Source organism: Brugia malayi, assembly GCF_000002995.4.
Source record: "Brugia malayi strain FR3 genome assembly, contig: Bm_v4_Chr3_scaffold_001, whole genome shotgun sequence".
Lineage (NCBI taxonomy): Eukaryota > Metazoa > Nematoda > Chromadorea > Rhabditida > Onchocercidae > Brugia > Brugia malayi.
In genome coordinates, this window is record NW_025062477.1 from 1 (window position 1) to 72,089 (window position 72,089).

General features: G+C 32.3%; 7 protein-coding genes and 6 non-coding genes across 14 annotated transcripts in view; 9 read left to right on the forward strand and 4 right to left on the reverse strand.

The window, feature by feature from the left end:
- Positions 1-6,954: 6,954 nt before the first annotated feature.
- On the forward strand, positions 6,955-7,059 carry Bm15931. The gene has a single exon (XR_006228038.1). It is a non-coding gene; the product is annotated as a small nuclear RNA Bm15931 (small nuclear RNA).
- A 349-nt stretch (positions 7,060-7,408) lies between these two features.
- Bm15928 lies at positions 7,409-7,513 on the forward strand. Its single transcript, XR_006228036.1, has one exon. It is a non-coding gene; the product is annotated as a small nuclear RNA Bm15928 (small nuclear RNA).
- A 270-nt stretch (positions 7,514-7,783) lies between these two features.
- Bm15549 lies at positions 7,784-7,900 on the forward strand. Its single transcript, XR_006227938.1, has one exon. It is a non-coding gene; the product is annotated as a 5S ribosomal RNA (ribosomal RNA).
- Positions 7,901-8,034: 134 nt separating this feature from the next.
- Bm15929 lies at positions 8,035-8,138 on the forward strand. Its single transcript, XR_006228037.1, has one exon. It is a non-coding gene; the product is annotated as a small nuclear RNA Bm15929 (small nuclear RNA).
- A 349-nt stretch (positions 8,139-8,487) lies between these two features.
- Positions 8,488-8,585, forward strand: Bm15927. The gene has a single exon (XR_006228035.1). It is a non-coding gene; the product is annotated as a small nuclear RNA Bm15927 (small nuclear RNA).
- Positions 8,586-9,861: 1,276 nt separating this feature from the next.
- Positions 9,862-14,667, reverse strand: Bm17590 (Uncharacterized protein; the record flags this gene model as incomplete). Its single annotated transcript, XM_043079540.1, has 3 exons — positions 9,862-9,935; positions 12,748-12,912; positions 14,574-14,667. 3 exons carry the CDS (start codon positions 14,665-14,667, stop codon positions 9,862-9,864), a joined length of 333 nt encoding a protein of 110 aa, XP_042935474.1.
- Positions 14,668-18,064: 3,397 nt separating this feature from the next.
- Positions 18,065-18,081, forward strand: Bm15636. The gene has a single exon (XR_006228016.1). It is a non-coding gene; the product is annotated as an Unclassified non-coding RNA Bm15636 (non-coding RNA).
- Positions 18,082-22,813: 4,732 nt separating this feature from the next.
- Bma-dmsr-2 (conserved hypothetical protein,hypothetical protein) lies at positions 22,814-26,120 on the reverse strand (the record flags this gene model as incomplete). The annotated part of the gene is made up of 6 exons (XM_001897465.2): positions 22,814-22,991; positions 23,118-23,229; positions 23,390-23,605; positions 24,322-24,481; positions 24,740-25,003; positions 26,034-26,120. 6 exons carry the CDS (start codon positions 26,118-26,120, stop codon positions 22,814-22,816), a joined length of 1,017 nt encoding a protein of 338 aa, XP_001897500.2.
- A 7,902-nt stretch (positions 26,121-34,022) lies between these two features.
- Positions 34,023-34,788, reverse strand: Bm17591 (Uncharacterized protein; the record flags this gene model as incomplete). The annotated part of the gene is made up of 2 exons (XM_043079541.1): positions 34,023-34,139; positions 34,726-34,788. 2 exons carry the CDS (start codon positions 34,786-34,788, stop codon positions 34,023-34,025), a joined length of 180 nt encoding a protein of 59 aa, XP_042935475.1.
- A 7,778-nt stretch (positions 34,789-42,566) lies between these two features.
- Positions 42,567-43,212, reverse strand: Bm12776 (Uncharacterized protein; the record flags this gene model as incomplete). The annotated part of the gene is made up of 2 exons (XM_001897466.1): positions 42,567-42,842; positions 43,015-43,212. 2 exons carry the CDS (start codon positions 43,210-43,212, stop codon positions 42,567-42,569), a joined length of 474 nt encoding a protein of 157 aa, XP_001897501.1.
- Positions 43,213-44,625: 1,413 nt separating this feature from the next.
- Bma-let-630 (Uncharacterized protein) lies at positions 44,626-50,080 on the forward strand (the record flags this gene model as incomplete). Its single annotated transcript, XM_001897467.2, has 13 exons — positions 44,626-44,778; positions 45,555-45,689; positions 45,962-46,198; positions 46,535-46,657; positions 47,168-47,293; positions 47,376-47,543; positions 47,894-48,022; positions 48,126-48,337; positions 48,617-48,752; positions 48,933-49,058; positions 49,314-49,445; positions 49,630-49,750; positions 49,872-50,080. The coding sequence occupies 13 exons, from the start codon at positions 44,626-44,628 to the stop codon at positions 50,078-50,080; spliced, it is 2,007 nt and encodes a 668-aa protein (XP_001897502.2).
- A 3,307-nt stretch (positions 50,081-53,387) lies between these two features.
- Positions 53,388-57,035, forward strand: Bm4082 (Uncharacterized protein; the record flags this gene model as incomplete). Its single annotated transcript, XM_043079542.1, has 5 exons — positions 53,388-53,448; positions 54,774-54,922; positions 55,976-56,135; positions 56,509-56,626; positions 56,912-57,035. The coding sequence occupies 5 exons, from the start codon at positions 53,388-53,390 to the stop codon at positions 57,033-57,035; spliced, it is 612 nt and encodes a 203-aa protein (XP_042935476.1).
- An 8,094-nt stretch (positions 57,036-65,129) lies between these two features.
- The window catches only part of Bma-snf-1 (Sodium:neurotransmitter symporter family protein 1, putative), a gene marked incomplete at both ends in the record, with an annotated part of 9,644 nt that continues 2,684 nt past the window's right edge, over positions 65,130-72,089 (forward strand). Inside the window, 9 exons of one of the 2 annotated variants that reach the window (XM_043079543.1) lie at positions 65,130-65,156; positions 68,513-68,702; positions 69,023-69,157; positions 69,659-69,778; positions 69,874-70,018; positions 70,086-70,215; positions 70,651-70,788; positions 71,201-71,304; positions 71,834-71,958. In XM_043079543.1, the coding sequence (XP_042935477.1) occupies positions 65,130-65,156; positions 68,513-68,702; positions 69,023-69,157; positions 69,659-69,778; positions 69,874-70,018; positions 70,086-70,215; positions 70,651-70,788; positions 71,201-71,304; positions 71,834-71,958 (1,114 nt within the window). Of the gene's footprint in view, positions 65,157-68,512; positions 68,703-69,022; positions 69,158-69,658; positions 69,779-69,873; positions 70,019-70,085; positions 70,216-70,650; positions 70,789-71,200; positions 71,305-71,833; positions 71,959-72,089 lie in introns of those variants that run through there. The other variant, XM_043079544.1, reaches the window with a different exon arrangement.

The window sequence follows — 72,089 nt, forward strand, 5'->3', positions numbered from 1 at the left end:
TGAATGTTGAATACACAACAACTATATGATAATGATGCAGGTATGATCGACGGTTTAATTACCCAAGTTTGAGATAATTGAATGTTTCGGCCCAGAGTTTAGGCTACTGTGGCTTGAAGTAAAATTTTGGAACGTCCTGCATATTTGTGGGACAATAATAAATGCTTTTAGCAAGAATGAGATTTTGCTCAGGTTTTATCATTTGTATAAAATATATCATCAATCTATATTACTTACTTTGAATGCATGAAGATCGAAATTTTTCTCTACTTGCAATCTGTTTTGTTCCAGTGATAATGTAAATTTAGCAATTGAAATATTGTTGAATAATAAATTTGGGCGCAAATGTTGCTTGAAGTGAAGTAAAAATCATCGCTACAATTAAATGTGTGCTATTATCGAAAGTGATAAAAAATGGATCACAGTTTGATCTGTTCGCCGAAAAATAATCAGCTGAATGTTGAATACACAACAACTATATGATAATGATGCAGGTATGATCGACGGTTTAATTACCCAAGTTTGAGGTAATTGAATGTTTCGGCCCAGAGTTTAGGCTACTGTGGCTTGAAGTAAAATTTTGGAACGTCCTGCATATTTGTGGGACAATAATAAATGCTTTTAGCAAGAATGAGATTTTGCTCAGGTTTTATCATTTGTATAAAATATATCATCAATCTATATTACTTACTTTGAATGCATGAAGATCGAAATTTTTCTCTACTTGCAATCTGTTTTGTTTTGTTCCAGTGATAATGTAAATTTAGCAATTGAAATATTGTTGAATAATAAATTTGGGCGCAAATGTTGCTTGAAGTGAAGTAAAAATCATCGCTACAATAAATGTGTGCTATTATCGATTGGATGTGATTTATGCTTCAACACATATTTGTGACAATGCCACGTTGAAAGCACGACATCTCGTCGGGTCTGTCAAGTTAAGCAACGTTGGGCCTGGTTAGTACTTGGATCGGAGACGGCCTGGGAATCCCAGATGTTGTAGACATATTTTTGGTGTTTTTTAGACATGCATTAAATGTGATAAAAAAAATGGTTCATAGTTTGATCTGTTTGCCGAAAAATAATCAGCTGAATGTTGAATACACAACAACTATATGATAATGATGCAGGTATGATCGACGGTTTAATTACCCAAGTTTGAGGTAATTGAATGTTTCGGCCCAGAGTTTAGGCTACTGTGGCTTGAAGTAAAATTTTGGAACGTCCTGCATATTTGTGGGACAATAATAAATGCTTTTAGCAAGAATGAGATTTTGCTCAGGTTTTATCATTTGTATAAAATATATCATCAATCTATATTACTTACTTTGAATGCATGAAGATCGAAATTTTTCTCTACTTGCAATCTGTTTTGTTCCAGTGATAATGTAAATTTAGCAATGAAATATTGTTGAATAATAAATTTGGGCGCAAATGTTGCTTGAAGTGAAGTAAAAATCATCGCTACAATAAATGTTGCTATTATCGATTGGATGTGATTTATGCTTCAACATATTTGTGACAATGCCACGTTGAAAGCACGACATCTCGTCGGGTCTGTCAAGTTAAGCAACGTTGGGCCTGGTTAGTACTTGGATCGGAGACGGCCTGGGAATCCCAGGTGTTGTAGACATATTTTTGGTGTTTTTTAGACATGCATTAAATGTGATAAAAAAAATGGTTCATAGTTTGATCTGTTTGCCGAAAAATAATCAGCTGAATGTTGAATACACAACAACTATATGATAATGATGCAGGTATGATCGACGGTTTAATTACCCAAGTTTGAGGTAATTGAATGTTTCGGCCCAGAGTTTAGGCTACTGTGGCTTGAAGTAAAATTTTGGAACGTCCTGCATATTTGTGGGACAATAATAAATGCTTTTAGCAAGAATGAGATTTTGCTCAGGTTTTATCATTTGTATAAAATATATCATCAATCTATATTACTTACTTTGAATGCATGAAGATCGAAATTTTCTCTACTTGCAATCTGTTTTGTTCCAGTGATAATGTAAATTTAGCAATTGAAATATTGTTGAATAATAAATTTGGGCGCAAATGTTGCTTGAAGTGAAGTAAAAATCATCGCTACAATTAAATGTGTGCTATTATCGAAAGTGATAAAAAATGGATCACAGTTTGATCTGTTCGCCGAAAAATAATCAGCTGAATGTTGAATACACAACAACTATATGATAATGATGCAGGTATGATCGACGGTTTAATTACCCAAGTTTGAGGTAATTGAATGTTTCGGCCAGAGTTTAGGCTACTGTGGCTTGAAGTAAAATTTTGGAACGTCCTGCATATTTGTGGGACAATAATAAATGCTTTTAGCAAGAATGAGATTTTGCTCAGGTTTTATCATTTGTATAAAATATATCATCAATCTATATTACTTACTTTGAATGCATGAAGATCGAAATTTTTCTCTACTTGCAATCTGTTTTGTTCCAGTGATAATGTAAATTTAGCAATTGAAATATTGTTGAATAATAAATTTGGGCGCAAATGTTGCTTGAAGTGAAGTAAAAATCATCGCTACAATAAATGTGTGCTATTATCGATTGGATGTGATTTATGCTTCAACATATTTGTAACAATAGTCTACGACCATACCACGTTGAAAGCACGACATCTCGTCCGATCTGTCAAGTTAAGCAACGTTGGGCCTGGTTAGTACTTGGATCGGAGACGGCCTGGGAATCCCAGGTGTTGTAGACATATTTTTGGTGTTTTTTAGACATGCATTAAATGTGATAAAAAAAATGGTTCATAGTTTGATCTGTTTGCCGAAAAATAATCAGCTGAATGTTGAATACACAACAACTATATGATAATGATGCAGGTATGATCGACGGTTTAATTACCCAAGTTTGAGGTAATTGAATGTTTCGGCCCAGAGTTTAGGCTACTGTGGCTTGAAGTAAAATTTTGGAACGTCCTGCATATTTGTGGGACAATAATAAATGCTTTTAGCAAGAATGAGATTTTGCTCAGGTTTTATCATTTGTATAAAATATATCATCAATCTATATTACTTACTTTGAATGCATGAAGATCGAAATTTTTCTCTACTTGCAATCTGTTTTGTTCCAGTGATAATGTAAATTTAGCAATTGAAATATTGTTGAATAATAAATTTGGGCGCAAATGTTGCTTGAAGTGAAGTAAAAATCATCGCTACAATAAATGTGTGCTATTATCGATTGGATGTGATTTATGCTTCAACATATTTGTGACAATGCCACGTTGAAAGCACGACATCTCGTCGGTCTGTCAAGTTAAGCAACGTTGGGCCTGGTTAGTACTTGGATCGGAGACGGCCTGGGAATCCCAGTGTTGTAGACATATTTTGGTGTTTTTTAGACATGCATTAAATGTGATAAAAAAAATGGTTCATAGTTTGATCTGTTTGCCGAAAAATAATCAGCTGAATGTTGAATACACAACAACTATATGATAATGATGCAGGTATGATCGACGGTTTAATTACCCAAGTTTGAGGTAATTGAATGTTTCGGCCCAGAGTTTAGGCTACTGTGGCTTGAAGTAAAATTTTGGAACGTCCTGCATATTTGTGGGACAATAATAAATGCTTTTAGCAAGAATGAGATTTTGCTCAGGTTTTATCATTTGTATAAAATATATCATCAATCTATATTACTTACTTTGAATGCATGAAGATCGAAATTTTTCTCTACTTGCAATCTGTTTTGTTCCAGTGATAATGTAAATTTAGCAATTGAAATATTGTTGAATAATAAATTTGGGCGCAAATGTTGCTTGAAGTGAAGTAAAAATCATCGCTACAATTAAATGTGTGCTATTATCGAAAGTGATAAAAAATGGATCACAGTTTGATCTGTTCGCCGAAAAATAATCAGCTGAATGTTGAATACACAACAACTATATGATAATGATGCAGGTATGATCGACGGTTTAATTACCCAAGTTTGAGGTAATTGAATGTTTCGGCCCAGAGTTTAGGCTACTGTGGCTTGAAGTAAAATTTTGGAACGTCCTGCATATTTGTGGGACAATAATAAATGCTTTTAGCAAGAATGAGATTTTGCTCAGGTTTTATCATTTGTATAAAATATATCATCAATCTATATTACTTACTTTGAATGCATGAAGATCGAAATTTTTCTCTACTTGCAATCTGTTTTGTTCCAGTGATAATGTAAATTTAGCAATTGAAATATTGTTGAATAATAAATTTGGGCGCAAATGTTGCTTGAAGTGAAGTAAAAATCATCGCTACAATAAATGTGTGCTATTATCGATTGGATGTGATTTATGCTTCAACATATTTGTAACAATAGTCTACGGTTGATGGTTAGTACTTGGATCGGAGACGGCCTGGGGTTTTTTAGACATGCATTAAATGTGATAAAAAATGGTTCATAGTTTGATCTGTTTGCCGAAAAATAATCAGCTGAATGTTGAATACACAACAACTATATGATAATGATGCAGGTATGATCGACGGTTTAATTACCCAAGTTTGAGGTAATTGAATGTTTCGGCCCAGAGTTTAGGCTACTGTGGCTTGAAGTAAAATTTTGGAACGTCCTGCATATTTGTGGGACAATAATAAATGCTTTTAGCAAGAATGAGATTTTGCTCAGGTTTTATCATTTGTATAAAATATATCATCAATCTATATTACTTACTTTGAATGCATGAAGATCGAAATTTTTCTCTACTTGCAATCTGTTTTGTTCCAGTGATAATGTAAATTTAGCAATTGAAATATTGTTGAATAATAAATTTGGGCGCAAATGTTGCTTGAAGTGAAGTAAAAATCATCGCTACAATAAATGTGTGCTATTATCGATTGGATGTGATTTATGCTTCAACATATTTGTAACAATAGTCTACGACCATACCACGTTGAAAGCACGACATCTCGTCCGATCTGTCAAGTTAAGCAACGTTGGGCCTGGTTAGTACTTGGATCGGAGACGGCCTGGGAATCCCAGGTGTTGTAGACATAATTTTGGTGTTTTTTAGACATGCATTAAATGTGATAAAAAAAATGGTTCATAGTTTGATCTGTTTGCCGAAAAATAATCAGCTGAATGTTGAATACACAACAACTATATGATAATGATGCAGGTATGATCGACGGTTTAATTACCCAAGTTTGAGGTAATTGAATGTTTCGGCCCAGAGTTTAGGCTACTGTGGCTTGAAGTAAAATTTTGGAACGTCCTGCATATTTGTGGGACAATAATAAATGCTTTTAGCAAGAATGAGATTTTGCTCAGGTTTTATCATTTGTATAAAATATATCATCAATCTATATTACTTACTTTGAATGCATGAAGATCGAAATTTTTCTCTACTTGCAATCTGTTTTGTTCCAGTGATAATGTAAATTTAGCAATTGAAATATTGTTGAATAATAAATTTGGGCGCAAATGTTGCTTGAAGTGAAGTAAAAATCATCGCTACAATTAAATGTGTGCTATTATCGAAAGTGATAAAAAATGGATCACAGTTTGATCTGTTCGCCGAAAAATAATCAGCTGAATGTTGAATACACAACAACTATATGATAATGATGCAGGTATGATCGACGGTTTAATTACCCAAGTTTGAGGTAATTGAATGTTTCGGCCCAGAGTTTAGGCTACTGTGGCTTGAAGTAAAATTTTGGAACGTCCTGCATATTTGTGGGACAATAATAAATGCTTTTAGCAAGAATGAGATTTTGCTCAGGTTTTATCATTTGTATAAAATATATCATCAATCTATATTACTTACTTTGAATGCATGAAGATCGAAATTTTTCTCTACTTGCAATCTGTTTTGTTCCAGTGATAATGTAAATTTAGCAATTGAAATATTGTTGAATAATAAATTTGGGCGCAAATGTTGCTTGAAGTGAAGTAAAAATCATCGCTACAATTAAATGTGTGCTATTATCGAAAGTGATAAAAAATGGATCCAGTTTGATCTGTTCTGCCGAAAAATAATCAGCTGAATGTTGAATACACAACAACTATATGATAATGATGCAGGTATGATCGACGGTTTAATTACCCAAGTTTGAGGTAATTGAATGTTTCGGCCCAGAGTTTAGGCTACTGTGGCTTGAAGTAAAATTTTGGAACGTCCTGCATATTTGTGGGACAATAATAAATGCTTTTAGCAAGAATGAGATTTTGCTCAGGTTTTATCATTTGTATAAAATATATCATCAATCTATATTACTTACTTTGAATGCATGAAGATCGAAATTTTTCTCTACTTGCAATCTGTTTTGTTCCAGTGATAATGTAAATTTAGCGATTGAAATATTGTTGAATAATAAATTTGGGCGCAAATGTTGCTTGAAGTGAAGTAAAAATCATCGCTACAATTAAATGTGTGCTATTATCGAAAGTGATAAAAAATGGATCACAGTTTGATCTGTTCGCCGAAAAATAATCAGCTGAATGTTGAATACACAACAACTATATGATAATGATGCAGGTATGATCGACGGTTTAATTACCCAAGTTTGAGGTAATTGAATGTTTCGGCCCAGAGTTTAGGCTACTGTGGCTTGAAGTAAAATTTTGGAACGTCCTGCATATTTGTGGGACAATAATAAATGCTTTTAGCAAGAATGAGATTTTGCTCAGGTTTTATCATTTGTATAAAATATATCATCAATCTATATTACTTACTTTGAATGCATGAAGATCGAAATTTTTCTCTACTTGCAATCTGTTTTGTTCCAGTGATAATGTAAATTTAGCGATTGAAATATTGTTGAATAATAAATTTGGGCGCAAATGTTGCTTGAAGTGAAGTAAAAATCATCGCTACAATTAAATGTGTGCTATTATCGAAAGTGATAAAAAATGGATCACAGTTTGATCTGTTCGCCGAAAAATAATCAGCTGAATGTTGAATACACAACAACTATATGATAATGATGCAGGTATGATCGACGGTTTAATTACCCAAGTTTGAGGTAATTGAATGTTTCGGCCCAGAGTTTAGGCTACTGTGGCTTGAAGTAAAATTTTGGAACGTCCTGCATATTTGTGGGACAATAATAAATGCTTTTAGCAAGAATGAGATTTTGCTCAGGTTTTATCATTTGTATAAAATATATCATCAATCTATATTACTTACTTTGAATGCATGAAGATCGAAATTTTTCTCTACTTGCAATCTGTTTTGTTCCAGTGATAATGTAAATTTAGCAATTGAAATATTGTTGAATAATAAATTTGGGCGCAAATGTTGCTTGAAGTGAAGTAAAAATCATCGCTACAATTAAATGTGTGCTATTATCGAAAGTGATAAAAAATGGATCACAGTTTGATCTGTTCGCCGAAAAATAATCAGCTGAATGTTGAATACACAACAACTATATGATAATGATGCAGGTATGATCGACGGTTTAATTACCCAAGTTTGAGGTAATTGAATGTTTCGGCCCAGAGTTTAGGCTACTGTGGCTTGAAGTAAAATTTTGGAACGTCCTGCATATTTGTGGGACAATAATAAATGCTTTTAGCAAGAATGAGATTTTGCTCAGGTTTTATCATTTGTATAAAATATATCATCTATCTATATTACTTACTTTGAATGCATGAAGATCGAAATTTTTCTCTACTTGCAATCTGTTTTGTTCCAGTGATAATGTAAATTTAGCAATTGAAATATTGTTGAATAATAAATTTGGGCGCAAATGTTGCTTGAAGTGAAGTAAAAATCATCGCTACAATAAATGTGCGCTATTATCGATTGGATGTGATTTATGCTTCAACATATTTGTGACAATGCCACGTTGAAAGCACGACATCTCGTCGAGTCTGTCAAGTTAAGCAACGTTGGCCTGGTTAGTACTTGGATCGGAGACGGCCTGGGAATCCAGGTGTTGTAGACATAATTTTGGTGTTTTTAGACATGCATTAAATGTGATAAAAAAAATGGTTCATAGTTTGATCTGTTTGCCGAAAAATAATCAGCTGAATGTTGAATACACAACAACTATATGATAATGATGCAGGTATGATCGACGGTTTAATTACCCAAGTTTGAGGTAATTGAATGTTTCGGCCCAGAGTTTAGGCTACTGTGGCTTGAAGTAAAATTTTGGAACGTCCTGCATATTTGTGGACAATAATAAATGCTTTTAGCAAGAATGAGATTTTGCTCAGGTTTTATCATTTGTATAAAATATATCATCAATCTATATTACTTACTTTGAATGCATGAAGATCGAAATTTTTCTCTACTTGCAATCTGTTTTGTTCCAGTGATAATGTAAATTTAGCAATTGAAATATTGTTGAATAATAAATTTGGGCGCAAATGTTGCTTGAAGTGAAGTAAAAATCATCGCTACAATTAAATGTGTGCTATTATCGAAAGTGATAAAAAATGGATCACAGTTTGATCTGTTCGCCGAAAAATAATCAGCTGAATGTTGAATACACAACAACTATATGATAATGATGCAGGTATGATCGACGGTTTAATTACCCAAGTTTGAGGTAATTGAATGTTTCGGCCCAGAGTTTAGGCTACTGTGGCTTGAAGTAAAATTTTGGAACGTCCTGCATATTTGTGGACAATAATAAATGCTTTTAGCAAGAATGAGATTTTGCTCAGGTTTTATCATTTGTATAAAATATATCATCAATCTATATTACTTACTTTGAATGCATGAAGATCGAAATTTTTCTCTACTTGCAATCTGTTTTGTTCCAGTGATAATGTAAATTTAGCAATTGAAATATTGTTGAATAATAAATTTGGGCGCAAATGTTGCTTGAAGTGAAGTAAAAATCATCGCTACAATTAAATGTGTGCTATTATCGAAAGTGATAAAAAATGGATCACAGTTTGATCTGTTCGCCGAAAAATAATCAGCTGAATGTTGAATACACAACAACTATATGATAATGATGCAGGTATGGTCGACGGTTTAATTACCCAAGTTTGAGGTAATTGAATGTTTCGGCCCAGAGTTTAGGCTACTGTGGCTTGAAGTAAAATTTTGGAACGTCCTGCATATTTGTGGGACAATAATAAATGCTTTTAGCAAGAATGAGATTTTGCTCAGGTTTTATCATTTGTATAAAATATATCATCAATCTATATTACTTACTTTGAATGCATGAAGATCGAAATTTTTCTCTACTTGCAATCTGTTTTGTTCCAGTGATAATGTAAATTTAGCAATTGAAATATTGTTGAATAATAAATTTGGGCGCAAATGTTGCTTGAAGTGAAGTAAAAATCATCGCTACAATAAATGTGTGCTATTATCGATTGGATGTGATTTATGCTTCAACATATTTGTAACAATAGTCTACGACCATACCACGTTGAAAGCACGACATCTCGTCCGATCTGTCAAGTTAAGCAACGTTGGGCCTGGTTAGTACTTGGATCGGAGACGGCCTGGGAATCCCAGGTGTTGTAGACATATTTTTGGTGTTTTTTAGCCATGCATTCACTTTCTTTTATTTATTCGTTATTTCTTTCATAATGTAGCGTTGATTTCATTGTATTGTTTTTTAATGCAAAATATGCTGTCGCTAAGATATCCCTTATGATCTTTGGCATGTATCAAATTTATGAACTGATGAACTTGCCTGCAACTGGAGAAGTCATATGGTGTAGACAGTTCTGTTTTGTCTACAGGTAAATAATTTTGTGCTCATCACTATGCGATTATGGAATGGTTCGACGAACAGATAAATGCCGGAATGTAACAGTACAGCGATGGTAATCGATCGGAACAGATAGTGCTGTAGTGGGTTCATCGTAGCTAGACAGTACTGCCAGGGTGAGTATGCCAGCCAGCCAGCCAGCCATTGAGTCAGCAACGCACATTGTACTACGTGTCGCGGAGGCTTTTATCTACCAGCAAACTAATGAAAATGAAGTCGCCCATGCCAAGACGAACTGATGCTGAAATTTGCATATTTACTAATTTTAGCTTAAATTGAACATCATATAGTACGCATTATTAAGCATTATGAATTGTGGGATGATTCGCTTGATGATTGTGGGATGACTGGTCAGTTACCGAGTTGGCAGGTCAAGAAGATGATTTGGCAAGAAAATAATTCCCAAAGAAATAAATATTTCACAGCTTAGATTTCCCATATCTTTCTGTCGCGTTAGGAAACTTAATTGAAGGAATTAATTAGATAAAGTTCTGAGCAGGTAATACTTATTTGATTGCTCTTATTTGAAAAAAATACTTATTGAAAGAAAGAAACATGTTAATCACATTGATAGCGGTGAAAAGAATGAAGCGTTCTGAAGGATTTGTAATCAGAATGAGATTTTCAATTTATTTTTTTATTTCTATTCAAAAATTAATCTTGTAAGTGCCAATCTCCCGATACCTGTTCAACGAAAAAATTTCCACAAATACATCCATCATTCAGAGCATCGTAGATTTTAAATTTCGTTTCTTTCTTTTATTCTCGGTTGTTCCAAGCTTTGTGCAAATTTTCCGGATCGTTTCATCACATATATTACTTTTTGCGACCTAACGCTTTACGCTGTTGGATATGTTTGCTCTTTGCTTCCTGTAATTTAGACAAGTTCACTTCAAAATTTTTAGGACTCAAGACATGGATCTGTCGAAAGATAGGATATGATGTGCTAAATCGATGAATCCAGCTTTGTTGGAGCTTATTTTAGGCTTCTCCTCACTTTTTGTTGTTTTGGCTCGACAAGACATCTCTTGCTTGTCTGAATGATTAACTTTGAAAAAGCTGCTTTTGTTTCTTTTTCCATTCTGATGTTTTCAGTTATGTTGTAAATCTCATGTGAACGATTTGTAGAGATAAAGAATTTTATCAAAACTGGTCCACAAAGGCCTTTTTTCTTCTAAAAAATTTTTTCTTTTTTTTGTCTCTTTCGGGAAACGGATGGTAGCCAACTGACAAGAGAAATAGAATTTACTACCACAGCAGAAAGCTCACTGCCTAAGAGAACTTACGATTTCTTCCCTCCGCTCATCATTTCTATTCTCAGCGTGAACATTAAAAATCGCAATACCTATAAGGAGTAAGCAGTTGTCGCAAATTATAATTGTAAGAATGAATTAAAACAGTGAATTTATTTAATTTTGCTACTGAAATATCATTCAGAACTCAATTATTAAAGTTTATTTGATTATTTGTGCTGACCAAATGACCACAATGTATATGACCAGTACCCATGCAATGGATAAAAATTAATCAATTAAGTTCAAAATATCTTTTTTTTTTTTTAACGATCTAATATTTTTTAACATTTTAACATCTAATTAAAATAAATTTTGACCAACCCGGGATTTATTTCACAGTTTAATATACAAACACTTTTAAAAATTATACGATTTTCTTAAAATTTGATATTTATATTTGAAATAAAAATTATTTTTAATTGTTAGAATGAATTGAAAACGTGACAAATTAAAAATTTAATCAGTTTTACTAATCAAATATTGGTTAAAACTTAATTATTAAAGTTTATTTTAATATTTATGCTGGTCAAATGACCACCACAATGTATGTGACCAGTACTCATGCAATGCATAAAAATTACTCAGTTAAGTTCAAAATATCTACTTTTTTTAATGACTTGACATTTATATATATATATATATATATATATATTAATTAAAATAAATTTTTGATATTGCTAGAATTTATTATGTAATTTAATATGCAAAACTCTAATAAATTAATGAATTTTCACAAAATTTGAATTTTAAATTTGAACTAAAAATTAATTATAATTGTGAGAATGAATTAAAACCGTCAAAAATTAAAAATTTAAATAGTTTTGCTAGTCAAATATTGATTAAAACTTAATTATTAAAGTTTATTTTAATATTTCTGCTGGTCAAATGATCACAATGCATGCGATCAGTACCTATGCAATGCACACAAATTAATCAATTAAGTTCAAAATAACCATTATTTTAATGAATTGATATTTTTCAATATTTTAACATTTATTTAAAACTAGTTTTTGATATTTACTACCATTTTTTTTGTAGATTATTATACAAAATTCCAGTAAATTAATGAATTTTCAGAAAATTTGATATTTAAATTTGAAATAAAAATTAATTTTAGCTGCAGAAATGAATTAAATATAGGACAAATTAAAAATTTTATTAATTTCACTTGTTAAATATTTATGAAAAACTCAATTATTAATGTTTATTTCATTATTTATGCTGGTCAAATGACCACAATGTACGTGACCAGTACCCATGCAATGCATAAAAATTATTCAATTAAGCTGAAAGTAAATATCTTTTTGAATGAATTACTATTTTTTAATAGTTTTGATTTCAATTAAAATAAAATTTGATGATAGTAGGACTTTTTTCCTAGTTCAATATGCAAAAACTCTTACAAATTGTGGGATTTTCATTGAAATAAAACTTAGTTTCAATTGTAAGAAATGATTTAAAACCGTGATAAATTAAAAATTTAATTAATTTTGCTACCGGAATATTGTTCAAAACCAAATTATTAATGTCTATTTTGTTATTTATGACGTCAAATGACCACAATGTATGTGACCAACTCCCGCACTATGCATATAAAATATCAAATTAGTTTCTAATTTTCTATTTTTTTAATATGAATTGGTATTTTTTTAATATTTTTTACACTTAATTAAATTAAAATTTGATAGTCAATCTTACTTTTCTTGCTTTACATGTTTTTGTAACGTTCTGAATTACAGAAAATTGTGACACACCTACACCCACTACTTGTTGTGCATGTTGATCTAGGTTCCATTCTAATCTTCATTGCATCAACACCTGCATCAACATTAATTACGGCAGTCTCTTCTCTGACCATAGTTTCACATCTTTCTATACCATCTTTTTTACCAGTACCAACTGCAGCGGCAACTCTGAGCCGCCCTTAAGTATCATTATATGAATTAGGGTATCTATTGTATTTCTTAATATCTTTAACTGTGATCAAATCTATAGAGTAGGTGTTTTTATCTATGACCAAAAGCTTTTCTATTCTATTCTCATGCAATAGTTTCATTGCTGAAGCGCTCCCGTATTGTAACTAACTTCTCTTTTGTCATTACCTCGGGGACTTTTATACTTTTTTCTGATTTTTTTAACCATCAATAAACCTTATATCTCTGTTACTTAAAACTCTGACTAACTTGCATTGATCAACCACAGGAATACCAGAAGCTTTTTCAATAATGAAATTGCTTCTGCAACTGTTTTATCAGGGGAACAACACAGTCTGAAGTAGAGGAGTCAATAGTCAATTGCTTAAATAATCCACTGACTTTTTTTGCTGCTTTCTTTTTGTACTTATGTATGAGAGAAGCACATTGCTTTGGTCGGTGTGGCTCAGTCGGTAGAGCATCAGCTTGTGGTACTGAGTGCGGCTAGTTCGGCTCTGCTCACTCTCTCCAGGAAGATCGTTCCCTACCTTATGATGAGTACTAAATTAGTGTGCAATTACACAGCCAACAAAGGCTCCCTGAATAATTCGAGTGGGTGTGGCTTAGTTGGTAGGGCATTAGCTTGTGGCATTGAGTGCGGCTAGCTCGGCTCTGCTCGCTGCCCTCACTTAAAATCTCCTCTGCATTATTATGAGTCTTTAATCAGCCAGCAAAAACTCACTCCCCAAACCATCTAAGTGGGTATGTGCGCCTAGTTCGGTTCTGGTCGCTCTCCCAAATGAAATCTCCCTTGCAAAATGATGAGTCCTAAACACAGCAAAAACTCTCTAAATCATCTGAAGTAAAAATTCCAATGAACGATTGTCAGACATGTTATGCTCTACCTACTACTGTCTTCATCAGATGCACCTCAACTTCTTGACTAAATTTAACGAAGTTGGTAAGGAATATAGCATTATCGTCAATAAACGCACAGGGCAGTTTATATATCTATTGTCTCTTTATTTAAAAGAAGCTTTTTTTGCCATTTTCATCTTCTATACCAAGCTTTTAGTTATTTTGTATATTTAATGAAAATTTTGTATATTCAGAAGTAAAATCTATTACTCCTTTAGAATCTAATTCTTCTTTTTGCTTTCGGATAACTGATAGAATATTAAATCTTCAGTAAAGTCAGAAGCAGACGATACACCAATTAGTGCTGCAATTCTTTCTGAAAGTTGGAGAGCATTGAGCAACATCAGGCACCGTCTCATGCTTGAACCTATAATTATTTGCTTGCCGTTACGAGTTACTCTAACACAATTTTTTTGCCAATCACTCATCGTGTAATCAGTATAATCAGCACCTGACTAACCAATAACCATGACCAAAGTAATCAAATAACACAAATGCTATATGAGTTTCTTGACAAAATTTTTAAATAGCAGCTGTTCTAATTCCTTTCATATTGAATGAAAATCCACCAAAAAAGACTATGGAAGCTTTTTTTTTTTCCTTTGTAGCTCGCAATGTGCGCTATGTACTTACTGTCTTCATCAAGCAAAGTAATGCTGTAATCCATGTTATTTTGGTATAGCAACCTGACCATCACTTAGTTGACACGCAAGTAACTGACTAGATCTGCAATTTCCTGCGGATTGGAAATACCTACAAATGTCATATGCGTACCTTTTATATAGGCTGTTGAACTCTTTAAGGCAAATAATTCTTCATATCCCCACTTTTCATTCTTTTCAAGCATTGCTTTTGAGTAATAATCTACCACTGCTATCCATTTTTTTCTAATGAATTGATATTTTTCAATATTTTAACATTTATTTAAAATTAGTTTTTGATATTGCTGGGATTTATTTTGTAGATTAATATGCAAAATTCTAGTAAATTAATGAATTTTCATAAAATTTAAATTTGAAATAAAAATCAATTATAATTTTGAGAATGAATTAAAACCGTCAAAAAATAAAAATTGAAATAGTTTTGCTAATCAAATATTGATTAAAACTTAATTATTAAAGCTTATTTTATTATTTATGTTGCCAATTGACACATCGTAAATGACCAGTACTTATGCAACGCTTATAAATTAATCAATTAAGCTCAAAATATCAATTTGTTTGAAGGAATTGATATTTTTCAATATATTAACATTTAATTAAATTAAATTTTGACAATTCCGGCATTTATTTTATAGTTTAATATACAAAACCCTAACATTTCCCAGTTTATTACGCAAAAATCCATACAAATTGTAGGATTTTCACAAAAATCAATTTTAAATTTGAATTAAAAATTAGCATTAATTGTAAAAATGAGTTAGTTCTATGACTAAATAAAAATTTTATTATTTTCACAACTGAAATTTTAATCAAAACTCAATTCTCAAAGTTTGTTTAATTATTTATGCTGATCGAATGACCACGATGTTGTGACCAGTATCTATGCAACGCTTATAAATTGATCAATTAAGTTCAAATTATCTAATTTTTTTTATGAATTGATATTTTTCAATATTCTAACATTAAATTAAATTAAATTTTGACAATTCCAGCATTTATTTTATAGTTTAATATACAAAACCCTAACAAATTATTGATTTTTCAGAAAATTTGATATTTAAATTTGAAATAAGAATTAATTTGAATTGTAAGAATGGATTAAAACCGTGATAAATTAAAAATTTAATTAATTTTGCCTATCAAATATTAATTAAAACTTAATTATTAAAGTTTATTTTATTATTAATGTTGGTCAAATGACCACACCGTAAATAACTAGTACTATGGAACGCTTATAAATTAATCAGTTAAGCTCAAATTATCTATTTTTTTTTTTAAGCAATTGATATGTATAATATTTTAACATTTAATTAAATTAAATTTTGACAATTCCAGCATTTATTTTATAGTTTAATATACAAAACTCTAATAAATCATTAAATTTTCACAGAATTTGATATTTAAATTTGAAATAAAAATTAATTTGAATTGTAAGGATGAATTAAAACCGTGATAAATTAAAAATTTAATCAATTTTGCTAGTCGAATATTGATTGAAACTTAATTTTTAAAGTTTATTTAGTTATTTATGCTGATCAAATGAGCAACCGTAGATGACCAGTACCTGTGCAATGCATACAAATTAATCAATTAAGCTCAAAATATCTAACTTTTTTTAATGAATAATATATTTTTTAACAGTTTTAACATTCAATTAAAGTAAAATTTGATATTACTAGAAATTATAGAAAAAAGTCTAATATACAAAAAAGGTTTTGATTCATTGCAAATCATAAAACTTTCATAAAATTCTATCTTAAGCTTTCAAACAAAAATTAATTTTAGCTGCAGAAATGAATTAAATCTACGACAAATTAAAAATCTTATTAATATCACTTCTCGAATATTAAAAAAGACATAGTTATTAAAGTTTATTTTCTTATTTATGTTGTCAATTGACCACACCGTAAATGACCAGTACCTATGAAATGCACACAAATTAATCAATTAAGTTCGAAATATCTAACTTTTTTTAATGAATTGCTATTTTTTAATAGTTTCAACATTTAATTAAAATCAAAATTGAGAAAACTAGAAATTATTTTCCCGTTTAATATACAAAAACTCTTGCAAATTATAAAATTTTCACCAAAATTGATTTTTAGATTTGAAATAATGCTTAAGCCTAAGCCTAAGTATACCCTAAGCTTAAGCCTAAGTACACCCTAAGCCTAAGCCTAAGCATTATTTCATTATTTAAGATGTCAAATGACAACAATGTATGTGACCAGTTCCTGCACTATGCGTATATAATAATCAATTTTTTTTTATTAAATGATATTTTTTAATACTTTTAACATCCTTTGAAATTAAATTTTGATAATAGTAGGACTTCTTACCTAGTTTAGTATGCAAAACACCCGTACAAATTATGGGATTTTTATAAATGTATTATTTAAATTTGAAATATAAATTAATTTTAATCGTAAGAATGAATTAAAATCGTGAAAAATTAAAAATTTAATTAATTTTGCTAATAAAATATTGATTAAAACTTAATTTCTAAAGTTTATTTTATTATTTTTGCTTGTCAAATGACCACGGTGTGTGTGACCAGTACCTTGAAACGCATAAAATTCAATCAATTATGTATAAAATATCTATTTTTTTAATGATTTGATATTATTTAATATTTTAACATTTAATTAAGATTAAATTTGATAATAGCAGGATTTTTTCCCAGTTTATTACGCAAAAATCCTTACAAATTATAGGATTTTCACAAAAATCAATTTTAAATTTAAATTAAAAATTAGTATTAATTGTAAAAATGAGTTAGTTCTATGACTACTTAAAAATTTTATTATTTTCACAACTGAAATTTTAATCAAAACTCAATTCTTAAAGTTTATTTAATTATTTATGCTGATCGAATGACCACGATGTTGTGACCAGTATCTATGCAACGCTTATAAATTGATCAATTAAGTTCAAATTATCTAATTTTTTTTTTATGAATTGATATTTTTCAATATTCTAACATTTAATTAAATTAAATTTTGACAATTCCAGCATTTATTTTATAGTTTAATATACAAAACCCTAACAAATTATTGATTTTTCATAAAATTTGATATTTAAATTTGAAATAAGAATTAATTTGAATTGTAAGAATGGATTAAAACCGTGATAAATTAAAAATTTAATTAATTTTGCCTATCAAATATTAATTAAAACTTAATTATTAAAGTTTATTTTCTTATTTATGTTGTCAATTGACCACACCGTAAATGACCAGTACCTATGAAATGCACACAAATTAATCAATTAAGTTCGAAATATCTAACTTTTTTTAATGAATTGCTATTTTTTAATAGTTTCAACATTTAATTAAAATCAAAATTGAGAAAACTAGAAATTATTTTCCCGTTTAATATACAAAAACTCTTGCAAATTATAAAATTTTCACCAAAATTGATTTTTAGATTTGAAATAATGCTTAAGCCTAAGCCTAAGTATACCCTAAGCTTAAGCCTAAGTACACCCTAAGCCTAAGCCTAAGCATTATTTCATTATTTAAGATGTCAAATGACAACAATGTATGTGACCAGTTCCTGCACTATGCGTATATAATAATCAATTTTTTTTTATTAAATGATATTTTTTAATACTTTTAACATCCTTTGAAATTAAATTTTGATAATAGTAGGACTTCTTACCTAGTTTAGTATGCAAAACACCCGTACAAATTATGGGATTTTTATAAATGTATTATTTAAATTTGAAATATAAATTAATTTTAATCGTAAGAATGAATTAAAATCGTGAAAAATTAAAAATTTAATTAATTTTGCTAATAAAATATTGATTAAAACTTAATTTCTAAAGTTTATTTTATTATTTTTGCTTGTCAAATGACCACGGTGTGTGTGACCAGTACCTTGAAACGCATAAAATTCAATCAATTATGTATAAAATATCTATTTTTTTAATGATTTGATATTATTTAATATTTTAACATTTAATTAAGATTAAATTTGATAATAGCAGGATTTTTTCCCAGTTTATTACGCAAAAATCCTTACAAATTATAGGATTTTCACAAAAATCAATTTTAAATTTAAATTAAAAATTAGTATTAATTGTAAAAATGAGTTAGTTCTATGACTACTTAAAAATTTTATTATTTTCACAACTGAAATTTTAATCAAAACTCAATTCTTAAAGTTTATTTAATTATTTATGCTGATCGAATGACCACGATGTTGTGACCAGTATCTATGCAACGCTTATAAATTGATCAATTAAGTTCAAATTATCTAATTTTTTTTTTATGAATTGATATTTTTCAATATTCTAACATTTAATTAAATTAAATTTTGACAATTCCAGCATTTATTTTATAGTTTAATATACAAAACCCTAACAAATTATTGATTTTTCATAAAATTTGATATTTAAATTTGAAATAAGAATTAATTTGAATTGTAAGAATGGATTAAAACCGTGATAAATTAAAAATTTAATTAATTTTGCCTATCAAATATTAATTAAAACTTAATTATTAAAGTTTATTTTATTATTAATGTTGGTCAAATGACCACACCGTAAATAACTAGTACTATGGAACGCTTATAAATTAATCAGTTAAGCTCAAATTATCTATTTTTTTTTTAAGCAATTGATATGTATAATATTTTAACATTTAATTAAATTAAATTTTGACAATTCCAGCATTTATTTTATAGTTTAATATACAAAACTCTAATAAATCATTAAATTTTCACAGAATTTGATATTTAAATTTGAAATAAAAATTAATTTGAATTGTAAGGATGAATTAAAACCGTGATAAATTAAAAATTTAATCAATTTTGCTAGTCGAATATTGATTGAAACTTAATTTTTAAAGTTTATTTAGTTATTTATGCTGATCAAATGAGCAACCGTAGATGACCAGTACCTGTGCAATGCATGCAAATTAATCAATTAAGCTCAAAATATCTAACTTTTTTTAATGCATATATATTTTTTAACAGTTTTAACATTTAATTAAAGTAAAATTTGATATTACTAGAAATTATTTCGTAGTCTAATATGCAGAATCTTCTCATAGTAATACCATAAATTATTTGAAACATCAGTTTAAAATGATAAGTTAATATTGAGATGCGAAATTGAAATTTTTTAAAAACAAATCGTAAATCAATAAAATTCTGTGAATCGCTAATACAGAATTGAATTTTTATATCAATTTTAGCTTTAGTACCTTGCAAACTCTTAATGTGAAAAAGAATTTCATAATTATGTGGAATAATGCATAAATATTAAAAAAAGTAAGGAAATGATCGGTAAATTTTTGAATCAAATAATCCAATAAAATATTAGTAGCAATATTGCCAATAGAGCAATACTCATGGAGGCAATAAACAGGCTAATATAATTCAGTTGTTAGTTAACTGATGTCACCAAAATTTAAAACTTAAAATTTTTACAATATGCTAATAATTCATTCAATATTTTATTTACCACTCAACATACAATACTTTATTAAACAAAGTAGACAGGATTATTGAATACTGCACAGATTAAATATTTCAATGACATTTAATTCCAGCTATTCACCGGTTTCTTTTATGCAAATGTTATTCCATTTTATCAACCAAGCCTATGCAACGCTTATAAAATAATCAATCAAGTTCAAATTATCCAATTTTTTTAATGATTTGATTTTTTTAATATTTTAACATTTAATTAAATTAAATTTTGACAATTCCGGCATTTATTTTATAGTTTAATATGCAAAACCCTGATAAATTATTGATTTTTCATAAAATTTGATATTTAAATTTGAAATAAAAATTAATTTCAATTGTAAGAATTAATTAGAACAGTGGCAAATTAAAAGTTTAATTAATTTTGCTTCTGAAATATTATTCGGAACTTAATCATTAAAGTTTATTTTACTATTTATGCTGATCAAATGACCAACCGTAAATGACCAGTACCCATGCAATGCATACAAATTAGTCAATTAAGTTCAAATTACCTTTTTTTTTTTAATGAATTCGTATTTTTCAATATTTTAACATTTAATTAAAATGAAATTTAGCAATGCCGAGATTTATGTCATAATTTTTTCCATTTTATATTTACTTATGAATATTTATTCCAGATATTATTTTAATCAATTAACTTAACGTCTCATCGCTAGTTAAATAATGCAAAATGATAACACAAGCGACATTTCCTCTAAATTCTTTACGACAATTTTTGCCTTTCATCACAGCAATATTCTATGCATTTCATTATCAGATGTCATTTTTTTTTACCTGAACTAAGCAATAAGAAGTGATCTAAGTTTTTAATAATTCGGAGATCAACTGAAATGACTTTTTATGAACTACGGAAGCATCTGTGCGAATATCAAACAATGCTGTTAGCAATATTAATTGATGATTTATCAGTCAGAATGCAAAGGAGTTAATAACATTTTCATGACTATTTGTTTCGTTTGCATTATTTTTTTTCTTTTAAAGATTTCACAATGAGAGTTATTCCTTGCGAACTCAGTCTTTAATCGAAAAATTCAATAAGTTAAAAAAGAGTAGTGAAAACTTATGTGATTAGTGTTGCGGATTTTAATATCGCAAAAGTCTGAAATGCCATATGAGAGTTGAAAATATGATAAGAAATATGTTATATGAAATGCTGCTTATAACGTTTTGTTTCCAATCTTATGTTTAACCTGTAATTCTTTTATATATTGTTTACACGATATCAACTCCTCATTTGGTTGAACTCATTATTGTATCGCCATTAATTGTAATTTTCTTTGAATCTATGAGGTTAACAACTTTTGCTTAATTTATGTCCTTTGCAGTTTGTCAACTAGTAAATAGAATTGCTTGTAAACCAAGTAAAACAACTTTTTGTTAGACCGATTGCTCTTTCGACAGGTCAACCCCTTATTGTAAATCATGTACTTTGTTTGTGCACATTAATTGCTGTATAAGGAAGTCACCCTTGTTGAAGACGGCACTGTTTTTTACCAAGAACCAGGAGAGTTCAATTGTTCTCTATCAAGTTACTGTACTACTGCTTCTACCAATTATATCTACATCGAACGAATCTCCCCGAAATCAACAACTCTCCCAAAATAATAAATTAAATTTTCAAATCATCCACTACAACAAGAGCTTTTTTGCAGACATAAAGTGACTACCTTCTCTTTCCTTCAGTCTAATGATGCTTATCGCTTAAGATTTAAATTTATCGTAAATTAGCTTTAATTTTACTTTAAAAGACTTAATTTGCCGCAAATTTATTGTTTTAATTATCAAAATAGTGGTAATAGTATCAATTTTAATAAATATCATAGCTTCATTTTTGGAGCAAAAAGCATTAAAATGGTTGAGTAATGAATGTTATTAGTGATAAATTATATTTTTTTTCGTTGCTAATGTTTCTATAAAATTTATTGTTTAAATTACCAAAATGATGTTTGAAATATTTTTAATGAACATACTGTTGAATGAATTTTGCTGAAATGAAAATAAATTCAGAATGGTTAAATGGTGCATATGTTTATCACTGTATCACTTAATTAGTATTTGATGTCAATATTTATCTAAAATTGATTGTTACTATCACTAAAAAGACATCATTTTCTCAAAAGATGACGGATATGATATGATATGATATAAGGAATAACCATTGGAGTGGAAATAGAATTCAAATGATTAGATACTCAGTAATCCATCAGTGAAAGTATATGGAAAGATGGATCCTCAATTTTTTGTATAAGAAAGCAATTCGATTATTTAGACATCTTAAGGCGCTAACAACAACTGTTGCTCAAATTCTTACGCGAAATCTGTATCAGATTCATATGTACGAACAAGACTGTGAATTTCCCAGCAAAAATTTCTAATTCATCAAATTTCTACTTTTTTTACGCAAAAAATTGCTCTGACATCTTTGCACATAATATCATTCATGGTGATTTTAATTGTCGCCGACTTTCTCAGTAGTGAACGAACTTCATTCTGTCCTCCACTTCTAAGTAAATAGATTTTTTCACTATGGAAATGCATGTCGCACAAAGAATTCCAACTTGAAGCTTTGTTTCTTAATTTGTGTACGTGGAAAGTCATTTAAATGCCAGGTGTTATGGATTTCCACTGACAGATCTGTAACCGAATTCAGTTGAATTTATTTTCTCAACGCATATCATTCTTCTTAAAGTTCTTTGAATTTTTTGTTACATTTTTTTCATACTTTTAATTTTGAATTTTGACAACAGTTTGAATTTGGATATTTAAGTCCTGGCCTTATATTAAGCCATTAACCTTTACAGAAGTAATTTAATATTCTAATTGTTGACATAATTCATAAGTAAGTATTATTATTATCATTCATTTCATCAGGACATTTAACGACGGCCATGAGCTCTTTTCGTTGTGACTGTGTAATTCGATGTGTCATCGTTAATGCCCTGGAACCAATACCGCCGATATTTTCACTGAGTTTTGGACAGCAGGAACCAAAGGTTAACAAAAATTCTCGCCTGCAAATTAACAAATTAATGATTGAAATTATCTAATACTTGAAGTTTTAACACTATAAGCTTAATTTGAAATCTTGAAGTAATTGAAGTAATGATGAAATCAGAGTACTTTAAACTTGCCTAAACACATTACTCATTAAGGCACATAATATGAAATTGAAGCTGCTATTTATCAATGATAATACATCAATAAAATCACCGATATATTGCATCGCATATCGAATACCTGGTTTTAAACCTGCAATTGGACAGTTGAACAGGTATGAAAAATAAGAACGATTCTAAGAAAGAAGTAATGCAAAAAATAGCGACGTAGGTGTCAACTGATTATTTCGGTGTTTAAAACTTGTGGCTATTGAAGTCGTTCATTACCTGCCATAATTAATTGAATAAGTTACCTATAGCAAAAACAAGGATTCCTTGTGGTAATTCTGTAACCAAGAAAACTGCGACAATAGCGGTTAACATGGTGGTGGTACGTTCGGCCTGAGATTTATCACCTGTTTGACCGCGACATAAGCGAATACGTCGTTCGCGGGCTTCAATTAACATACGTACCAGTAATGTCATAAATATTGTCAACATCAAGCATGGTACCAATTTCAATACCAAACCTAAAATGCACTATCATCTTTGCAACAGAAGTTCAATCTAACAGAAGCAAAATAATGTTAAATGTTAGAAATACTGATTGTTCCTTCTGGCTACTTTCTATAATTTCAACTTTGAGAAGAAAAGAGAATAAAATAAAAGTGATTGAAATGGTATCGTTTATCCATTCCTTTCTCTTGTTTCTTGTCGATCCCTCGGTTTTTTCTTTTCTTTCTCACAATTTCATTAAATCAAGGTTGAAATTTTAAATTGGTCAGTCCTCAAGAGAACTTTAAGTAGAATGGGAAAAAAAGGATGTCTTGTTTTTCCATTCAGTAAAAGACAAGTCCATAGGCCTTTAATGTATGCTATCTAGAGATGCTTTGAGCCTTAAGCCGTCTTTTCTTGATTTGTTTACCAGCAAAACAAGCAAAGCAATTTAATCTCTGTTCCACTTCCCTCTGTATCGTCAGGCTCTAATTTAATGCAGTTGAATTTATTTCTCCTTGAACATAATTCACAACCGACAACCTTAGCATCTGCGGATAAACGAATTAAAATTGTAAACGTTAATACCAAAAGATACAGGTACGCATTTGATAAAGATATGATTCGTTGGATCACTATGGTGACACTACTCTAGCCATTGTGACGGTTCGATGGCTTCATCATTCATAGCAAAATATTCAACAGTACAAAAGTCAGAAGGTCAAATGTAGTAAATTTACGAGAAACCAACCAGCAGCCCAGAAATTAAACCTTTCCCAGCGACAAGTCCACCATGCTGGTTGAGCAATATTATAGGCATGAACTTTTGGATTATCCACATAGTAGTGGGCATATGCAGATTGATTTGATGTACAATATGCTGGCACATTCAAGTAACCGCTGTCACGGATCTGAAATTAGATTTGCATCGATGACACATGTTAAATAATTGTCGAATGAGTGGGTCAATTGGAATGATGACGCCGTGATTTCTTCCACTGCCCCCTTTGTTAATGCTACTGATCATACGAACTGATATTATGCTAGAATTGATACTAACTAACAATAATAGTAATAGCAATTATGTTATTAATGTTATTATTATTGTTATTATTATTATTGCCATCATAATTATCGCCATCATTATCACGAATAACGAAATGATTCACCTGATATCTTAACATATTTGGCAGAGAACCAAGAAGTGAAATAACGATAGCAGCAATTATTGCGATAAATGCAGCTCTGAATGTATTAACAATGGGTATTTTCGATGTTGACGTTGCACTTCGTTTCAACACCAAATATCGCAGAACAGCCATGTTAACAGTTAGCCAAAGAGATGATGAATGGACAAAGACAGATAGAATGGCATAAAAGTAGGTGAACACTATCCAGAAGTAGGTAAAGTACCACGGGTGGCATATCTCAACCTGGAATGAACCTTTCATCTCTTAATTTCATTTCCACTATTGACTTATCTCTATTTCCTCCTTTGAGCTACCAGAAACCTATTTGATTTGCAACTGATTTCATGTACCGATTCTTTTAATTTAGTAAGTATAAATAAGTGCAGTTTTTGAAAGTCTAATTGTTTGCGAAATTCTTTAGATCTATAGCTATGTAGTTACACCTTTGTTAAGAATTTCTCAATGATATTGATTTGATGTTTGAAGCAGTCCAATCATGGGAAATTGAAAATTGTTTTATTAAATATTTTATTGAGTTTCCTGTTCAAATTTTTTGTGAATTTTTTGAAATTTTTAATTCCTTATAGTTTTTTGGACAATTTTCAAAAAAGTGTTTTGCTTTTCATTCCTTTCAAAGTCGCTAAATAAAGCAAATGAAATATTTTTCTTTATTGGAAAAAAGAACAAAGAAATTAATAACAATTCTTAGAATTAATTTCAAATAAGGTTGAAGTGATGTTTTGCGAGATACGATGCTCTTTCAGAAAACACAAATTAGTGAAATTAATGAGTTTTTGTTTTTCTTATCGCTAGATATCAGCCAATAAACTGACACCAATCAAAGAGACTGTCAATCTTTTTTAATATTAGATTTTTGCTACATGACGTCAGCCCTTTTTCCTTTTTCTAACGTCAGCTTTTCAAATCCTTGGAAGGATTAACCGATCAACTCAAATACACTAATTGAATTAATTAATTAGTTTTAGCATCATTGTCCTTCTGAAAATAGAGACGCATCTCCTTATTTTTATTTGAACAAAAAGCTAGTTCCTTCTGGAATCACTCTCCCACACATTGAAAAGAGATGAATAGTGGAATGATGGCTGCATTCATAATTCCGTCTAGATAATCAGACTACCTAATGGTAAGAGTATCAAGTGCTAAGTGTACTATCAAGTTTGGTGAAGTGTTAATGCTCTCCTTTTTGATTTCATTTGATTTTAAGTCTAATTATATTTTCAACAAGTTTCATAATAATTTACAGCAAAGTTACCTGTTTAAAAATGAAATAGGAAGCCATCAGCGTCATGTCGCATAATGCAATTGCAATTAAGAAGGCGTTGAAATGATTCTTGCGCATTGCTGGTCGCAGTAGTACCACGACAATTGCAAGATTGGCGAATACTCCAGTGATGCACAAGAAATGGTAAAGGAATATGTGGATAGGTAAATAAGCACTTGCCAGTGGAATAAGAAACTGAAGAAAGTTGAATGTTAGCTCTGCGACAGTTTAGAAAAAGTGATGATGAAAAGAAGAAACATCTAAGGATAAGTTAGTCAACTGTAATACTTTGGTAGTATCGGCAGCCTTCATCAAAACAAAGCTCTTTTTCTAAGCTTCCTAATTCATCCTTAATTTTGGCAGTTATGCTTAATGGAGCATTAAAAATTACTGGAACAAATTAAAATCCAATTTTTCAGTGTTTTCACTTCACATAATTAATTTTTCTAAATTTGCCATAATTTCCCGCACACATAATCATGTTTTTTTGAAAAAAAACGATCAGGACAGTTCCTGAATAACTATTCTTCTTGCCTAGAATTTTGCTTTCCATTCTTAATTAGTAAAGAGCGCCAATCGCTTATTTTCAAATAGACCATTCAATTAAGCTTAACTCAAATGTCAACCAGTGGTGCATCAATTTTTGATGAGCCATCTTTTTGAATGCCACCACCATTCCAGCCCACACTCTGAAATGTCAACATGCTCTACTAGTGAAGTGTCAATAATTCAAAGCATCCAACTGCATCTGTCCCTTCATTTTCCTTTTCAACAATTTAACTCTAAATGGATTGTAGTATTCTTTCCGAAGTGCATAGCATAGATGTTGTTTACAAGCCTCAAAACAGAGAAAAAATTCTCAAATAATAACAAACAATCCATAATAATAAACAATCATCGGATAGTCAGTCTATACCTTGCACTGAAGCAAATTTCTGTTTCATTCTTAACAAAATTTTTCCCTCAAGGTAAAAAAATGCTTTTAAGTCTTTTAAAAGTCATTTACTTTCTTCTTATCAAAAATTGCTCGGTTATAAATTAAAATTTTAACTAACCTGCTACTCAAATTCGAATAACTAGACCTAGCTTGATGAATGTTTGTAACTTCAGAAACTTTAAGAACCGATTACTTCTTTCAAGAATAGAAACAAATTCAAAAGTTTCCTGTCTCTCCTGTTTCTTCTCCGAGGCGCTTCTTTCTCACTTCTAACCCAGATTTACTTACTTAGTACCCTTTTATTTTTACTTACCTTTTTGGCTTCAATCTATTAACGAATGGAATATGCTCGCAAGTGTATACATTTCAATCAAAATAATGCATCGATGTCCGTCGTCTTTTCGTCTCTCTACTAATAATTATATGTCACAGTCCTACTCTAATATGAATGCGCCACATGTTGGATTAATTTTGAAAAAGTAAGTAAAGTAAGCTGAAAACGATATTAAAAAAGCTGCAAAAAAATTTGATGGCTGATTATATTGAATTCTAAAATAGAACAGTTAATACATATTTTAGGCATTTTTGCAACGTTTTAACTAAGGAATATACTTTTGCTAAAGAGTCTGTCTAGATAAGAAACATCGAATCAAATCTTTATAAATTGGAAAGAGGCTGTGCTGTTACATTACATTACAACGTCAATGATCAACATTATCGAAGTATGTTAGATTCTTCGAATTGTACTATAATATTCGAAATTCAATAATATTTCATTCTATCATTTTTTTTTTAAATTTGCAAAATTTTTACAATGCAATAAATCTGCAGAATTTTTAATTACTTTGTGAAATTTCTTGTTCAGCCATTGATTTTAATTAGATAATTCCTTTTATGTTCGTTTATTGCAGGTTCATTATTATCGAACTTTGTTTGCATGACAACAAATTGCTCACATAGGCTTTGCTTTTCAATTCGTAAACAAGAAAAAAAAAAACTATTTATTCTTATTTTCCTAAGCTAACGAAATTTAATTAAATTTCCAAAAATCTTTGTTAAGTTCAACAAAATGCAATCAGTGAAGTAGGCAAGAAAGTGTCATCTTTCAATAATTTACAAGCAAAATTCATCAAAATGACAAATGAAATTTGGACGGAAAAAGGAAAGGAACCCATCATCTCAGCTTTATGGAAGCATTTGCATTTCTTATGTCACAATATTTTATATGCATGCACTAGGCATAAATCTGTGAAGTGAGATTTAACTGGAATATGTCTGAATTTCGACGGTTTAAATAGCAAAAGGTCGTTTGGAAGTGATTCTGTATGCATCCGAATGTACACAGTTTCCGACGGCGATATTCTGAAGGATGGTTGAAATGACTGTTGGTGTATCATGTATAAATTCAACTAACCTTATGTTCAATTGCACTTTCTTCAGTTTTCAACGTTATCTTTTTCAAAAACACACTAACTTCCGAAAGCAAAACGGTCAAAGGAACAAGCGCCGTGCGCAATATGTAACCGTAACAGTGCATTCTTCCGACTCCACTGTCCAAAGAATAGTTGATAGTTGTTACATGAGATTGCTTTAAATTGATAAATTGATGACAAATATTACTTATTTATTATTAATCGGCCAGAAAAGGAATTTTTTTCGAATTTGCTGATTGTTCACGTTGCTATCCTTTTCATTCTTACAATGCCAGCCGGGCGGTCTTATCTCATTTATGTGAGATTTGTAGTAAAGGAACGGATGCTGATAATTAAATCAATTTAACAGCTTTGTGTATATTCTATGGAATTTAAAGCAAATCAAACTCTCTTTGGGAATTTTCCATTTTTCAGAATTCTTTTTGCATTGGGTCTTTAAAGCAGCAAAAAGTTTTAAAAGATAAGCAATGCAAAAAAGGAATCACGGAATTATTAAAATCGTGAAAACAAGCGAAGGAATTTAAATCCTTCTCACATAATTTTATAAATCTTGATGCAATTTTGAATAGCAATATCAACAGATGACAGTGTGTTAATGATAATCTCGTTGATAATTATGATAAAAACAGTGATGATCATTATAAGTAGTAATAAAATCTCACAAGGTATCATCGGCAGAGATATATGATTTCCGCATAGGGAAAAAGTAGTATGAAAGTTTTCTGTAGATAGTGAGCTGAAGATTTCTCACTGTGGAATTCGAAAATTTTTAGAAACATTTGTCAAGTTTGAAAACCAATAACCAATAATGGAGTTTCTTTCTAATTAGAACTGGGCTGTTTTTTATTTCAGCAAGATATACTAAGGTTACTGAATAAAAATTTCCTACATTAGCTGTCACAATCATCGTTAATCACTGTTAATGGCCAGCTAGTCGGACTCAGTTCAATTGAAAATGCAAAATTAAAACGGAAATTGTTTGTTAGTTACCGAACTGCAACATTAAATGGAGACTATTTGTTAATTATCAAAATTTTCCCTATTTTAAGTTATTTCTTCCAAAAATGTTTTAATGCATTCTTCTCCCTAGAAAAGATATCTGTAAAATTTTGTCGTGCACAGCCTATCTTCCAGCCAATTTCACAGTGATCTGAGGCTTTACACTCCATTTTCACTTTTCATTCAAGAAACTGTGTGGAAACTAATCTAATCTGTCAGGTAAAGGAAAGAAGGGACAGGTTTTATTCACAGAGAAGTAATAATTGAATTGAAAAATGAGTTCTCTATAACAGTAAACAATAAGACTAGAAATTAATCTCATTAACTGTTTCCACTACTCATTCCATCCTTCTAGTAACATTTAATTAAAGAACACTTCATCTACTAAATTTCTTATCCATATCCTAACAGATTCGCAACTTTTTCTTGTCTCTGCATAGGTTCAACGAGGATGTAAACGGATTTTTGAAAGGACGCAAAAGGAAGATGGTCTAGCGATTGAGGAGTGGATTGTTAGGTAACGTTGCTAGTTGCTCCTTCCATTTCTCTTCACATAATAAGTTTCAGTAGCATTTACAATGAAATCAAAATTTCGGGAATGAAAAACAAGGGATTTGCAAAAAGCAGAGACAGCTGAAGCAAAAATTCTTTTCGTATCTAAAACTCATCTCGAACTCACTATTTGGTTCATTTTGTTAAAAGACTCGGAATTAGTCTCAACAGACTCTCAAAATTACGAACAATTTAATTAACCAGTTCTTTTCCAGTTATCTCATTGAACAACATAGTCATTCTCAATTTGAAACAATGTTTCAAATTTTTAGTTAATTTTTCACTTTAATTTATTTTCGACCGAGTTCCCAGGAAGAAATACATTTTCGTTTTGAATGATACCAAATAGGTTCATATCGATTTCTTTTTAAACACACTTCCCATTCCACTTTCTTCTCCCTCGTCACCTCTTCTTAACAAAAAACAAAAAAGACAGCAAATCAAGACCCTTCTAGTCTCTGTCAGTAGGTATTGTTGCCGAATGTCACACTCATTGATGGTTCACTATTTTTCGCTTGAAGGAAGGGAATCTTTTAATTACCATAGAATACTTGCATTATTGATGAAATTATTAGCTATAGAAAATGGTGAAAATCGTTTTCGTATGAATATTTAATTGTTCATAATTCTTGCAAAAATTCCAAGATTCCCAGTAATTCCTTTCCTAACAATTCATTCAAATATATTTCCTTTTACACAAACATTTCATCGGGGAATTCACCAACACTATAAATTAAAAGAATTCTTTTTCGGCCATCTCAGTGGTCATTTTTCATCTTGTTTCAAAAACTATTTAGATTTCTGAAAAACTACGTATTGAATAAGTTTACTTCCATTATATTTGTAGTGCGACGCGACCACATTTTGGAGGAACATATTTCGGTATGACACATTTTCTCTGTCACCGCTTAAAATCGCTTGCATGCTACTCTAAAAAAATCGTTTCTCTTCTTTTAACCAGATTTGCACCATCTAAGCATTTCCTTCACCTGTGGGTTTTTGATGAATGAATGTGATGTAGGAAAAGTAGAGCCAGTGAAGAGGACTTCCGCAAATGCTGAAATTTTTGTATTCTTTTGGCTTAGTAATGTTTAGCCTTAACTAACTCGTTATTTTTGTTTCCTGATGGAATCATGTGTGATTATTACTAACGGTGATTATCACTAATGATGTGATATTAATCAGTATGAGGCAAACCTGACGTTACTTCCAATAAGTAATGGACGTTTTTATATCAAACATTAAAATTCAAAAAGCAAAAGAAGGAACTGCTTTACTTCCTCTGTCAACCGACTGCTGAAGCAATGGATGGCAGGAGAAATATCAACATTTTTGAATATTTTGAACGCATCTGTCAATTCTTTTCTGGCAGTGAGCCACTTAAGCGGAAAACAAAAAAATGTATGAAATTACAGCAACTAGTTACGATCAATCCAATTAGCTATCACTTTTCTGAGCAATCCCAAAACAAAAACGAGGAGACTAAACGATAAGTGAGTGACACTTAGTGCCACTGCTGTAATATAGACTGTGCTGTGTTCCACTGGTCAACGGTGATGCATCGGTGATCATCCATCAGTTTTAGAGGCTTGGAGTTGAAGTGTCAAAATATGAAGTGGGGAGGGATGTTTTGTTGGACCTTGCAAAGTGGAAAGTGAAATATCTTAGTGAAAATGAATGAGTTTACACTCATAAAATGTTAAATGAAGATGAATCACACAGATATAAGAAGAGAAAAAGCAGAAAGTGAGGCGGTGATTGACTAGAAGAGCTCGTTGAGATCATTATGTGATCGGAAATGATTTATTTCCTTTACTTACTAGTGAGGAAGAAGGATGATGAATATTGCTGGATAACATAAGTGTCACTTCTTCCTATCTATCTCATCAACACTCCTACCAAGTGTCCTTCTTATTTTTGACCACGCCAATTTCTGTTTGCTCTTCCAATGGGCACTCTTTTAAGAGTACTGCTGACACCATCCTCATGGCAGTCAAGAGTTTCATACTCTTCCGCATGGAATATCTCTTCCACACTCCATTCAGTGCGGAGAAAAAAGGAAATTTGTAAATGAGTATATGATTTGTGATATTGTTCGTCTCTTTATCCCTTCCAACAGCTGACACAACTGACCAACCAGGACAACTCTTGAGTTTTACCCCTGATTGGTTGCTTCTAGCATTAATTACCGGACAGAATTGATTTAACTTCGAAAACTGTTTCAAGAAAAATGGATAAATGTATGAAATAAGATACTGGCATATGTTGGGATATTACTGTGGCATTGCTATTTTCCTCACATCCCTTCTCTCTGCTTTTGTAAATCCCATAGGAATAAAGGAAAGGAACTGTGGCTCAGAAATTTCTTAATTTCCATTCTTTCTGCTTTCTTTATCTGCTAAACCTTATAAAAGTTAAAAGAAAAGGACATTTGTTATTTTATTCTCAATAAACCAATCTTTAATCCTTCACAACCCTTTCCTTTTTCCTCGTCCTTGTTTCTACCACACAATAATTGAATTTATTTCCGTTCTGTTAAATGAGATTGAATAGTGGTTGAATAATAATTCCTTGAATGCATTTCAAGAAACATCCCTCGTTCGTTTAAATCAGTAAAAATGATAACGAATGTGTTCATCACTGTGGGAAGATATGATAAATCTGAAAAGGAATCTTTTTCATTTCACTATAGTTTTCACCAGTCTTCTCCAAATTTCAATTTTCCGTCACAAATTTTCAGTGTCAAAATTTCAGCTTCTCAATAACAGTTGGCAAATGTGCACAAATAAGCAATTATTTTTAATCACCTCTAAATTTGAATGGAATTACGGGTAGCGAAGAAAGGCTACTGTTTCTACCTAGTTCATATTTTATTTAAGAATGAGTAAACGGTTAAGAATGAATGTGGCAATTAAAAGGAGGTGTGGTGGCGGAAATTGAACAGAGTTATTTCTCTTTATTCATTTTCAGCATATAGTATGCTCAATTCTTGAGTAAATCAATCCTACTGAATTTAAATTTGAAATGAAATAATTTCACTCTTCTTCACAGTCTCAGATATACATAATATTAAATTAGTATGGAAATAAATTTTAAAAGTAGCGAAAAGAATCGAATAGAAGCAATTACTTTAAATTCTTATTCTATCGCATCTCGTTAAAATACGCCAAATACATATTATCCACAATTAATCTTCCAAAACTGAAATGTGTATCAAATCTAAGTCTAATGAATCACAAAAAAAAAAAAAACAGTTACCTATCTAATCGCCCAGAGGAAATCTCGCATTAAACAAATAGCGCTAGAAATTTTGCAAATTAACGATTTAAAATATTTATTTTTCATTTCAAACATGCATTCGGCAAATTTTTCGTTCGTCCGAAAAAAGTTGGTTGTAAAACTGAACTCATTTGCTTGCATACTTTTAAGGTCAAGAAATAAGAGGAAGAGGGAGATGTGACGTTTCTTCAGGATGATATTCAAGAAATAGTAAAACAATGAGATATGAAGAAAGTTTCAGAAAATGGGAAAAAAATAGGAAAATGTGAAAATTTTTATCGAAAGAAAAAAAAAAAGGAAAAAGAAATGAGAGTCATCCGTTGGGAGGTAATTCATTGAAATTGAACCGGTCAATCGCTTACTTTTTTTTCAAGCTTTTATCATCAGCACAAAAAAAAAAGTGAAAATAGACCGGTAGATCGTTTGCTTTTCTCTTTAGTACAGATGAAATGAAAATGTTAGCGTTTACGAATTTTCATGCATATTCGACAAGAAAATCTGCAAAATGTATAGCGAAGTAGACAATCAGCTAATTCATTTAGTTAATGATCAGTTAATCCTGTTTTATCAGCTAAATTCTTCTTTCTTTCCCGACTCTCACTGAATCTCTACTGCCTGCTAAACGCAATTCCGTAGAAATAGATGATACCTTATCAACACGATTCATCTCCTACAAAACTGGGAGCTTCTTAACTTGCCATGCAAACTGTAAGCATGCAATGGCAGTTGATAAAAAGGAATTGCAAGTGTACCTAGTGATATTGCAAGAGTATGCACTATTTACTTCCTGCTGCTATTGCCTTCCAATTTGTCATTTAAAGCGCACTTTTCCAACTGCGCACAGAATTCACTATGTTTGATAGCAGATTCCTTCTTAGAGCGACGTAATGAAAATGTCTACAAGAAAGCTAAGTTATTTTTAGCAAAGCTTTTCACTTCTTCAAGAGACAAAAAGCCTAATTCCTGCACAACAATTAAATTCTGTTTGCACTCATTTAGTGAGTTCCATTTCTAATTAACACTCAGCAGAGGATGACAAAGTGTTACCGCGGGAACTTCTTTCACAGCTACCAAAGAATAAGGAAGCAGCGCATAAGAAAAATAAGAAAAATGAAAACAGGTAGCTATTTTAGCAAGATTTGCAAGCAAGCCGGTGTATAAATTCCCTCATAACATTGTAATCCTGAAAGCTGGTCATTCCAAGTGATGAATCCTGCTATATTATTCATTTCCGCTACTGTTTCTTGTGTTTGTATTATTTAGTCATAAAACAGAATATTCAATAGGTACAGACACTATGAAAAAAGACATGAAAGGTAAGTTTTGCCGAGTAGTGCTCACAACTGTACAAGTAGCCAATGGTCAGTTTCAGTGCAGCACTGTTCACATCATTTGGCTTAGAAGAAAGAGGGATGAGTACAATATCATCCATTCTTTCAAAGTCGGGCGGTAAGGACAAAAGCAGAAGAAACAATACACTAACCTTAGCATAGTACAATCTTGTCTCCTCGATCAACGATTCATTGAAACTCATACAAGTTGGCATAGCTGCTAATGACGTTGGAGGCCGGACCGGATAACCACTATTTGTAGCAGATAATAGGAATAGCAGTAATAGGTGTAGCAGCTAATTGCTGGGTTAGTTAATTAGTTAGTTAGTTAGTTAGCTAGCTAGTTAGTTAGTAGGTAGATAGGTAAGTCAATTAATTGAATAGTAGAAATGGCAGTAGCAGTAGCAGTAGCAGTAGTAGTAGCAGTAGTAGTAGTAGCAATCGTAGCACCTCATTTTCGCTATAAATGACAGTACTCAGCTCAGGAAACGACTACACTAATTACCGGGATGATTGATTGTAGAAAGGAAGAATATCTGTCCTTTAATATGTGCAGCGATGCAATTGAGTGAAGAGATTTGTGACACCTTTCATTTAGATGGTCTAAAATGAAATTCCTCTTGTCACCTGTGCGCATTATAGGTCACAGTCATCACAACATCTGCGACATCTCCTTCAGCAACACCTATCATCCGTAACATAAGCTTAAATAATCGTAAAATGCACTATGAAACATTGTATTTCTTTAAATAAAAAAATGTGCAAAGAGAATTATGGAATTGTGGGAACACTTTTCTTAAGAACAATTCAACAAAAACTGTGAAATTCAGATCGAAAAATGAATTAACCAAACAATATCTTTGCTTTTTCTTGATATTGCAGTTTGAATGGTCAAGGAAGAAAACAAAATTTGAGCATCTATTCTAATGATGATTATTCTGAACACTGCTCGGAATTTTCAAACAACTTGTTCTAATTTTGAGTATTTAAAAAGTTAGCGATAATTAAAGATAAAGGACTATGATGAGAGGGGAGAAAAAGGGAAGGAAATGCACGAATTGAGGACAGAAAAGAAAATAGATATAGAAGCTGTCTGGCAAATCTCTAAGATCGAAATACAAAGATAAGTTAATAAATGATGATGATGAATCGTTTCCGGAAAGATAAATTAGAGGTGTTTCAAAATGGAAAATGGGAGGAACAATGTGCATGAAGTGGACATTAGGATTGAGCAGTAATGATACAGTTACTATTGTCGAGAATATCAATCATGTGACCATCACCGCTGACAATTTCTCAGGATGAAAACGAAATGCTTCTCCCGATCTGAACTGAACCTCCTCTCCATCTCAACCTGCATCACAATCACATCTCCAACACCACACAACACTTCGTCTCCCTTCTTATCATCCCTCTGCCCACCCACCCACTTACTATTGCATTTTGAGAAAATAAATGTTACAACAACGCATTCATTCGATCATGAATTCGCTCCGCCTTCTGAAGCAATTAATTATAAGCAGCGGTAAAATTGAAGACGAATAATGACGACAACATCTATGACAATTACAAGATGCAAATGACAACAACAGCGACTCTCATAATGGCAACGACAACGACAATGACAATGGGGATGACGATGACGATGACGAATGACGTTATCACAAATCTTTTCGAGCTCAGTTGGTGAGATGACACGCACGAGAGCTATTTACGCACCTGCTTATGAGACATACTTACTCTCCCATCTTTTTTCTTTCGTTGTAACATGAAGGAAGGAAGAAAAGGTAAGGACCAATGCTTCTTTCGCACCAATCAATCCCGTCTCGTCGCAGTCCTTATGCTTCATCGATCCCGAGATATGCTCTGCAAATCTCGGGAGTATTGGACGGACATTTGTTGTCCAATTGTGTCATAAAAGAGCAGTATAAAAGGGAAATACTGCTAAAGCGAACATTTCTTCACTAACTCTGTATGGCTACTGTACTTGAAAATGGAAAATTGATTGATTGGTCGACTTAATTTTCTTGTTACGGATAATGGCAGTCGATCTAGTCGATCAGTCCATCAATCAATCAGTGGTCAGTCATTGCAACGAAAACGATTTTAGGGCAAGCACTTCAATTTTTAGCTATGTAAGCAGGAAATACGAAAGCCTATTGACGAGAGTTTCACGTAACTTTTTGTATATAATACTGATCATTCCTTATGATATTAAAACATTCCCATTATTTTTTACGAGCTTTAGTGGAGGGCAAACATTAGCTGGGCAATGTCCATCTTTAATGGCAAGTGTCCATCTTAATCCACACTAGTCAATAATCTGAGTGAAAAAAGTTAATACAAATGATGATTTCAACAATGCAGCAGCGATGTGATTGCATTGATGGCACAAGAAATTCGCCAAAAACCAGGGCCAGATTAGGCCTCAACTCAACTCAGAGTTTTTTTATAAGAAGGTGGGAATCGAAGGAATGGAATTCTCTGCTCATCTCAAAAACGCTTATGTTGCTGGATTCGCTGGGATAGGAAGCTAATTAAATATAAGAAAAAAATGCAACTAATAGTAACCAATTTTGCATCCCATCCTTCTGTTTCGGGAAATTCACTTATTAAATAGAACTCAATAATATTGAATTCGCCATCAGCAGTAAATGCGTTAAAGTGTGGAAATGCATTGCAGCCTATCACAGAACATTTCGGGAGCCTTAGGATTGCTTTGTCCCTTGGCACATCGATTTTCCTGTAGATGGAACAGTTCCTGTAGATGGAGCAGCATTTCAAGGTGTCATGCTGCCTGATATGACACGTTGATGTCCATGTTTGACCAGCATTTAACTGAGTTCAATTAAAGTGAGACGGAATAAATTGAGCCGAAACAAATCAATTTGAACTGCACACATGAAATGTGGAGCAAATGAAATAAATATCATAGACTGCTGAGATGCAAAGTATATTAAGTGAAAATAAAAATAGACTAAACGAGATTAAATCAAGTAGAATTTGAATTAAATTAGATTTGAGCAAGGCAAATTAAAATAAGGTATGAATTAAAATGCATTTAAACTTAAAGGAAGCAAACTGATCCTGTTTCAGTACAATTGAAGTAACTGCAATCGGGAGTATAAAATTAAATTAAAATTAGAAGCAAGCATGAAGCATTAGGTCTTCAATTAAATTTGTTCCTATTTGGCTACACCAGTTGTTTATAACAAGGAAAACTCTTATTTTGAAATTAAATTATTTGACAATCGTTAGACAATTTGTTTGTATTACCCACTTTCTTACAGGAATTTTTGATGGTAAACAAGAATTTATCCTTGTCCACACATCTAACTTGACCCTCCAGTTCTTCTAATTGTCAGAATAAATTTCGACTGATAGTCTAGCCCACATATTACACTATCAGGGCAGTTTGAATCAGTTTTGTTCGAAAGTTCAAAAGAAAGAAGCGCAAGAAATGCTTTCTCAAAATGTTGTGCCACCAATAATTTTTTTTTCTGAGATAAAATCCAGAAATCTTCCTGCCGTTACTGCTGTCGAAGCGAAGTCATTATCCGCAAATCGGATATGTTTTAGCCAGAACATTAAATGTAACTTTAATTCCTAGAAGTGCTTTTCTCTCTAAAGACAAAAAAGCGCATGAAAATCAATCAGATTATTTCAATAGCCCTAATGAATACCAGTAATACTTTTTAGTTCTAATGCAAACCTAATCGGTGCCACTTAAGTTTCTCTCATTCTGTTCGGATATTGCAGTTATAAGTTTGACGATTGCTGCAATGATCACAAAAATGATGATAACTTTCAATAAATTTCAAATGGTTCTTTCAAATTGTTTGGATAAAGTCAAACAATCGCATTTGCGCTGCTCGTCCTGGCAGAAAAAGCGAAGTAAACGTTCAGATTGAAAATATCCATCCTCCTTCACATTGTCATGACGGTGAAAAGTTTGAAAAACGCTCGTCGATTCTGCAAAGCGCTTCACTAAGGAATTTCCAGTTGTCATCATTAATTTGTCAAGATAACCAAAGCTATACTTAAAAGCTATGCTTTCTGCTAATTTCGCTTGGGAGTCCAAAGTTAGCTTTGATTTTCCTTAAATTTGTAGCCTCTAAGAGACTGATAATTGTCTACCTGATGTCAAGGAAATCAGTATCAATGTATCTTACGTTATAGCGAATCACTTCACATTACCTTTTGCGCTTTTATTAATTCCTGTTCAACTTTTTCTCTTCCGTATTATCATCTTCTCTATACGGCATAGTTTAATATTTCAGTAGCGGTGATAATATGCTTCAACTCATTTCAGGTCTGATAGGTCTTTTGACCAAATATTTATCAACCTGTGTTGTTTCAACCTTCTTTATTTTATTCACTTTAATTGTCTCATTTTAATTCTGTTCAAGCCACCATCTTAGCTTAGTGTTCTATTTCAGTCCAGTTCAGCAAAGTTTAGTACTGTTAAGACGGTTAGATCACGTTTAATTTGATACCGGAATAGTAATTTGGAATCCAAAAGTTCAATTTGCCATAACCCAAATTGCAACCCAAAAGAGAACGTATTTTTTCCTTTTAGTTTTTTTCTTGCATTCTTTTCTTTTGATATTGAACTTATCAACTATTTTGATATAAAATGATCGATTTGCTTATTGCGTTTGCACTATTCGTCTTTTGTTGTATCCATGGTTTCCTGTCCTGAAATGAGTGACAGTAGCTGTTGCATTGAATGGGCCAAGCTACCTTCCTCAGGTGTTATTATTTCATTACCCAGGTGTGTTGAGGAATACAAATCTTCATGTGTTAAATTAAGCATCAATGATCACTGAAATAAACTTAGAATTTCCCCTACACAACACAGCAAACAGCAACAAGCCCAGCCCAGTCCAGCCTAGCCCAGCACCACCAGTGTCGTTTTTCATCTGATTGCTTCAGACTATTGCAATTTCGTGATAACTTAATGAAACATTTCATTGTAATGAGCAGTTTAAAGTAGAGAAACTTGTAAACATCCCCTAATAATAAAGTATTCGCTTACAAAATAAACTAAACTTTATGTGTAGTTTGACAATTAACTTACATTTCATTGCATCTTGTTGCAGGGAACTGCACGGAAAATGAGTTGGATCAGATTACCTCACTGATCAAAGCATGAATCAGAAGCTAACATCAGTAAGTAACATGGATGCATGTCAAATTCATCCTTAGAGAAATTTTTCTCGGATATAACGAAGGCATGCTGAAATCAATAGGTTAGGCCGCAGTTGTCATTTGCGATAAATAACTCATTATGGGTGATAAACTAACTAATTCACTGCAACATACTTCATCTTAGCTTCATATGAGCAATTAGATCGGCTAAGTGATCTTGACGAAAGATTTTTAAGCTTCAGAAGTTACAAAAAAAAAAATAAATAAATAAATAAGTGTTCCTCAGCAAAATATCATAGAAGCGGGATGGTAGGACAAGGTGACTGCTTCATAAAGCAATCGTTATATTTAGACTAAACATGTTCGCATCAAGGGGTTACCATCTGCTGCCAATTAATCCATTAGATAACAGACTTATTCTTACTAATTGAATCGTTCCCTTTCAAATATCTTTTCTTCTTTATGTAAACAATGATTACTTACTTGGCTCATAATGGTAACAGGTGAAAACCCTTTGTATTAACACAGAATAAAAGTTAAATAATTTTACTGACTGAGACTTAACGTGTTGTACTGCCTTGCTATTGAAACTTGAGTTTAGATTTCTACTTCTTGTCTTCTTCTCTCTCTCCGTCTTGAATTGCATCCACACCTTAATAGCTATTGCTAGGGTCAATGGCCTGATACTGTTCTTGCCAATCGATCATCAAAGAATTATTTTAACTCAATCTTTCTAATTTAACTAATCACAATTATCACTGACCGACACTTTCAATATTACTGTAATGAAAAGTGAAAGTAAATGGTACCCAGAGAACTAAATAGAAAAATGCCACATTCTCAGATACCAACCTCAAAAGAGTACAGTATTAACTCTTGGTACTTTAATAAATTCTTAAACAAATACGTATAATAATGCCTTCAATAATATCACTATGGATTCAATTGACACGTATGAACACGTACTGAAATGAAATCCTTGAGGAAATGTAGAAAATAGTAAGTTGATATTACGAATGCCGGTTCCAATCACATTTCATAAAACATTCATTGAATTGCATGTTTGTGCATAGCATGCATCGACCATAACTGCATGCAGTACGGTGAATTTCTTGAGTTCATTTGAAAGGAACAGTAGGATTGTGAGTCGTAAAAATATTTATTTATTTGTTTATTGTTATTACTACTAATTATTAATTAACAGCATCGTTATTAGCAAGAAGAAAAGTATAGGGGAGAATTAGTAAAAATACCTTGTTGCTTTGAACATATTTGGTACCCCGAACAGCTACTTAGATCACCGGAGAAAATTGATTCTCCTCAAATTTAATTAAATTCGACGAATCAGTTTTGAAGATAGCAGGCTGGAATCCATGCAATAGAAGACGATAATTATAATATATTTCTGAACTCACTAAATCTCATAAATCTATAAATGAATGCTTGCAACTCAATACAAATCTAAGAAATATGGCCAGCTCACATTAGAGCGACGGTTAACCGGATGTGTGTTTTACTATTTTTGAGAATTTAAAATCTGAAAAGGCTGATAGAAAATTTCGTGACACACTGACTAAATGACATGCCCAAAAGGCTCAGAAAGTGGAAATCAGTATTTGTAACAAATGTCTTACCGGCATCATATGGATAATTCATTCTAGCATATATGTACTTAAACTGGAAGTAAGTACTGTACCATGAAAGAATGCAGTCGTTATCAAGAAAAATACACCAAATCTGACAAGAAAGTCTTCTAGAGTTCACGACAGCACTATTGGAAATTCATTCAATTTAATTATAGCACAACAAATTTCATCCCTCTCAACAATGAAATAAAGCTCACCGCGTTGCTCTTAGTTTTTGATTTTGCAAATCCCTTAAGTACTGAAGAAGTATTGGGAAAAGGGCATTAACAGACAAAGCCTCTATTTACATACCCTTCGGACCTTTTACCTTTACCTAGTATTTTTTAATTTTGATCTGCAAAATTCCTTCTGTATTTCCCCTGCTCACTGATGTTTATTAAACTCTTTTTCTGCACTGCATTATCATCATCATCCAAAAAAACCATATGTTATGCCGCAGATTTATAACATTTTGGATGTTTGACGCTGTCGTACAATATACATCTCACATCTAATCAAACCATTCAATAATTGCTAAGAAGACTTCAAATTCATGAACGAAATTTTAAGTTAACTAAGAGTGAAATAGCAAAGAACCGAAAATTATTTTTGATCACAGATCATTTCACAACAAATGAATCGACTCCATATAAAATAAGTTACATGCAATTTTCTTATTCCATTATTGAAATTGAAACTTCAAGAAAATAACTGACGCTTATGACCTGCCCCTCCATGCTAAACAGCTAATGGACCACTTCCACTATATCCAATTTTCAAAGTCATTTTCGACACCACGATTTTATGAATATATATGCCTATGTACTTAAATAACGAACTATTTAAAGTTAATTGTAAATTATTAGTTTGCTAATCAGAAAGTATGATTTTCAATAGGCAAGTAAACTTAAAATGCTTACCAACACAATTTGATCTGACACTTCCACTAAACAAGCGTCAAAATTTTCATTTCGAAATAAGTTAAGGTTGAGTCAAACATTATGATGAAGCAAGTTTCTTCATTTAGTAACTTATCAATATAAATTTTATATTAACTTCGAGTAGAAAAAGAAAAAATTAGGTCTAAAAAAGTGGATAAAAAAACATGAACAAAAAATATGTATTACAAACATATAATTCAACACAGTGCTCACTATAATCTTGCATTCTATAAAGAAAAATTAATAGCATATTTCTACCAATCTAAAAAATGCAAATTATAGTGATTCCAGTCCAGTGTTCAGTTCTTTTGATTCCACTGATATTTCCTGATCACTGTTGATATTTTTACCAATTATATATTTATCAGCAACTTCTTCTATCAAATGCTTTCGTTTCCTTTTCCGCGTTGGTTCCTTTGTTTGAAACCCAACTGGTAAAGTCTGTTGTTCTCCATCACCGCCAAGCTCAGAATCACTATCACTTATTACCGTGCGACTATCATCCACTACAGTAGTAATATCCATTACTATTTGGGGCTGCTTTGTCTTACTCTGAAATTTCACTTCAATTAATTGTTTAGTATAAAATGTTGATAGTTCATTTGCTGCACTTATTCATTAAACGCTCAATTTCGTAGAAATTTTCAGTTTTACTTGCCACCTAAAAATCGAATTGGATTAATAATCCATAATGGCCTAGAAAAGATTAAGCTACGATAGTTACTTCTGGTTCTTCGTCTGATTCGTTGGATGAGGTAGCATCGCTTTCATTTTCCACAGCAGTTATTTTGATATCGCACTTCGTGGCATTATTCAAATTGCTATTTGCAGTTGCAATTTCAGGCAGAAATTCTCGCAATCGATTCAACAGAGCTGTAGGCTTTTTGGGCCGATTTAAATCCAATATTCTAGCCAAATCCATGAAAAAGCGCTTTTTCAAGTTAGCTGAAAAACACTTCGGGTTAGCATCATCTGTACACGTATCCTGCAGTTCAATTCAGTACATCTACTTTGCGAAGCAGATAGATTATCAGTTCCGTTGCACTTTTCGTATAATCATCATTTAAAAGTTTGAACTTGAAAAAAAAAAATAGTAAATATTCCAATTGTCGCCTCACAAATGAAACGGTTAAAATTCAAAAGTCATTTCTATCCTTCGTTTTCGAGACACAATAACGTCAAAATAGGATTACCACTAAATTCGTCCCACAACTGCCCTCGCTAATCCGTCAGCCAAACTACGACAAGAGCAACCCGAAAGTCTGGGAGCTTAACTGGACAACCTCCACTGCAGAGGAGACGAGAAATAAGTTGCAAAGATGGAGTGACTCAGACGGACAGAAGACATTGGGGTTGCATAGACAGTATGGGCATTGAGTTGTAGCAGAGAATAATAACATCCCCCTAAAGATATCTAGAATTGGGCATGGTGTCGAGTTGCGAAAATACTCTTTACGAGTCGATTCTTGTGCTGGTGGGGCTGTTGTGCAAATACTAATCCCAAGTGGCAAGTTAGTTTTCTCGTTGGCAAAAATATAGTGATTGATTATCATGGTCCTTACTTCTTTAATAAGGATATACTTTGACATACTTCTAATCAGTTGAAATTCACATCCGTTCGTTTACCTTTTTCCATCCAATAACTTTCCATTCAAAAATCTTTTCAGTCTCTGTTTTTGAATTAGATACATAACCTATTTGTCGTTGCTTTCATTTTTTGACATCTCAAGAATGGATTATACTTTTCTCAGTCCCAGCCCTTGTACAATGTTTAATAAATATTTTCATGTAACGTTCCCTGTCTGCTATGGTACCAATGGCAATGTATTATTTTCGGGTGGTGTAAATTTGTCACCACAGTTCACAAATTGTTAAATTTATACTATGTTTTGAAGTACGCTTATTACCTCAACCTACAAAGTGCATCTTATTCACCTTACATTTTCAGTCACTATCCCTAATATAATCCTTCAAATCAAATTTGACCAATTTATTTTATCACTGGTCTTATTAAAGCATTTAGCTGTTATCTTCAGTATTATTATTTTTATCAGCATTGTACAGCTTTACTGTGATCAGCAGCTTAAGTTTAAGCTTAACTATTTTCACTCCATATATCTTGCCATATTGCTCATGCTAGCTATCCCATATATATATATATATATATATATATGAGATCGAATAAATAATGTCGGACTGAAGTAAATACTTCATTAGCGTGATCCGTTTGTGCAGAATACTAGCGAATATGTCATGGGAATATTTCTAAGCAAAAAACGTGATATTTCGTTAATCAAAGTTTTCATCCATAGCACTCTACTGAAAAGGTTACAGCATGTTTCGGTCACTAAACAAATGGCAAGAATTAAGTACATCCATGTCATTTCGAAACTTATTATCCACCATTGCGAGTAAATCAGAGAATTCACTGATTGCCAAAGAATTGCCGAGCACAGTGGATGAAATTGGGATACCGCATGCTATTAAGGTAATTTTTTTTTCCTCTTTTGCTTCCATGAAGATCTTTTTTTTTCCTTATCACTGTTGTGATTAGAGTATCATTTCCACAATGATTTAATGAACTTGAGTTTTGACATTTCCCTGACTGGTAATCCTGTCTTGGATCAGAGTCAGTGAAGTATTTTTCTTAATATATGTAAGGTTCGCAATAAGGTTTTTCAGTTGGCGTGCTTTTATTCGTTTTTTTATCTCTCTTATTTGCACATTGTTTTCCTAACTCCTTTTGCATTGCACTCGATATTTCCAGTACTGAAATAACTGCGGTACCGATTGGTGGTTAAATCTATAAATTCTTATATTTTATGATAGTTGTTTCCTGAAATAACAGTAGAAATTGATTGGATCATCTTTTTTTCAGTTGGACTTATTTATTGTTTATTATTTTCTGAACTTTTTCCATTGATGATTATGTGTAATGAAAGGGGTATGGTTTAGGCTTACCCGACTTTATAAAAATCATTAAAATTTAAATTAGAACGACCGAAATTTTGAGAGCGTAGGGGAGTTCATCTGGTGTGAAGTATGGGTGTGGATATAGATAATTTGCTCAAGGAAAATTGCACTTATTTATATGAGGACCTTATATAACGGTAAAGCAAAGGCAGTTTTTTTATTTAATTATCAAAAAGCTTTTTTTTACGGAAATTTTCACTTATCAAGAGTTTATTTACTCCCGAAATTCGTTGAATCAAATAATTAAATGTCCAGTATTTTATATTATTCTCGAGACAAGGATAATTTTAGCGCAGTCCAACGGATTTGCTTCGTGCATTAGCGGATACAGTTGATGTTGATCCGACGGCTCCACATTTTGCTTTTATCGATGATCCGTTAACAATTCCTACAGATTCACAGCGCGATTTATATTTTGTTGCCAAAGTATGATATATTTTTGTTAATCTTTTCTTATTTCATTTTCAATGAAAGTATAAACCAATTAAAAACTCTTCTTGATTGTCTGACATGGATGTACATTTTATCAATTCTATCATACAAGAAGGAATTAGTGTTTCGAATTGTGTTCATCTTTGTAATGGCAGAAGAATTAATGGACCACAACATTGCAACATTATTTCGTAGTGAATTTATTGAAAGATTTGATAAATGAGAATTATTCTAAATACAAAAATCATTTGATAATATTTTTGCAGGAAATTGGACGTCGTGCGGCTCAACAACTTGCTCAGGAGTGGCCAACGTTATTCATGTATGATACAGATGTACCACGTATTCAAGCTTATCGACCGCAGAAATCACCCGATCCCTCTGAGATTGCACCCACAGTTGAAAATTTACAAAAACTGATTGCAGCCAAAGAGGTGGTCGGTGCAAACCAGTTATGTGATAGATTGGCCGCCGAAAATATAGCAGTACCTCGGGAAATATTGGTTAGTTATATCGTAATTATTGAATTGTTAAGTAATTTTCTTTATAAATATTGATTGCTAAAAAACAAATCACTTAAATTACTAATAGTTTTACATTGAATCATTAAATGAACAGCTCAATAATTGGCGATGTCAATATTTTCTGATGAACTGATGTAATGCTATGTTCATCATACATTTATGCAACTAGTGTATTACTGGCAGAATGATTGAATGATTTTTTTGATTTCGGAATTATTCATATTGGGATAGGAGAATATCTTTAAAAAATAGGGATATGAATAATTTTGAACGTTATTGTGTGTTTTATTTAATTTTTTCTAGAATTTATTTCAGGTTGACCTATTTTGCTTGTTGGTTTACTATAATGGTAAGCAAATCCCAGTGGCTGAAATACCTTGGCATGGATGGCGAAATTATGGTTGTCAAGTGGAACAAGAACCAGAAATATGGGACAGTGTGAGCTTCTTAACAATATGGAATTTAATGAAATGTGGAAAGGGAATTTCAAAATAAGGCTTTTTTTTAATGATAATAAACACTGCGTGATATATGTTAATGTTAGTAGTATTATTTTTCATTACTGTATTTTTTGATTATTTATTATTTCCACTGAAATCTTATTTGGACTATCCACTGCGACATAACAGTTTCGGCAGCAGAGAGGATATTTACCGTTTATTAATTACTCGAGACCAGATGTTGGAAGTGCTGAAGCATCTATGAATTAGAGAAATGGTATAGTAATAACCGATTGTATTTGTAAGAGGGATGAGAATTGTGGCTAATGTCATTGTCAAGAAATGCGTTGTTCTAGAAAAGCTGAATTGTTATCTTGATGATCAACAAATATGTAGTAGAATTGCTTCATATTCATTAAATCCATCAACCTAAATTCATTATTTAATAAGTTTCTCATGGAGAAGAGACTGATGTAAGTCATGATTTATTTATAATGAATTTTATCAGGGTGGTGCAGCTGATCTTTTATTTGAAGAACTTGAAAAAGATGAAGAAATTTATTCTGTAATGATAGCTGGATTGTGTAAATATCGTAATGCTGAATGTACCACACGCGCATTGGAAATTTATAAGGTAGGAACTGTTAACTATTTTATAATCATTCAGCTGTGTTGTCAGCGATTGTTTGGATTCTTTAGAACAACGGATATTTAAGGAAATGCGTGAGAAAGATTTTGTTCCAACTGTTGAGGCATACTACGGTTTAATTACAATTGCAAAGACTTGGCAAGAAGCGATATTTTATTTGAAAGATATGGCACAAAAATGTGTAAAACCGAATATTCGGATTTTCAATGTTTTGATCGAAAAATCTACATCAGTAGTGAGTTTGATTTACAGAGATGAACTTCTTTATGCGTACTGATTCTTTTTCTTTATATTTGTCTCAGTAGTCTAATTTTATGTACTAGGTTTTAGCTTATTTTCCATCCATCTACTTATGTGGTTTATTTTCATACGTTTTTTGGCTGATTTATTTACCTTGCAGGAAATGTAATAAATAAAGTAGCCAGCAATATTAAGCATTATAATGTACAATGTGATGTATAATGTTTGCAGTAGACCTGTCTCAAACAATAACGCTAATGCAGTATTACATGCATTACTGCAAACCAACAATATTTTCTTCAATGTGGTTTCATACTTTTGATTGTTAAAATAAATGAATTGTAGCAACTTCATGATCAATTTAATACAGCAGTCAAAATATTGAATGAAGCAACGAATGTGGGATGTAAGCCAAGCTTACGTACGTATTCGTTGCTGATGAAAAGTTGTTTAAAGCAGAGGAACATTAGCAAGGTAAGTCTTTTTGTATGGAACTATTTACTACTTCGGAATTTTGCAGAGTTCGTAATGTTTTGTTTCCCTTATTTTTTAAAATGTTGGGTCATTTTCTTTGTAGTCTGTCTGCTTAGCGCATCTAGTACATATTCTGGCGGAGCTTGAACAAAGTGAAGCAATTGAAATGTTCGAAAAAGGTGATGAAGAATTTTTCATTAGTGCAATGGACTTTGCACTTCAGACGAGGAATATTGTAGTTGCGGAAAGAATATTAGCTCTTTATCGTTCACCAAATAATCATATTCGTTTACCCGCCTTTCTGGGTGAAGCTGAGTACGTTTTATCCGTTAATTTAATTTTTCATTCATTTTCAAATATTGTCTGCATCTCGAGGTTTCAAGCAGTCGTTTAATTAAAGTAAATGATGAATTCTTGACTAACTCCTTTTTGGCATGGAGCGTGCAGCAAACAGCAGTGGCTAGATAATATTGAGTACCTGTTAGCATTCTCGATAAACGTTTGGAATGACTGTCTTCACAAGAGATAATTGTGTATTAGGTTATGCTTTTTTATCTAATCTTCCAACACATTTTTCCATTATTATTTTTCAAGATTTTATGGATTATACCTGCGCATTGTGATTAATCAGTTATCTTTGCAAGAGCTTGAAAAACAATATATGTCATTGGTCCCACGAGCTGTTCCATTGTCCAGCAATTTGGCGATGATTATGCTTCGAAGACTGCAGGTTTGATAGAATAATCCCGGATTAAAACTATTGCAGACTTTTTAGTTTTTATCAGACTGCCAAATTATTCTAAATGATCATTGAATTTTTAAATTCTTTCATCCAAAATTTAAAAGAAATTTAGAGTAGAAATTTTCGTTTTTACTTGCGAAGCATACTGAATCTGGCAATTGCATTCAGACCGAAAGGAATGTACCATGGTTATTCTCTCGCAGATTGATTGAAGATTTTATTACAAGTCGACATATTTTACGACCGCATCTAAATCAACAATTGCGCATTTATTTGCTTAATATGGATTTAAAGGTCAGTGTGTGTGTGTGTGTGTGTGTGTTTCATTATAATATTTATTTAAATTGGCTCATGAACTATGCTTAAGCAATTTTCTTACTGTTTGAATTGTGCAGCTAGATCTGCCAGAAATGTTCTGTAATCACTGAGTTAGTTCTGAAGGTTTCAGCCTTTAAAATTCGATCTAATTGTTCCTGGAAAAAAATTACATGCTTCAAATTTCAACATCAGGAGCATAGTTTTATTGGAATAACAAATGCTATTTTTTAGAAAATGACTATGGAACAGAGAGAAGAGCTCCGCGATTTAGTTATCAAAATTGTTGATATTTTTGTAGAAATAAGCCGGTTTTCGGAAGTGAAGTATTTGCAAAAGACTCAAAAAAAGTTGGAGTCTGATTTTGTAAGTTTTATTTTCTTGGAAACGATTTAAATTTTAATTCAAACGTTCAAGTTTGTCTTGAAGTTTAAGTTTTTTTCCTGATGTTTGAATGTTAGCAGCTATCAGAGCACTAGTTTAGGAGAAATTGTGTGTAATAATATCGAAAATCTCCTGCTTTTAATGGTATCATTTTTATCTATAACAGATAGCAGATATGTCGTTGATGATGATGAAGTTGGATGAGAGAGAACGTGCATGGAAATTCCTAGCTCTGTTGTTAAATGAAGAAGCGAAGCAAGGTGAAGCTGCAACAGTTAGCAATGAAAGTATGTGTTATTTAAAATTTGTTTTTAACCATTTTTATATTCATTATACCAAATAAAATTCATTCATGATCCGTTATCCTAATTTTATAATTTTACCGATTTTGATATTCTTCCATTTCAGGATCTCCGAATTGCGAAACTTTGAATTCACTAATGCAAGAAGCACTGAATGAAGGCAACTGGTATAATGCAAGCTGTTGTTTACAAATTATGGCACTCTATTCACTGTCAGAAAATTTGAAGTCGGAAGTGGATCGTATCTGTAAGCATTGCAACATAACGCCGATACAGCGGAAGATTTTAGAAAACTTTGCTGAATTAAGGAATTAGGAATGCAGTAAGCGTTGCCATAATAGGGTTAAACGTTGTGAAACTTGTGCTAACATACTTTTTTAGTTCCAATAAGTCAGAATGCTCTTTATGTAATTATATACTGGGAATGGCATAACCGCATTCCCATTCATCTGTAAATCGGATTCCTCAATGAGACTATGATATCAAATGCTAGGAATCTTCATTTAATCGATATGTTGATTGTACTGTTATTAGCTGGTAATTCTGATAAAATTGTAAATCCAGATGTCAGCCGGATTATAACGATGATAATAATGACAATGATGATAAAATAACTGACGACTACGTTGTTAATAATTGTCATTTTACCATATTTCTGATTTTGTTAAGTGTTTATAACACAGTTGCAGACATCTAAAGCGATTTCGTAGAGAACAGCTTGTTCAGTCTGGTTAATTTATCTGTTTCATCACTAATTGATGGCACTTGTTATTATATATAAATGTATGATTTGGTGTCCTGGGTGATTGTATCTGGCTAATCATGGTATGAATTTGAGAAAGAAATCAGTCTAAGCCAATGAGATTTCCAATTTTTTTAATAGTGTAGTTTGTTTTTTTTTTTTTTTTTTTTTGCTCCAAAAGAAAATTTTTCTTGAGATAACAGATGTCGAAAGCTATTTAATCTTGGTTTTTTTTTTTTTTAAACTCTATCAGATTAAAAAGTATATTGTGGAGTTTTTATTAATTGTAAGATTATGAGGTTATTTTTTGTTGTATATTTGCAGTTAATTCAGAAAATGTTTTTATTTTTTTGTAAGATTTTATTTGATACGATCATCATTGACAGCGTCTTGTACAGTGCTGATTAAGAGAAAATTCTTTCTATATTAATGATACAAAATTGAGAAATATAAATGTTCTACTGCTAAAACCTTGAAAAGGTTCTCTACTACTCAAAGTTTGAACGAAAAATTACAAAGATCAAAAGTAAAGAATTATTTTGTAAGAAATCATGAAGTGCTTGTGACAGATAGAGAGAAGAATAAAGATCAAAAGGAACATTGGAAATATGTTTTTGACAGGGCAAATCTAGAAAACTTTTCTCAACAATCATTCTGTATTTATGCATACATTGGATGGGACTCGTTTATTGGGAGAAATGGAAATGGTTGTTATATATAGGATTATAAAGGCTTTCTTAAACGGTTAACAGGAATAGGATTTGCTGTGAATTCAGGAATAGCTGTATGAATTCCTGTTTTTGCAGATAAGTAAGTAACTGTTGTGCGTAGAGGATTTGGATTTCCATAGGTAAATTGGCTGTTAGTGTAAGAAACTGTTCTGTTCAACTTTGTCGCTAATTCTATCCTTTCATCACTTCTCCACATTTGTATTTTAAAGCTGGTACCTTTCCGTTTGATGATATTAGACAATAGCTGCTTAAAACGCACTACTTCTACTTATATCTGCATATATGCTAAATTACCGTAACCGTTTTGTGCTTTCGGAAACGGAGTCGAGAGAGTGGTATAAGTTGAGTTATGCAGAAATTTTGCTATCATAACAATTATTAACAGCATTACTTGAAGCATTCAGTGTAATGAATCTCCTAATGCGGATTTTTTTCTAGTTTTTTATGTGCAAGCATTACGATTCCGAATGTAGTACCACAGTGTCAATCGTTTAGTCATCCATTTTCATTCAGTAATTAATTAGGCTCTCAGGGAAACGGTTCGTTTATTAAAAATACAAGGCTATTACAATGTTGAAGAAAGATTGTCCTTTTCATCCGTTAAAATTGCTTTGAAAGATGGGATTTATTGTGAAAGGGTCATCAAAGAAAGACTTCTCCTTTGTTGTCAACGCAGAGGTACTCAGCAAGGTTACTTATGATATTTCATCCTGAAATTCTGGTCTGTCGTCGGCAAACATCAAGACTTGACAGATGAGATGAAGCATTTCGATCTTTTCCAGCAGTGCTGATTAAGTGTTAAATGCTCCAATTGACTTTGTTGTCACTTCTTGGCCATATATTCTGAAGTGTTGAATGAATGCACATATAGAATTAGTACTGGGGGACAGTGGTCACTTCAAATATGCGAGTTGTCCACCTCCTAACTTCTGTATATTGTAGTAGGCAGGTGTTGAAAACTGATGACACTGCTTCAGAGAGGAGAACATTTCTGTCAACTGTCTTTTTCAGGGTCAAAGTTATGGATCTAATGGAGAAGCTAGCACACTAAACTAGGAAGAAGAGTTTCTACTTTAATTAGTTTCATTTTAATCTGCTCTTACGAATAAACGAATCATCTAAAAAAGCTATTTCTCCTTTCTTTAGCTCAATTATTTCAGCAACAATCCATTATTTATTATTGTGGCTTCTATTACTGACATTTGTAATATAGTTGGCCATGTCAAATATCATTTTACATTACGGTATGCTGTATACACCCTTCGAGATACTGTAATGTGTTCCGGTTACTGTAGCAAGGTTCATTTCCTCTTTTCTTTTAGCATCGTTTTCATCCATATGAGAAGGTAAGCTTTATTGAAGTGAGGGAATAAAGCATGAAATAGGTATAGAGTACGGCTTGCTTTATGCATCAATGAGAACATTTTGGACCAATGAATCACTCACAAATGCTTATTCTCGTGAATCTCAGACGATTGCTGAAGTTTGTATTTGATGAGAGATTTTATTGTATTAGCATGCATAATGCTTCAGTAAAATCAGTAGTAATTAATGGTGTGGCATCAGTGATTCTGTTCTTAGTTTTCATCTTTTTTAATGATTATATTTGTTGTTATCTTGCTACTGTACTGCTTCATATGATCACACTTTTTGGAAATGGTTAAAAACATCTTACAGCTGCTCACTGGTCGAATGGAAATTTTCACTAATTTATTCGGAATGCAGCATATTTCTTGAAATGCGAGTAAAATGACACTTAGCATGGAAACATAATTTAAATTCAACGGACAAATGATATTCTGAAATGAATGGATGGCAGTATGAGATGGGAGTGGTCATTTATGAAAATGCAGCAACAGCAGCTATTCATAAAGAGCAGTCAATTGGAAACTCACTTTTCTTCAGCATTGGCTTTCTAAAACTTTTCCTATACTCAAAAAAACGAAGGCAATAATTCAGCAGGCAGAATTTCAAGAATTCAAGAATTGCTTGTCTTTCTATAAATTCCTATTTCCATACCATTTGATATATTTACACTATATAGTAGTAGTAATAGTAGTAGTATTTGTAGTAATTAAACAGGGTAAATAGTTTCATAGCAAATACTCATTCATTTATGCTGTAATTTCAAATTTTCTTCAGTGCTGACATGTGGTGTGCTGCTGGTGATTTCTGCAGTCGTCATCTTATCTTACAGTCGGCAGAAATTGGTATTTCAAAATTTCGGAATAAAACGATTGTGAAATTGAATATTAGAATCTATTGGTTTTTTTTTTTTTACTAATCGTTGCCAATTTTATAATAACAGCTGTCATAATTGTAAATTCTAGATAAATATTTTGTTACATAGTTCGAAATGATTAATCCAACAATCTTTTTTATCCGTAATCCAGTATTCCTTTCCCAAAAACTGGAAGTGAATGAATGATATATGTTTAGCATGATGTACATTACCGTTTCCGTAAATTTTAATCTAGAAAAAGTGTCGTGAAGTGAAAATCATTTGAAATTTGAAACAAAGCCGGATTTATTTCCATTCCGACTTGTCGAGCTATCTGAGGTATCATAGAACGCAAGAAATATGTTTAAAGAAACTTATCAAGTTACCCGAGGAATAATAGAACAAAAAAAAAAAAAAATGTTCAGTCTCGAAGACTGCTTGGACTTCATTCTTAGCAACGATATTTCACCGAATTCAGTTATTATGTTTTCAGGACTGTTTACCTGGTCTACTTTGTTGCCTTTGTTCCATTTTGACATACCACAATTATGTGGGTAGCAAATTTGCAGGTGGGTAATAAATCCAGCAACTCTTGCCCTGGTTATCGACACAATGACTTTCTAAGGAAATCTGAATGCCTGCCTGCTTCTTCAGATTTCATTCCAGTCAGTGATTAACTCTTTTTTTTTTTTTTCATTCTAACATTGCTCCCAACTCCCAACCGTTTGTCTAAATTTTTTTTCTGACAATAAATTCGACGATGATTTTTACATATCACCTAGAGTTGATTTCTCTTGATTTTATCATAGAGTGATTATGTACGATTGAAAGAGATCTCGAAATCTATGATTGTTCAATTCGATCAATCGAAAGAACAGCAATAAAGCAAACATTTAACTATGACGTAATTATTTTATCCTTGGCCACTATACTGATCTTTGTATGTGACACCTAAAGTGATCAGAGGTCATTCCTTGCTGATAAGCTAAAGGTGTCACTTGTCACATTTCAGTGCCGAACGACCTTCGCATGTTGCTACTACTTAAATGTATATACGTTCTCTCCGTTCGTTTGCAGCGCCATTCATTTTCATTCACAATGTCACTTCTCAAAAATGCATTTATTCTTCTTTAGCACTTCATTTTGTTGCACTGTTATTGACATTCTCTTCTAAGCTTCCTTCATTGTTTGTGTAAAGTTTCCAACAAAGTTAATAACCCAATGTGGGTATTTTTGCCAAAGAAACCTGTTAAATGGGTAGGATTAAAACTCGAACTTAAAGTGACAATCAGTTTCAAATTTTTTAGTTTTAAGATTATGTTTTGTTCAGTTTAAAACTGCTATTTTCCAAAAAGCAATCATGTCAATGCAACGCTCGAACGGCACAACAGCGCATTGCAGTGGATTTATCGCTTTTCTTCCGATTCTTTCTCATCTTCTTTCGGATTTCAAATTCGATTGAGGCGAGTTCTGATTGTTGTCATTTTTCATCTCTGCCCGTCCTCTCTTGTTGATTTATCAATCAATCAATCAATCCATCACCGTTTCAGTAAAATTCATTAAAGTTTATTATATCTTTTTTTCATTTTGTAATAACCGAAGTTTTGTTTCTTTTTAAAGTTTGAGAATTTTCAATTACTTTCAATTTCTTCTCGAGTCAGAAGATGTATTTCCACTGTTTCTTTCTTTAAAAGTTCTACCTAGCCTAAAATATCCGAATTCTGTCGAGAACCTTACTTTTGGTATAGAATGAAATGGCAACAGTTCTCAGTTTTTTCTGATTGAAACAAAGATCAAGAGGGTTATTTATGCCTCTTTCATTCTTTTCTTCTTTAATATCAAATTTGGGTAATTAAATCTTTATTCTAATGAAATAATTAATAGAAGAGGAACTCAGCAATTAGAATTTCAATGAGACAACGTGTGTGTGTGTGTGTGTGACATGAGACAAATCATTTAATATTCAAACTGACATGAGATTCAGTCGAGAATTCACTTCTTTGATGCCGATTTAAGGAAGGAAATAAGTTTGGAGTAAAAGATAAAAGATCGACAATTTCATCACAATTTCTAAGAGGGTGCAGAACAGTGATAACATATATTTCCCTGAAATATGAATTGGGGAAACATTTAAATTCCAAGGCATACTGCCAAACACACACAAAATTAGTTTATTTTACCAGTTCAATAAAGTGTGATAAAAATAGAAGTGTTGTGATAAGGAGATAAGAATATTCTCAATGTTATCAGTGTTTGATGAAGTGAATAACAACAATGCTATCACAACAATCTTGCTGAATGTCAATAAAGAGGTAGGAACAACGATGATTGATTGTAATTGTGAATTAATAACAGATGAGTAATATTAGCTTGTAAATTAGTGAAATTTGAATTTACTTCAAACCTATCTTTGATGAGCAAACAAATTTGCTTTTTTATAAGTAAAATAAACCCACGTAAAATATAAATTTAAATAAGCCTTCTGTTTCTATTATATTATACTATGTTTTCTTCAGGTTGATGCATTTAAAAATATGTATCACATATTTAAAATCTTTCTACTGTTAATTACCGCACATCATTCATGGACATCTAAGTACTACTGCGGTCCTTCTGATAATGCATTTTATCGGTTCCTATCCCAACTACTCACCATACCGTGCGAACAGCATCGCAGTTAGTATCAATGCATCAATTTTAATTAAGTAAATTAATCAATTTCCATTTCAGTCATTTAATTAGTTTAACTCAAATATTATTTAGCCACTGAAAAGGATTTGATGGTTCTAGCTTCGGCCTGTACTACTAATTATGACAGTTTGCTGGAAGCAAAGAGGGACAACTAAAATGTTGAAAAGTAGACGAAGTGCCGGAAGGAGTTCAGAAGAGATAAGCAGTGATTACTAGTAGTAGTGGGTGGTTGGTTGATGATAGCTTAAGAAAAGTTTGAATATACCTAGGACCACTTTTCCGGGAGAAAAGATAATTTTGAAGTACCGCTTTTTGTAGCATCATTTTATTTCAGTTGTCAATTTCACTTTGTTTTCAGTAAATTCCTGTTGCTTAAAGCATGATCAGTGTTATGACGATTGCAGCGTCACACAGCTCGCTTGCGACACCTTATTCTGCGACTGCTTAAAAAATATCCAAACTAATTTTTATTGTAGGTCAGTGAGCTAATGAAGCATTACAGAATCAGTGAGAAAAAAAACTGACAACTACGTCACGAAATGACTCATAGCTACTAGTAATTAATCCAAGTTTTATTTATACTCTCCTCGAAAACACTTCTGCGGCGTCTCATTCGTTTGGGAGAATTCTGTGTTCCGTTCGTGATCACTCCATTCTTCAAATCACTCTCTCTAATTATCGTCTAAATTAGTTCAACACTCAGTTAAAGCAAATCTCTGAATAATCTTTAAAAGTTTTTAACTGTAATTTCTATTTTACAGGAGAATAATACAACCAATACATTGCAATTTCCCTCAATGGTTCGGCAAATCCTACAAATGCAACTCACGGAGAGAAAGATGTACTCTCGAAGATGAAAGTGAAGACAAGAACAGAACTCAGTAGACATTTTCAGCCGTTTTCCTGTGAGTCCAGTCCACTACTGGGCACAATTCTGAACTGAACATGCATCTTTTGATCTTTTGGTCACCCTTTCTGCAACTTTTTGAATTATGCCATATTATTTGCAAAGTTTAAATTAATACTTTTTACTGTGAACATTTCCTCAAAGAAATTTTCATTGAAACGGAGAAAATGGACAACAGCTGGGGCAGTTACTGGTTTACTTGCAACATGCATATCAGAAAATGTTTGACATTCAGATTTTAGACTGAATCCGACACTCATTTCAGTGTTTCCTTCTTTTCTTATTAGATATGATAGTATGGAACTATCTCAACTGCCTTATGAAGCGTTGAATAGTCCATGCAGTGTCTTTTCGTCGTCATTATGTAATTTGCATATAGTACGTCAAATAATCATGTTTACGTACTACTATACGTTGATGAATTTTCCACTTTTCAGCGACAGTTTCCAGTTTACTCTCAGTTCATCTTTTATCATTGTCATTTGAAAACACTTCGAGTTAAAGTATTACAACCTTACCTGTTTTAGCTAATAAACGGTATGAATTATTAATTTTTATTAAGCTTAATTGCAAAATTATTGAATTTTAATTACTTGAAAAGATACGAATCGGTGAATTCACTACTGTAAACGTGAAAGCTTCATTCTTTTCAACCGGAATTCACAGTGTGTTCAGAAGATGAGAACTGGAAGTTTTGCTAAATAAATCGCAAGACAGCTTCTTTATGACTGACGTTCATTTCATGTCTTGACATTTCTATTGCTTATAAATTCGATCATCTGCTTCGAAATTCCTTACTTCATCAAACTTTTCTCGCGTTTCCGTGAGAAGAATTCGCGGTTGGATTTGTTCTAACTTTGTTGCACTCTCTGCATGGCAAGTAAGTGAGAATAAACTTTAATTTTCTCGCCAGCTCTACTAATATCTTAGCTACGATACTAAGCCGAGATACTGCAGCGTGTGTTCATTTCATTGAGGACAGGTGAATGAAGTGGGACAGGTAAGTGAAGTAGGACAGGTGAGTGAAGTATTTAGCAGAGAGGAGCTGTTGTTGTTGTTGTAGGAGGAACTCAACAGCAGTGTCGCATGTGTTGCATGTGTCGCATGTCACATATGCATCTATCGGCTTCTTTGATGGCTGAATGAATTTGTTTATTCTCTTCCGTTCCTCGCAGTATTTAGTTGTTGTTGCAATCAATCAATTTTTACTGCACTCATTAGTAAACATGACATTGAGGGGAAACTATCAAGAAATGAAATAGTCGAATTCCCGAGAAGGAGATGCACCTTCCCACCAAACTTTGCTTTTTTCCTGCTTTCCATTTATGATTTCCCTTGGTTGTCGTCGTCATTTTCATCTCAAATGCTATTTTGCAAATTAATTATTTAATGTAAAGCATTGTTAAATTTCTTTGCTTTACATTTCTGCATGTAAGACTATAGCAGTAAAATTTGTGGAAAAATACCACACTTTAGCGTTATCGTTGACATTCCGTAGTTCTCATTACATAAATTACAATAGCATTCTGTGAGTTATCACAAGTCGATTTGGTTATGTGATGAAATTTGAATTGTCGTGAAATGTATTTCTCAACATTTAAATAGCAAACTATTCCACTGACTGCATAAGCACTGTTATGATAGATCACTCAACAGAACATACTCTCTTTATTTGTATCCGTCATTTCCTGTTAAAGTAATTTGACTAACTTTAAAGCATTTCAAAAAAATCTGGCAATTAGCATTCACAATTTTCTTCACATCACTTCAAAAGTTACTGTTACTATGCAGTCTCGTTTGTTTATTGCTATCGTTTTATTTACTTGTACATTATTTCTTCATTCATTATGCTTGTGCAAATCATTTAAATATTTGTTATGTGATTTTAGTTTATTATTTCGAGACAAACAGAGGACTGAGGGGGCTGTTATATGCAATGAACTAAGCTTTCATATCATCCATCATCCATTGCTTATTTACCCACATATCTTCTTTCTTTCCTTAATTCTTTTTCATCCATTCACTTACTAATGAAGCACTAATTAACCAATTTACTCGAAAATCCATTATGCAGAAGTGCACAAATGAGCACTGAGAAAATTGTGTCATTGACAAATAACTAATTACAGAGTACTGCGAGTTGCAGTGGTCTCGAAGGAAGGAATTTCCTCGGGTAGCGACTTTCTACCCTGCCCAGGCTGTTGCAAGAGCGCAAGTGCGATTGAGTAATTATCTCACTGCATGCAATCTATTTCGATTAATTTTCCTCTTCCTATTCCATTTGCTTTTATCGTCCTCCTTACCTGTCTTACTTATTCATTTTCCTTCCCTGTTTACTCTGCTCACTCACGGTCGAGGCGCTGAGCGGAAATGTCTGTCACTAGTTGCGGTTATCTTAGTGAAGGACATCTGCTGTCCTACTGTGCTTGTTTCGCGAGAAAGTGAGCGTGGAATTTCGTCCTAAGTATGTTCCACTACCTACTAGGATTTGTAAATCACTAGGTTTCAGTACCGCCACTCGTTACGACCAAAGACGACGCTTCATGCTTGCTCGCTTCATCACAGTTCTTTCACTGCTCTTTTATCACATCTTTCGCAAAAAGAATTTCCGTCTAGAAACAATCGTATTCACTACTAAAAGCTCCAAGAAACCTGTGCAGTTCATGCGATACTGTTCTATTTTAAAATAAAATCACCTTTAACCTTCACTATGTAAAGACTAAAATACAACTTTGTGCAAGAAACTATGTGATTCTATGTGAAACTATGCATTTGTTTGTTCTTATTGATATGAATGATTAACCATCCTTAATGGCTGTATGATATCGTGAAATAGTATCTGACTTGAAAAGATTATCATCGGTCGTAGTTATTGAATAGTATTAGAAAGTTTCAGCAAATAGTGCGAAAACATGAGTGTTACATTGCCATCCAGAAAACCTCAGTAAATATAATAACTCCTTGCATAATAAGCATTAAGACACATCATTTACAATACCGTAGAGGAGGTCAGGTTAGCTAAACAAAGTGCTGTTAACCCTGTCAAATTCTAATATAATTTGCAGTTTATAGGAAACCGACAAAAAAAGCAAAAGGGTCAAGTAAACAAAGAGTTGATAATTGTAAATAATACAGTCAACACGTATTCTTTGTTAACAAACATGACGAAAATAAATATTAGATAAATAACTTCTTATGTTACATTTGCTCAAGAAATGCTCAACATATTATAATTCGGTTTTTTCTAACGGATGACATGAATATGTAACATTTGATGGGCATAAATTTACGTAAATATCTGGTTTTATTCGTAAAGTATCAAAAGCTTTTGAAATGTGATCAATCTTCCAAAGCACAGATTGTTTATTGACACGAATTCGTTACTGCTTAATTCCTTATTAAACAAAAAACAGTGAAGTTTTAGGTCCTCATGCAATCTGCTTATTTTCTCCAATTTTTTCAGCAATAAATTCACGATGCTACAATATATTCTGCACATAAAACCAAATTTTATGGATATCCAATAGTTATGACTTTTTCCCTGAAAAGCTAATTGAGATTTTGATTTGACATTGAATTTTCTACTCGACACCATTAATTTTTTCACACTTCTTTCAATCAGGAAAAAACAAGTCAGCCACATCTATTTGTTTGGTCTTGAAATGAAATGAAATTAAAATAGTTAGGTTATAAAAGAAATTTTTCAGTTCCATTCAATCAAGTTTACAGTTTGTCATATCTCATTTTATGGATTGCTTTAATTTCTTTTCTTCCTTATCTTCATGAAAATATTCTATTTTAAAAAACCCTAGCAAATTACTTGGAAACAGGACTTGTTGTCACTAAGAATGACTTCATCCGCTCATGCATTTGTCTTCCCAAAATAAGTTAGAAATCATTTGATGGCATTTGCTGATGTCCCTTTCTCTTCTTCTCTCATTTCCTGTCACATTCCTCTTCTTTGTCTCCTCTTCAATCGAGACAGAACTGACTGTTCCAAAGAACTCAAAACATTTCAGTATTATTTCTTTCCCAAAAAAATCTGCAAAATGTATAAGCTACGTAAATCTCAATTATTTCAACGGTTTTTCGCCATTTCTTACTATGTTCTCGTTGTACATGTAATGAAATGATGAAATATTGACTGAAATATTGATCATCGATTCGGTGCCATCGGAAATGTTAAAGTCGCCTAATAATTGATGACGGTAAATTAGCTGCGATAGAGGTGGTGGTGGTTAGAGTGCAATTAAAATAAATTATAACATAGAGTGAAGTAAAATTAATAATAATAATAATAATAATAATAATAATAATAATAATAATAATAATAATAAATAATATTAACACTAATAATAATAATAACAAATAATGATAATAATAATAGTAATGGCAATAATAATAACGGTAATAATAATGATCAAAATAATAATAATCCAATATTTCCTGATTCAGTGAATTGCCTTGTTTTAATTTGCATTAGTAACACAATGATCCATAACTATGGTAGTGCGGGTAGAAATGGACTTGAAAACAGGAGGTATTAGGTTTTATAAAATTGGAGCAAATGTTCGAGCAGTCATTAAGAGGTAACTCTTCAGAGACACCTGGAACAGCTGCTGAGTGCGCACTTTATCTTTGCGCATTTTATCATCTCTGATCAATAAATGATTCACTTTTATCACTTCTGATCAGTAAATAATAGTCATAGTAAAATGTCTGAGTATTGTTCAAGTCGAGATTCAGATTGCAGATGAATTTGATTATATTAACTGTCATTTCATGCACTCTAGTAACTAGTAACTAACATTTTCTTCCTCAAATTAAAACTTTGACAACATTTCATCTATTTCAATTCAACTTACGTCAAAAAATACTGAAAATTTTTCGAATTTCCAAAGTCTTCGCATTCTAACAAAAGCAAGCCAATTATAACTAAACTTATACCATAACCAATTTAAAATTTTTTAACAATGCAACAAATTTCATCTTACATTATCGAAAATTTTTTCGATAAGTAAAACATCGCGCACAGTAATTCTGTTGCTTAGCTCTCCTCAGAGGTTTCATGGATCGGTTATCCTGCGCTAATTTGCTACTATGCTAATTATTACGATGGATAGGTTTTAAGGCAGGAAATGCGAGACAGCTTTTACACTAATGCTTAGTTGATTCGATCGAAGACAGTTATACTTAATCATTTCGTTGCACAGACTGAATAACAAATCGTTGCAGTAATAGAATTTGTCTGAATTTTTTTTTTTTCTTTTTTTCTTTTTTTGTTTAGCTAATTTCCTGGATTATTACAGCAAAAGTGAACAATTTGTTATCAAATAAATGAATCAAACTAAGAGTTCGCAGATATCTGTGTGAGGATTTTTAGACCGATCGATCAATAATCAATTGCATCAATTGAATTTAAACAGTCTAAGTGTTTGCTTACTTTGAGTGCTTCTCTCAGGCATTTAATTTTACTAGTTTTCAGTATTTTTTAATAATTCTGATTAACTCCAAACCTGCAAAAATACAGTTTTCAATGGATTGTTCGTTTCAGACTGGGTCTATAAGGATAGCAATCGTTGCAAATTTATCGTTGATGAAATGTCATTGTGACGAATGGATCAGCAATGAGATCATTTAGTTTCGTAATTATTGTCATTAGTGCACATTTTTGCTCATTCCCGTTGTCATCATACTTTTATTTTGTGTCACCAAGATGTCACTGCTGTTATTGTGTTGCGATCCTTTATGCTTATCAGCTGCATTATCATCGTTGTTTTCATTGATATTAGTAGTACCATCATTCACAGAAACTATCGATGTGCTGTCATCAAGTAGTGACAGACGGTGACATCTTTACCTTTAATTGCAAAACCTTCCTTTTAATTACTATACCATACACCTTATCGTCGCTGAATTCCGTCATTTTCACTGCTGCACTTATTATGCACCTATCATTAAAGCCGTTGGCGGAAAAGGAAATGGAGCGGTTTTGGTCAGATCCGACACTAATGATAGTATTCAGTTCTGTTAATTGGAATTTGCTTGATTCTGGTAATGAAATTCATCCATATCAGCAGTCCCTTCTATAGTCTTTTTGCAATTATTTTATTAGAATGATTTACGATTTAACCTGTGGGAATATCAAGTAGGTTTAGCTATTCCGTAACGGTAAAAACGGAGAGATGATGAATAACCTAGCTATTAGTGAGCTAATCGATGTCTGAATTCATTCAAAAAGCACTTTCGTTTCAAATTGAAATTCGTTTCTATCCCAGTCCCTTTTCATCAGTATGCTCATGAAATTCTCAATCTTTGCTAACGATGACTTTTATTTTCCTGAATGAAATTTACTACTTTTATCATTCCAACATACTTATAGTAATTGGTAGTTTATAGTGTCTCAGAATCAATTACACAAATCTGCGGATCCGGAAACAAAATTTTGCATTTTTTTCAAATTGGAAACTTGAAAAATCTTAACTGTCTGTTGCTCTTCTACTGGATGAAGTACACAGGTCATGGTAAGCAAGAATTAAGTATTCAGTGATTGAGTGTTCAGTTAGAAAAGAATGGGTGGAAGTGTAAGCGATCAAGCTATCACATGTCGCGAGGAAGAGAAAGGACATTTGGAATTTGAAATTCTTTTCAAATTATGCATGCATCAAATGACTCGATATCAATATCCAGCACAGTCCTTAAGCGATCCACCCTCCTTCTCTCTACTTTTGTTGTCGTTCCAATTGTCCCTTTGCATTTCTGAGTAGCCAATGCTTTTCTCCTTCCCACTTTCGTTTTGCAAATTTAAAGCTTCCAATTGGTGTCGTGTAGGAATCGTCGCAGCTGCTGTTGTGCCTAAGTTAATGCTCAGTGCAGTTCTTTCCTCTATGCTTATCTCCCTCTCTCTCTCTCTCTCTCTCTCTCTCCACCGATCTCTCCATACTGTTTATTTGTTTATCTGGTGCAAGATGAATCGATCTCCTTCTCCTCTCTCCGTGTCAACTGTCAACTCAGCTCCTAATCATCACAATTGCAGTGGTCATTAGTGTTAGCGGCAGCAGCAGTTTCCTCGTGCTAATATGATTCGATCTCACGTGCATATCTGACGTCCGAGCTCGGAAACGAGCGGCTTTGCGTGGTGCGATCTACTAATTCCATGCTTTAATCGTTGAAAAGCTTGAACTCAATGGAATTAAGCATTTTAAAGACATTCTCGCTGTAAGCGTTTCCTCTTTTGTCAAATTTAAAAGTGTTAGACGAATCATTCCTTGTCTGACTGAGGAGCGGTCTGTCCTTTGTCCACTCAGGTACTCTACTCCTTATTGGTGCTATATCATTTGTTTGATAACTCTTTAGACTGATGCTTGTCATCGTTGTGTCCCAGAGGAGTTGTCAACGAAGTAGGTATCAATTGTCTTATTTTGCCTCCCTTAGCATTACCATAATAAATTACCATGCAAAATAAGCCATTCATAGACACGTTAATTACTTTAAAGTCTTGATCTAGCAAGATGACAAGTGGTTGTAACGGTGACACAACTTCACTTACAGGTGTTCTATCTCTGGGAATCGAAACTTAAAACCTGTTGAATGTGTTGAGTAATAGATATATCTTACAGGAATATGAACAATGATAGTAGCTCAGTGTCGGATAAACTAACTGTTGTTAACTTCTGTTGAGCATTCATTCAGGAACATTCGTTAACTCTTCCCGCCACTGTTCAATGCTACTATTTGATTTCAATAATTTCACGCCTAATAAAAAGTACTATGAAATTCCTGCTATAAAATGAGCCAACTTCCGTAATTACGTAAGCAATTATTGCGTTATTTTGTTTTCAAATGCATTTCTCACTCCTAAATGAGTAAAGAATATGTGAAATAATTTCTGATCGAATGATTCCTTAACCGTAACCGGTTCACCAGCCCTACTCATCTACCGCATGATTCGTCATGCATCATTAGCTCACTTCAGATTTGAGTTCTTTTTTTCTTTCTTTCTTTTAGGTTTTGGGGTCGTTTGAGGTGGAAACAAATTTACGAAAGTATGCACCGCATCGAAACCATGCTGAATGCGGAAACAGCAGGAGATCATTGCGGTAAAAATTTTGTTTATTTCCATATTTTTCCTGAACTTTATCTTTCTTCATCGTAGAATTTCTCCAGCAAGAGGTTGTAATAAATGAATTAATTAATTATTTAACTAATTAAATAAACCAATCAATTAAAGTAATTAAATATACGCATATATTTGTATAGAATAATGTAGAGCAATATTAATTTTCTAATGTTTAATTATCAGAGATACAAAATTAATTGAATACTGTCAATTTGAAGTTTAAATTCTTGTTTAGTTGTTGTGATCCTCGTGATCTCAGTTCACATCTCAATTCTGAATTGATCGGGTTAGATAATTTAGAACACTTAATCGTTTATCTTTGAAGTGTTTAAGGTCAATAAATTCAAAGTGGTACTATTAGGGTGCCATCTGCTCTGTCATTGTTCACATTGAGTTCATTTTGGAAATTTCGGTCAAAGATTTTGGTTGTTGCTAATTTCACTATGGTTTTTTGTTCTTCCCAAATTTTCATTACACACTTTTAAAGATTTATAGTCAGCTTTGTCCATTCCAATTGATTTGCTTTTCAAAACTTTCCTGAAAACTTTGACTTTGTTGCAATTCAAAGCAACGATATTTCGTTTCGTTTTTTTTATCCTGAAATCTTGAAATGATCATACTTGTAGTGAACAAACAGAGGGATTATGCATGATATCGAACTAAAATGAATTAATAACCTTAAGTATTTACTTACGTCGTATTCCAGATGAAGCATATCTCGTCATCAAAACAGATCCCAGAAATTATTTTCTGGATAGCAGTTATATTTAAAAAAAAAAACCATCTCTTACAGTTATATTTCCTATCTTTCTATTTTGAAGTATACATAATTTTTACTTTTCACAAGCGATCATTTCCCTTTTCATTGCACAGTTTACTGCACATTGTCAAACCATTCTTCTTCTTCCTTTCATCTCGTCATCAAACGCATGACTACAAATGAGTGATCATTGTTTGCTTTCCTTAAGATAAAAATATTCGCTTAATTATTAAACAATACTTTGTACAAAAATATAATATCACGGCGGTAATATTCTCGTATAAACATCTGATGAACATCATCAATTGGTAATCCATTTGTCGTCCATCTGCTCATTTAGATTTCGTAAAATGAAATCTGTTCGTTGTAACCGACCGGATTTTATCCTTGTTGATGATAAACTCTTGTCACGTACAATTTGCGGTGGCGATGCCGGTGACGACAACGGTTATGACAACAAATACAGTTAGAGTTTAAAGCGAGCGAATTTCATGTGCTTTAAAAATGAATTGTTTCGAATGATATTTGCGAGGAAGAAAGAAGACAGTGCTTCCTCATCTGCTAACTTTTAATCTCATCTTTCTTTCTTGCATTCCTTCAACCTTTCTGTCGGAAAGAAAAAAAAAAAGCTTTGCAAAGTTTGCATTTCTTATCATTCTATGCGTAGGGAGCTCCTTTACATTGTTTTATTTACTATATCTTTCTTTTTTGCTCCGCCTGTATTTTGCGCCACTTCCGTCCTGGTTAAGGACGAATTAAAATTAACAGAATGGCAAAGTTTATCGGGTAATTCTACGTTTCTTAATTCTACTGTGTTAATTCTACTCTTTCAAGTCACGTGATAAGTTAAGTGATAAGGAGGTTGTATAATATAGAATAATTTAAAATGGAACAAGCGGGACAGATCCAGTTTAATTAAAAGTTATCATTCATTCTCTTGAAATCTCTATCCATAGATCATACTCTATACCAGTGCAAAAATATAACAATAAAATCTTTATCTTGTGAATATTTCTGACAAGAAAATTTTATCCTTCAAATTTTTAATTGGATGGTTTATACATCAGTTGTAAACTTCACACCTTTTAAGTCTTAACTAAAATCTTCAGAATATTTTTCCACTGTTTTCTTTGCACATGCAAATCGTCAAACTGGAAGCAAACAAGTGATCGCTGTAGTAGAAATCATTAAGTTGTGAATGCAAATTCATACTACTATCTTATCAGCATCCGTCCTTCCTAGTTTTTGACCTCAGCTTACCCTCATTTCACACTTTTTATCACAGATCTTATCGGAATATACCTACTTCTACTTTTCGATTAAATTGCAGTGCGTGAAACTGACCTACCGACTATTTTCCATCCATTTCCGCCCCAAGCCCTCCTCTACCAACGATACCCGAGTAGGTAGTTCCCAGAGGTAGAAGCTATCAGTCGGAAAAGGAGGAGCGGTGCTATCACTTTTTTATTTCTAATCTAAGTAGAAATTAGTAATTTTTCGATTTAGTTTCACTTTCTTTTTGAGAGATGAATTAAAAGGGAGTGGAAATGATGAGGCGCAGAAGGAGAGCGATTCGGTAGTGTGTAAAGAGCATTTCTTTTATAGATTAAATAATCATTCTTTTTTCTTTGTTTGTAATAAGTGTAATTTCGAGAGAAAGAAGGCGAGAGTAGAAAGGAATCTTTCAATGCGTATCCTAATGCCACTCTCAAAGTGTGCGAAAATGTCGTCGTCCACGGTTCGTTTCTCTTGCGATCTCTCTTCTTCCATCACTCCATTAGTTGTGTTGTTTGTTCCTTCTTGACATGTTAATTTTTTCAAAATTATTTTGTTTTCATCTTCAATCTCTTCCACTGCTATTTGTCACAATTTTTCCCATTATTCTATTGAAACACCTTAAAGATAACTGAATTCAAGGAAGGTAATGAAGGACTGTTCAAGGTTGAAGAATACTCCTGGTGATTGGTTAAATTTTTGGAGGTGGTACAGTTATCTGAACAGGTATGAGAAGTGACTGGGTGAGCAGTATGATTAGATGATTGTATTGTCAAAGATAAGTTAGTAACTGAATGAGAAGTCTGGTGCTCATTCAGTTAAAGTTATGACAATACGTAAGCACTTTCCAGTTCAAGATAATTGAGGAAGGAAAACAGATTATGTGGCTATGTTCATCTCAGGAATAGTTCCGGATTTTGAGCACCATTTCTGTCCCATATTCCAGAATTGATGGTTAAATATCCTAGATTCGAACAAAGCAATGAACTTATAAAGTTTGACTGCAATATGTATATGTGTGTTGTAGATTCTTCGACATCATGGAATCAATTCTTTGTTTTATACATATATGATCGAAAGTCTTTTCGAAATTTTAAATTATATTAAGAATTTAAACAGCTTAAGTTCCATTCCTTTACTTTAATACTTATCTGTTCCTGATTCTTGTTTGACTGTTGGAACTTCATACCTGCACCGAACAGTTTTCTCTTGATTAGGTTCGGATTTTAAAAGATATGGTAAAGAGATGCTCTGCAAATGTTTCATTATTCCTCGCATAAGAAACTCTTACCTCTTTATAGGTCAACGAAGAGGTGAAAATGTGGTTTGAAGAACGAAGCTGGTCCAACCTGAAGATGTCATCGATGCTTGTAGAGGAGTGGCGCGATCTATGGCCCATCAAAATTGATGTGATTGTCGCATCGCTTGCGTATGTTTTCGCCACCACCAATTTTCTCAATCTACCCGGATTAATACTGCAGAATGGCGGATGTAAGTTCGGCTTTCATGTGAAGTGACGAGAAGTGCAGGAGGAATTGTTTGTACTCAGGGATTGAAGTTGAGTTATCGATGTGTGCTAATGATGTGATCAGCTAGACATTTCACTTATGAGCAGTGGAAATGGTTGGCAGATATAAATAAATGAGTGTCCTGAAACAAACATCAGTAAAGGGAATGATAGAGTGTACGATTACATTATCACATCTGTTATAAAATATAAATAAGAAAGTATTGCGTGAGTACGTGTACGTGTACGTCTAAAAAATGAAATGTTAATATTTCAGTAGTGCTTTTTATTTTTGTTTTTTCAGTAGCATTTATCGTAGCTTATGGTGCATCATTATTTGTATGTGTTTTACCAATTATTGTAATGGAATTTTCGGTTGGACAACTTACTGGACGAGCACCTATCGAAGCACTTCACAACATATGTCCACTTTTTAAAGGTAAATATGAGAGAGACCCCTCACAGCAACCTTTTACATTCCCTATTTCCGTGGGAGAATGTGTCGCAGTGATGTGTGTATGACAGTGATATTTACAATGTCCAGCAAACAAATGACAAATGACAGTATGTCAATTGTTTGACGAGCTTGTTGGGTCAGTTTTAATTCCACTACAGTAATTTCCTATCAGTCATCCCAGGTTTTAGTCATTAGCAGTGATGTAATATTAAATTTTTGTTAAAAGCGTTGAATGACCACCACGATCGATCAATTGTTTTGTTTCGCAGAGTGATCCATTTTAGTTTGAAAATGATAACCTTAGTTTTTTTTTTTTATATAAACTGATAGTAAGCAGTAAGAGTGCAGAAGACTTCGATCAATTATCATTGCTTATCTTTCAGAAAGCAGCTCTTATCAACCATCCTCATTTTCAGTTCAGGAATTTTAGTTGAATAACTTTATTGGACAGTAAAGTCTTTAAATTATTAGCGATTGTTTCAGGTGTTGGCGTCGCGCAGGTCATCTTTTCCCTGTTCATACTGGCACGTATGACACGATACCTGGCTTGGCTTATGCTTTACCTATTTCATCTCTTCTGGGCTATATTATCTGGACGACCAGGTCGATATATAGCATTGCATTACACTTTTCACTGAAAAATTTTTAGCTTAAATTAATTTACGGATTTTATGACGTTCTATGTGTTATTTTTTTAGGATTACCATGGTTGCACTGTAGGAGTTTCCCCGAGCTTCAGACATTACCGTGCGAAGAAGCGGGTTCGGTAGCAAATTTGAGCTACGCTACTACAACAAAACTGAATACTTTAAGTGCACATTCCTCACTTGTTCAGTTTATGACGTACGTTTCCTCCTTCAAAGTAATTTCTGTGTTTGATTAATTTGAATAATTTAGTTGAGGATTGCAGGATGTTAGAACGACCATCGAGTAACATTGCTGAAACAGGCCATTTGCAGTATTACATTCTTGCTTCTATGGGAATCGTTTGGCTTCTGGTCTTTTTGGCCACTTTCTTTGGTGTCCGTTGGTTAGGAAAGGCAAGAATTTGGTGTTTAAAATTTTTGTTAAGTTATTTAAATAAATGACAGATAGTTTTTGAATACGTATGCTTTTGCGACGGATAACATTTGCGGCCTTAAGTAGCTGCTGCTATCTTACCTTCTGGTAGTCATCTACCATTCATTAGTAAATGGGAGCCGAATTGTCTCGGTAGTTGTTAGTAATGTGCGGTCTGACTTATAAATTTTGGTGTTTAGCGGTGATTTCTTGTGCTTTAAAAAGAAGCTTTTTCTCAAGAACCTAAAATATTGTGTATTGGAATGCCAAACGAACATTAGTATTTGCATGGAAGTTGTGTTTAATTAAAGGTTAAAGGTTAATAATCATCGCGAAAGTTCATAGTGTCACAAAATGTTCATGTGTCCTCAGAGGAATATCAAATTTTTCATTGATTGATTGTAAAATCATTTCAGGTTATGCATTTTACCTTCATTATGCCTGTGGTTTTACTGTGTTTACTTCTGGTGCGTGCTTTAACACTTCAAGGTCTTCCTGAAATATTGGTGAAATTTTATAAGACAACCGATTGGCAACGGATGACTGATTATCTCGTGATTTTTTGCTTTCATTTTTTTTTCTTAATTAAGAGGGAAAAAAGAAAAAAAAAAACTTTTTTTGTTTTCGTCTATAAAGTAAGAAAGATATTTTGGAATTTACCTATCAAACTACAAAATGAGCATAATTGGAAGTTTGATATTCCTTGAACTTAATTAGTAAAATTATTTTCGAGTTGAGATGCTTTACAGAAATCCAGTTAATACCCAGAATTTTGTCTATGGAGCAGCAAGCTGGGAATCCTTGAATCTAGGCACATCATTTATTGGCGGTAGTTATTGACACGTCCGTAAGAATTAGTGAAGTGAAGAAATGTTTGCACTAGTAAGACACTGTATCACTTGTACGTGTACACGTCACTTCTTGTCCCATTTTCTTTATTATTATTAATTCAGCCTAGCATTAAAGATGTGGAAAGCGGCCATTGAGCAGGCTGTTTTTGCCACTGGAATTGGTTTTGGAACGTTTATTACAATCGCTTCATACAACAAGCGGACAAACAACCTTGTTGGGTGAGTACTGATAAACTGGTCTTCTTTTTCAAGTTTGACTGACTTTTAATTCTACTGTTGACCTTCGACTCTCGGTAGATCCCTCTCTGGTTCTATCCCATTTGGTTGATGGTAAAATTTCGTCCTTTATGAATAAACATCATTTAATCTTACTCTTTCTCTCGAATTATAAATGTATTATATTAAATATTTGTCACTTTTACGTGATCTGCTCTCTAGCTTTTAATTCGTAAAGTAGGATTAAATAGAAAAATCTGCTTGAGTCAAAATATTTCACTATTTATTTTTCATTGCTTCATTGTTTTACCTTTTTCTACGCTACACTTGTTTTATGTGTTTATGAATATCGGTCGCTTACTTTATTAACTGCTAGTTTTTCTTGCTTGACTTGTATTTTCTTGTTGTTTAATTTCGTTTTTTATATAATTCAAAAGAAAAAAAAAAAAATAAAAGGTAAGCGACAGTTTGTGTTATTTTGAAGTGATTAGCATGCAGTGTTCTGTTAAATTTCAAAAATGAACATTTCTAGTGATGCATGGATAATCCTGTTTGGTCATATTGTGTTGACGCTGATACAGGTACTTACAATACTTGGATTTATTGGTCATTTATGTGTTCGACTTGGATTACAACCAATCGAGCTTCTCGATCGAGGTTCCTCCTTGGATTAAATTTGTTAATTCTCAAGTAAAATTCGTGGGATTTCAAATTTTCTTACAAAATTCATTTTTATGTCATTACCGTTGTAATCATAACGACTCAAATTTTTGTTATGCTTTTAAGAT